The following is a 52,236-nucleotide window of genomic DNA, read 5'->3' as shown; positions in this document are numbered from 1 at the left end:
AAAGCTATGTATCACATTAACAAAACTTACCGAATTCGTTCATCTATCCTTCTCAGGGCTGCAAGGAAGACCAGTGGAAGCTTTCGGACACAATAATGGTAACATTTCTCAAGTTGCATTTCATATGGTACCAATTTGGAATCACGTGCCCCTTTTGGTTACCTTGCCATTACATTATATTTTTTTCTCATCTGGCAAAAGACAACAAAGGGGGGAAAGTGATACTTCAAAAGGGCGTAAGAAGAGTAAGTAAAGGAAGTTCACCTGCACGGGAACAGCATTCATGACCACTCCACTCAGACTTAGATCTATGAGAAATGAAAGCTCCATTATTCAAGTAGAACTGGATGGTCTTGAATGGATGTACCCCCCATGTCACCCTATGCAATTTCTATCGATCGTTTCAATGGATTTCTCGATAATTTTACAATTCGTGGTTAGATTGACCTTGACGTTATAATGTACAATGAACAAGTAGCTCTTTCATGGTACATGAATCAAATTCTAGTAAAAAAGATCTTTTTATTTCTTTTTACGACGATTTTTCTAAACTTTTATGCACTTACGTTAATTTTTTACTATGTACAACATGGGTTTATACAAATGTATGTTTAAAGCACATTCAAAGAAAGGAATACAGGTCCAACTTAGTTGGACTTGTCTGGCATTTAAATGTCTCTTACATAAAAGCAAGTAATTCGGTGCTTGATATTTCAGTAAACCAAATTTCTGTTAAATTAGCTAGAACTGATGCTCTAGAGCAACTTGTCAACCTCCTAGGGCGTTTTCCATCATGCATCTACTTTTGATCATTCTTGTAATAAAAACTATTATGAAGAAACTCTAGAGTCATGGTGCTCCTATGTGGTCCTTGGTCCATCTGTGTTTTTAGTATTGTCACAATCCTAAAAATGGTACCAAAATTGCTAGCTTAGCTTCCCAGGGTATGTTAAATGCGAGCATCGTTATCTTGCTTGCAAGGATGATGGTGGTCACCTTTTTTTTGTCACAACTATAAGATTAACCATATAATAATAATAATAATAATAATAATAATAATGACATAAATAATAGCAATAATATTAATAATAACAATGATACGGTTGAAGTGTTTAATGTCTTTTACCCTATTGTTTTTCACTTTGGTTTTTTATTTTTACAAGTTCTATGGATGTGCAGGCAAGAATTTACAAGATAACTATTAATCGAGTTCCATATATAAAGAAAAGACCAAATTAATTATCAATGAATATGCTATGAAAGTAATGAAAACATTCAAAACTAACTCAAGACAAAAATGGAGAAAATACACATGTAAAAAACATGTTAGGCAATTGGTAATTTCTCAAACAATCAAGGCAAGAAGTGGTTATCCATTCCAAAATGAAACCAATGTTAAGTGAATGGATGCTTCACGTCCAATTGGGATACATTGATGGCTACGAGCATGATGTGAAAGGCACAGAAGAACACCTTTTCTTGATTGAGCATATCGTTTCATCGACAGCCAAGAGACCACAACCACAACATGACAATAGTCAGAATGGATAAAGAAAAAGTTCTAGCCTAGAGGGCAAGACGGCAAAAGTTTAGAGAAACTTTCTTTAATAAAACAAAAAGTTAATAACATTTAAAGAGTTTAACATAGGCTATAAGTTGTATAAAAGACAAATTTTCATGGTATAGAGTAGGTTCTGTAGGGCCTCCACCAGGAAATTATTGAAGTGTAGGAGCACTAAAGAAGGCTAAGACATGTAGTAAGGTATTAAGAACAATTCCTCAATTAAAATGGATTACGATCTAGTCCGAGTTTATAAGTTTAGATAATAGGCCTCCTATACATAGGCTAGTTATTTTGGAACGAATCTGAACCCTAACTTTAATAGTTTTTATGTAGCATACTAGAATTAAATTTCAAAAAAATGATAAAAAATGATCGATAAACAAATTTTAAGACATAAAAATTTTGGTAGTGGGATTCTTGTTCAAGTAATACCCAAAAAAGAGGACTCCATGAATTGAGCCTAAGAATAATTCTAATTTCTAAATCTGTCTTTTCTTCCTCCTTCCTCTACTTCCATTAATGTCAAGACATGAAAGTTCCCTATAGCTTATTGAACAAATAAATAATCCTCAAAATTCTAATTTACAATCTATAAGGATTAGATTGGTCACAAAAGATATTTTTCGATAATATATAAAATATGTCATTCACATATAGAAAGCCAAACGTGTTAAACAAGTGAGGCCAGCTAAGAAGTGGTAGATACATGATTGGGGATCACACATGGATACTAAGTCCTCAATCAAATTGAAGGCATTTTGATAAACATATTCCTCAATGTTCATGAAAGTCAAAAGAGGAAAGAATGTTGTTGAAAATTTTGGACCATGATAATGGGAATGGCATCTATCTACTGTCCTAGACTAACCTTTCTATTATTCACAAACAAGAGTAACGGTCACCGTCGCTCCACGCTGGGTACAATTTGTAATGTTTGGTCCTACAACCACATGCAGCTACTCATGTAGATGCTTGCTTTAGGGCCAATCTCACTATCCTATGTGCTTAACCCTAAAGAGCTTAAAACTGAAAAGGGAATCGGAACAAACCTAGAGGCCTTTAGACACTCAAACTCCATTGAAGAAAGGGTATGTTATAATATGTTGTTCAAATCTTATATGAAAGAATTGGACATGACATGTTTTGGGTATCTCACTTTCGAGTTTCTCAAGTGGAAAAACATCTCATATATACCTAGTGTGAATGCCTGATCTTGGCTGATTGCCATAAAAAAAACCTATACCACTAATGTGCCCAATAAAGTCTTGATCAAGTTCATTAATTTTTCTTTCAAGAAGAATAGAAGAGTGATTAATGGGTATACTTCACTAATCTCTTTTTTTTGTTAATTCAATATTTGCAGAAAATATAGGGGTGCACTAGTGAGTCTATGATCATTCAAAACATCTCTTGTGAGCCAGGTAAATGGGAATGAAGAGTGAAACTCATCATTAATAGTCATTCTACACAATCCTTTCCTTCACTGAACTTCAGATTATGATCTAAATTTCTTGTCTTCCTCCACTTGAAGGCTTTAAAAAGAGAAAAAAAAAAAAAAAAAACAGGATCAAGTTAAGATTGGAAGACTCGGCTTGTCCCCTTTAAGGTGAGGAAATGGGTAGTGTAGAAAGGGAAGGGGAAAAGAAGAGGACTTCGTTTTCCTTCATTCCTTCTAATCCCCACATGCAGAGGTGGAGCAGAGAGTACAGCAGCCGTGTTTGAAAGGAGGGAAAAAGGAGAAGAAAGCTTTGAGAAAAAGGAGTAATGAATGGAGGAGAAAGAAAAGGTAAGAGAGAGGCAGCTCGTCAGTGAGTGGAAATATGTAAAGATTCAACAACTCCAATAACAAGACGCCACATCCCCGAACTGGGTTTACTGGAGATTGGATCAATAATTGAGGAATGATGACTATAATGAGTTATCGAAAAGAGTCAAACTGTTGGGATTTGAGAGAGAAAGGGTTAAGACTTGAGAGAGAAAAGAAAGAGAAGAGAGAGAAGTGTGATTTGGAAGAAAGGAATGTGAGTTGGGGGAGAGAGAGAGAGAAGAGATGACTGTTTTGTTTTCTCTTTTGGCAACAGTAAATATAGTGGAACGGGAAGCTTAGATTCCCGAGCCCATGTGAGACAAAACATGTCCGCACATGACCCACTTACCTACAAATCCCATCAGCATAAACCTTCTCTCTCTTGCACTGTTTTGGAATATTTAAATCTACCTTTATAACCATACGTGGTCATAAACTTGATTGGATCACTCTTTCACCACTTCACCTCTCAAATGCAAGATAAAAACTCAAGCAAACGCATTAGGGTTTACTGAGTTTCATGCAGCTCTCTTATAACATATGGATTCATGGCCTCATGAATCACACACAGTTTATCATATTAAGGAGCAGGTTCATAAGTACGAGTTACGGCAATGAAACGACGTATAATGTATCAATTTTGTGTCGATTTACACATATTGATCCTTGAATCATTCTCCATAAAAAAAGTTATGTGTTAAATCATTTACAATATGATAAAAAAAAGGTAGCGAATAGTGTCGTAAAAATATAATTTGATGTATAGCAACCGAAAATACTAACTAATTTTACATGGTTCAATGCAAGAAACAACATGAAGGAAGAAAGTGAGAGAAATTTTAGCCTATTTATGGACTAAGAAGGGATAATTTGAATCATTAATTAGTTATTCAAATTTTGTTAATTTATGCAATCAATTACTTGATTTTCATAACCAATTCAATAAGAGATTTTCTCTTAATTTGGGGAATTATGATTGATTTGTCATTGATTATCTAATTATTTAAATAAAATTAATTACAAAAAAAAATACTTTACTACCTCTTAGTATCCCCCCTCAAGTTGAGTTGGTGTAAATTCAAATTTTAATCTTCAGGAAGGACCCTTCAGTTTTTTGAAGGGGACCTTTTTGTGCTTTGGTATTGTCGATGGTGCACGGAAATGACATTTATGATATGGAGGAAAGTTAGATGAGGTGGTTGATGGCAAATATGATATTCACAACGAAATAATGGATTTAACTTTTTTTTTAATATAATGATATAGGATATGATATTTGTGTCTATCACACAATCTCTAGCCTAGTATCATAAAAATATTATTTCTCCCTTCCTAATTAAAAAAAAACTTTTAAATTTGTTTGACATTTCTTTTAAAATAAAAATAAATTTGAATATTTTTATTTATAGAGTCAATTAATTTATTTACATAATTAATTCAATCAAGTGATTTATCTTGACTTTGGGTAATCAAACAAAGAAATCTCTTGATTGATTTGTCATTGATTATAGAACTCTTTAAACAAAATAATTTTTAAAAATATACATAGTTATCTCTTAGCATTAAAAGCATCCTTCCAAGGTTAGTGGCCAATAAAAATGGTAGGTTTCCTCGTTGGATGATTAGTGGCCAATCATGCCACAACTTGGTTGGAATTTTCAAGTACACAAGTGAATTACAACATGACAAGTAACAATCACCTCAAATTGTTAATGTCACATGGGGGGACCTTTATTTGTGGGCATACATTCAAATATATGACACAAACAATCGACATCAAGGTATGTGTGGAACACAGAGTCGTAGATGACTTGAACTTTGCTTGGGATTCAACTCAGCTCTAGTGATTTCCATTGGGTTTTTTCATCTAAAAGCCGGACTTAATATAAGGGGGCACCTCCCGATAATACAGAGGACCAATCTTACCCTTGTCTAAATCCATGTCAATCCGACAAATCGGAAAATCATTGTATGGGATGCCCATCTTTGGTAACTTCTAAGTATACATGAATTATTGAAATAATCATCAGGTAGAAGTATTTCAATTCCCTATATATCTCTCAACTCTATTGAGAAACTAGGGAGCAAACAATTCTCAAGAATATATGGGAGAGAGAAAAATTAGGTGGGGATTCTTCTCTTTCTTCCCTCTCTCCTCTCTCACTCTAGTTGTTGCAACATTCCTGGTGGTGGGGGGCCAGTCCCCTACAGCAGCGGTCTCCAACAGACATCTCTCTCAATCAAGCCATGCATATGCGACGCTTCCTTTATGGGATCCTTTTTCCCCTTTTTTGCGTCTCTATTATAGAGATTTCGGACGTTTCCTCGAAGACTACCACTGGAAGAAACCTTCTCTTTTCAGTCTGCTTTTGCTTCTCACTTCTTCAGCTGATGGGAATGAAAGGATCGGAGGAAATTGTTTTTTAAATCCACCCATCTGCCTTTTTTTTTCGCCGATCCTCTTTTTCTCGCTCTCTTTCTTAAAGCTCATGACTCACGACAGTGCATGGCGAGGCCATTGTAACAAATAGCCTTTTCTTTAAAGCGATATTATACGCTGCCTGGCATGGAGGAATATTTCCAATCACTGTCTTTTCTAATGTCGAAAAAGCAGCGCCATTGAGGAAAAGCTTTCTTTTTCTTTCTTTCAAGGTTATTTAAAAATAAAAATGGATCGAAGAGGCGGGCGCTCTTCAGCTAGCTTTAAAGTCTTAAACCTTTAATTTTCTTAGTTTTCTGACTTGCCTGGCCATCTTCATCCAAAGCAGGAAGACGACTGCAAGCAGTAAAAAAAAACATTTTTACAGTAGATTTATATATATTTTATACTTCCTAGCCGTGAAGAATTAAGAAGAAAGAAAAAGGGTTCATCAGCTTATGATTGCTAAGCTAATTAACGTCGTCACCCATAGATATCTATATATATATAGTCGGATTGAACGACAAGACGAAGCATTTACATCAAAAAGTTCGAATGCCAGTTGTTTGCCACAGTCTGATCAAGGTCAGAAAGTGATGTTCGTCGAGGTCCAGATTATCCCAAGTCAAAGCAGTGGGCGAGAGTCCGTATGATGGTGATCTCACAGTCTCTGTATCTTCTTCCTCACCAGACAGTTTCATTTATCTTTTTTTTTTTCCTTGTACAGAAGGATCTTTATTATATTCTTCTCAGTAACTCTTTTCAATTTAAAGCTGGTAGTTAATATCCTTAAATGGGGAAAACGAGAGACAAGACGAGGCTGAAGAGATAACTGGTGGCTATGAATTTTGAATTAAGGGCCACACGTCCTTCACAGTGTGAACATGAAAGCTCTTCTGTCCACTACGTTTACTGGACACGACGTCCACCAGTCCATGGCCGGAGATTATAACTCCCACCATTGAAAATGGTGCTCTGCGTATGAGATTCTTCTAAGCTACTTCCTTATGGCCCTTCTAATTAAACTCATCTAAATATGAGAGAGAACCACAAATGACAAATGGTGGGCGTTTGTTCTCGTCTTGCGGAAATAATACTCTCTATCAACTCCACTGTTCGGATAAAAGAAGAGATTACTATATGAAGGTAAAGCATTTCTTTTGAGTGTCTCCCTTTTAAGGGCTTTATGGTAGGTGAAAGCAGGAAGAGTTTTGGCACAGTGCAGAAGTAGCTCAAGCAAGAGGAAGGTGCCCCCACCCCTTGAATGGGCTTAGTTCAGCCTTGTCTGGGTTCCTTCTGCATTTTACATCCAAAGCTCCCCCTGCTTTTGTATTTATATATATAGAAGCTTTCTGGTAATTCAGTCAGTTCCTTGTATACATATTTAAAGCATTTTTAATGTCTCCTTTTGTTAGGGTTCATGGTAGTTGGGTTCTTTCTAAAATGACTAGCTAAAGTTAGGGGATTTATTCCATTTCATAAGTTCAAGACATTCCAAAACTTTACCAACCGGTAATTACCGACAAACAACTCTCACATCTAGACAATTAGGGTCGGTGTAAAATACTTGTTCAGGCCATAGGATGGCACATACTTTACCAACCGGTAATTACCGACGAACAACTCCTCTCACATCTAGACAATTAGGGTCGGTGTAAAATACTTGTTCAGGCCATAGGATGGCACATACTTTACCAACCGGTAATTACCGACGAACAATTCCTCTCACATCTAGACAATTAGGGTTGGTGTAAAATACTTGCACAAGCCATAGTATGGCTGGCACAATTTTACACACCAATAACAAGATGTGGATACATACAACTTAAAGTCGATCAATGATTTGAGTGAACACCTTAAAGCACATTTATAAACGCAAATCATCTAGAAAGCCGGTTGATTGAATCCTATATATAATAATAGATCATTGAAAATGAAGCATATAACATTGTTGTCATCGCCAAATCTTTTTTGATTTTGTTTGTCTCATGGCATTTTTACTTTTGACGATGAGAATGTTTTGTTCACATCTTATACCAAAATTAAGCATAAACTAATGAGAAAAGGTTAGCCTTTTCCATTCAATATTTGCTCCCACATGCCGAATTTCACGTTGAAGTAAGCACATTTTGAGTTCTTCCTAGGGACAACGATAGTTCTAAACCTAATGACCCACTTCTCCTAATTATAATTTTGATATTACTTCTGGTTGTGGCATATAAGATACGAATCCGTTCAAAACAAAGGCACTACGTGTCTGGGCCTTGTCTTGTGGAACCCTAGCTTTGGTAATCAGCAAGGTTGTAGGCAGCATATCGAAGAGTCCAAAAACAGCAAAAGGCATATATATTTTTAGATTTTAGAAGAGGAAAAGAGTAGGTGGTTGGTCACATCGCATATTTCTCTCAGTCAAGGCTCTCACAGAGAGGCCACCAGAATGTGAGAAAGAAGCCAGAATAGAATGCGGAAATAGATTGATTTCCAAGAACCAGGAAAAGCAAGGAGAATAGATGTCGGTAAACCCATGAATCATGAGCTAGCTGGTTTCACGACAGTTCATTTCACTACATAATCATATCAGGATACCCGAAATCCGATACGATATACCTGATATATATAATCTTTCGGACTCCTGAAATCCCAGATGTATCGCCAGTAACATTAATGGCTTCATTTGGTTCATAACCATTCTGATGAATTAGATCTGCAAATTTCTTAACTGTTTGAATGTCTTAGTAGTACTCTGATCTCCCATGCCCAGTTAATGGGTTATTAAGAGCAAAATAAATGATCCCATGTAAAAAAAATCGGATATCCAAAGACCCAGAGTGAACAGGACTGGAAAGAGTACAATATAGTATTGCCCAGTACGCCATTTCCGAGCAGCATGCACATATCCCATCGTTACTTACTGTTTTTTTCAGTTTTTTTTTTTTTTTCTTATCATGCCGTGTTCTTTTCAAGGTCAAGAATCTCTGAGCAAATCAATGGAGCAAGTGGAAATCCGTATATATCTCACTATTGTCAATTTTTTAACCCCTAAGAAGTGCAACAAAAGAGCCAGAGATGGAAATGAGTATTTGAAGCAGAGACAGACGAGGGAGCTGGATCTGAAGAATTAGTAAGAATTAGTACTGTTTGTTCAACTGAAACCCTAAAAAGCCTCCTTTGCCTGATTTGTTTGCTGAGCCATTTACTGCAAGTGCAAGCTTCTGTTAATGGAAATCGTGGGGCGTGATTTACCCATCACGGGGGTGAGATCAGATATCCATGCAGATGAGAGAGTAAACGGAGGAAGATTCCAAAAGCTGGCTTGGGAAACGAGTTCTGAGTGTTTATCAGGGTGGATGATCTGGGTCTTTCTCTTGTCCGAGGAGGAAAAAGAAGGCCTTGGAATTACGCAGATGCAGGCAGTAAAGTAATAAATTAATGGCAGAGGGTGTTGAAAACTTGAACCGAGTTAAAAAACGAAGTCGGCCGGTTGAGAAAAAGAGAGAAGAAAAGGATAAAAGAAGGAAGAAAGCAGAGAGGAATTTAATGAGGGTGCCCACTGGCCAGAGTGACTGGCATAACTTAACTGAGCAGCTTGACTGAGCGACAGACATGTCTCTTGAGAGACAAATAAATAAATTAATGGCGAGCTACTCAACCAGAAATGGATTTGAATGAGTTTATTTTTTATCTTTTTTTTTTCGAACTGTACGGCTGACAAAGATGGTCAACTCTGCTCGGTTCTTCTCCATAATCTCCTTTTTAATGGACCTAATCTTGATGAGGAAATGATCGAACAGAAAGACGTTTAATGACCCGTTAATAAATCTGCTCCAGTCAAGTTTCAGAGTACTACAAGTTCAATCCTTGTTTAAGACAGTATAAAAGACCAGTTAGCTAGCAAATCTCCGCTCGTGGAGCAGTAATGGCGGTTCCATATTTCTGAATCTTTTGCTGCCATCAAATTATAAAACTATTTTTGAAAGGCCAGAAATTAACTTCATTTCCCCGGAAATTCGATCTTCCAGATGTTATTATTCTACAGAGTGACCCGTTGCATTAACTACTGCAACGCGGCTCCATCTACAATAACCCATCGTTGCTGCTGCAGCTCCGCACTGTATCATGTAAGCCCAATGGCTGTACGCAGAGATACCAAATATATTTAAATATTTTCGTCATTCTGGATGCTTCAAACCCGTCAAAGCCAGGCTCTATCTTCTTCACTGGCAAATGTTGGCTACATTACTTCTGGGTATCTATAAATTCCCCCAACAAAAGATGGGTTACTCCATTCTTCAGTGTTCCAGCCGTCATTAAAAATGACAAAACTGAAGAGTAAATCTAAATGACGCAAGAAGAAGAAAATCATCAGAAATGCGTGCCTCCAATGAAAAAAGCACCATTTACGAAAAAACTCGTCCAGGAATTAACACTAGTACAGCTAAATTCTGAGTTCTATTCGGATTCAATAAAATACGGAAAAGGGGATGAACGTCTCAGGGGAAGACAATGTCGTAGCCCTAGATGGCTCAGGGATCAAGACAGGTTGGAGAGAAGCATTAAATGCTGCTGAGTGGTGATACAGACATGAGACATGCAGTGATCAGTGTTCCTTCTTCTTCTTTTTACTCTTGACGTTTTTCATTACTTCTCTCTGCTTTTGAAAACTTTTCTGCAGTTCCTTTACTTTATCTCTGTCCAACGTCTCGTCTGAACATCCGCGGAAGAGGGGGAAAAGCTGGGAAATCATTTTGTAATCCATTGCTTTATGATTGAAGGGGAGAAAGAAGGAGAGAGGAGGAGAGAAATTCCTTTTCTCTGCTTTTTGCTTTGGTTTGCTTTTCCGGGTTTGGGTGACAGAAAAGGAAGGCCATGATAGCCTTATGATGGGCATAATCTCTGTGACTTCACTTTTCTTGCCAGCCCGGGCAGCGGGCAGGGCCCTCGAGATTTCACATCCCTGCACTGCTGCACCCTGTGGCACTGGTGTCCTCTCTTCTTTCTTTTTTTCTTTTTTTTTTTTTTTTTCAAATTGCCCGTGCTGCCCGGAAGTTCGCGCACTTAGACGGCCTGCTGACACGTTCCCCACGAACGTCGCTGCCCGGCATTTAATGCAGGCTCTCTCTTTCTCTCTCAACGAGAGATTGAATCTTGACCTTCTCACTCCTGCCCCCTTCTGCATGCGTTTATGTAAGAGCTCATGCACAAATCAAAACCCTAATTAGGGTTTTGATTATGGGAGAGAGTTTGATTAGGAGACTTAATTACCTCCAAATTGGAATTTAACTTGAAAGTGATCTTATTATTATTGTCTAAACCAACTTTAATCATAATTAGTTATAAGATTATTTAATAACCTTTATGTTGGAATCTACAAATATGAAAGTGCTCTTAGAAGGGAATTAGAAAGAGAGAGAGAGAGAGAGCAAACTAAAAAACATTTGAATTAGAATCAAGTTCAAAATAATTGATGTGCATCAATTAAAGTCGGTTCGAGCTGTTGTACATATTATGCATGGTTCACCGATCAAACATTAAAAATTTGTTCAAGTTCAACTGATCTCGATCAGTTCATCTAACACCAATAGACCAACCTAGACTCAAAAAAAAAAAAAAAAATTGGAAAGAACCGACTTAAACGGCCTATTCCAAGATGAGTTTGAACCGAAACAAATTGATTTTACTAAGTGAAACTTATTCAGATGGAGCTAGAACAAGTCCGGAATCAAGTCATTGGTTCAATGAGACATGTTTTATTGTATCAGCATCTAGTATATATATCCTACGTGCATAATACATAGGGTTAAGATTAATGAATACTTGCACAGATTGAAATAGTAGATCAATTGACAAGAATTAGCTTTTTCACTCTCAGACCTGTGACATCTCTTTAGTGAAAGCTCTGATTCATGTCCCAAAGTTAACTTCATTTTTATCCTTTTTTTATGTATCTTACCTCCACACACATGACCTTTTACTTCCTTTTGATTTGACTTGACAGAGAATACGCCGATGACTGTGAACAATACATAAAATCACAGATGATGTAAAGGGAGAAGAGAGTGAAAGGGAGAGAACTTTAATTTCAGTCGTCTAAGATGAAACTGGACAATCACCAAATAGCCATAGACGGGCAGGAGGTGGGAGTTTACCCAATTTGTCTTGTAGAAGACCTTGTCTCTCTCACTCGTCTTTATGCCGGATTTACATTTGTAAAGACGAGAGACACTGTTGCAAATCAAGCTGGCTTTATGCGAAGAAAAGGCAATCACTCACCACCTTCTGCCAAACCCTCTTAAATAAAAACTGTTTGTAACACAAGAATGACAACTCCCCCCCTTCTCCATTTGAGGACCACAGCCCCAAATGGATGAAATTAATCAGACTCCTTCATTTCCAAATTGCTCTGTCAGTCTTGGTAGGAAAAAGTGACCTTTCATGTTCTTGATAGGTGTTGAATCCCATACCCAAAAATCCAAATTATCGATCCGTAGGGGTTTGTTTCAAAAACCCAGGAAAAAAATGAGAATTTAACCATTATTATTCCCAAAAAATGGTTAAGAATAATAATGATCAAATTCTCCTTTTTTTTTCCTGGTCTTTTCTTTTCCATGGAGTTCCAACCAGACCCTAATACTCCTGTAGAAAGAATCAAGTTTCAGAGTCATGTCTCAATTACATGAAATTAAGTTAGGGTCGTTCATTCATGCAGTTTACCAGTTTCCTCAAATTCAGTGAGCTACCATCAATTGAACTCTGAGCCATGTCTTAGTATTAAATGGAAGCAGAGTCTCCAACCCCCTTGAGGAAAAGGGAATCCCCCCTCTCCTCCAAATAAAATAAAATAAAATACACATACACATACACGTATTAAATATGTAGAGCAAAAACTTGAATGACAAATACAGACTTTTGTGAGTGGCAACTGATAAGAACAGTTGGTTTGTCAATTCATACATCCCCATATGGGGGAGAAATGGAGACAAGGTTCATGGGTGTAGTTCATACTTGTTAGAGAAGAGGAGAGGTGGACATGGTACCTACCACACGTGTGGACATCATTCAAAGGCTGTCAATGAATGAACCCTATCCCCGTGACAGCCTCAGAAGGATGGGTCTCTTTCCATCCTCTCTACCAGTACTACATCCAAGATCTGGAATGAGAGGTTTGGTGGGGATGGGAATAAAATTGACCCATCTGTGTATTCCCCCCCCTGCATTCAACTGATCCCAATTGCTCAAGCAGCATGAGCTTTCCCTTTCCCTGAATTGAATTTTTTACCTGGACTATACAACAAGGCAGTTTATTCAGATGTAAATATGGTTTCCTATCTTGAAATTGGGGACCAACTCGAGCTCTCGAAATTTTTTAATCAACAAGGTGGATTGGGTTGCCCGAGATCAAAGGATGGACTTAACTAGGGTGTCACCCTAAATAGAAGGGACGATTCCCCCTTCAACCTATATGTTCTCCTCTAGGGTCTGTTCGGAACCCTAAGGAAAAAAAAAGAAAAGAAAATGAGAATTTGATCATTATCTCATTTTTATTAACTAATTTTTTAATAATAATGGTCAAATTCTTTTTTTTTTCTCTTCTTTTCTAGGAGTTCCAAACAGACCCGTAAAGGCTAACCAACTCCTTCTCTAAACCCTGGAGTCGAAAAACAATGGTATTATGACTCAAATTGGGACCTTGCCCTGATGAAAGCCAGATCAATTCACTTTCCCCAAATCCAAATGCTGATCCTGAGGCCCAAGGACAAATCAAGAGGACTCACAAGAAATAAAAGAGACTAGTTTGAAGCTAGCCTGACTCACCCTTTCACTAGGAACCAGAGCTTCAATCGCTGTGATTCCAGATTTTCCAAACTTCGTCCTAATATAAGATGAAATCAAGGTCATCCATTGTATAAGATCAAAATAAATAGACAGTCACATGAGTAAAAAAATGAATTGAATAAAAATCTTGTTTCTTCCTTTCCCCTTGTTTTAAATCCAGTAAAGGATAAAAACGAAAGAAAATAAAGCAAGTGATGTTGTTGTCAAATTAGCAGAGATACCAAACATGGGTGGCAGCCACCTTTGAGGGATGTTGCAGAAAGAGGAAGCATATCGAAATCCGAGTTGCTTCCATCGAATCCTGAGGAAATTTTTTTCAAAAGTGGGTCCCTTTTAATTGAATGGTGATGTCTGTAAATCATTGCACCAAGAATGGTTTCATACATAGCTTTTAGAAGCCTGCTTGGCCCACCTATCAAAAGAAAGGCCCCTGCAAGACACAAGTCGCAATTCCCAAAAGTGGCAGAATACTTTAGAAAAAATAATTGTTTTGCATTAGTCCTGATCCAATATTCGATCTGTCTTAACCTCTTCAAAAGAGGAAAACGACTATGGTTTCATGAGCCACCTCAGATTTTCTGACTCAGCTCAGCTCAGTTCGAGGAGTCGGGATCAGACTCACCAACTCTCTCCAACTCGGAAAATTAAGTTTCGAGTCAGGTACAATCACCTCAGTATAGCTCAGCTGTAAAGCCCTTTTATTATTTTTTCCTTTGTTGCTTTTGCATTTAGGCCTTTTGGTATAAAAAAGCCGGTTAAAAAAAATAAAAAACTTCAACTGTCTCGTCCTTGCCATGAAAAAAGCCAGACACAAGACGTCTTTCCTGGTTTTGAACATCTTTACTTCAGAAGGCAGAAAAATAATTTGAAAAAGTCAATTGAAATGGGCGATTGGCCCAACCATACTTACGGATATCTTTAATCACCAAATCTGTCCCTGGCTGTCGTCTTGATCTCCAGCCATTGAAATTCTGACAGAAAAACAAAGGAATGAAAACTACACTTGTACTGACACTAAGTAAAAAATTGTCAACTTTATTTTCTGTCCCTATCTTTTGACGTTTTTTACTGTTATTAATAGGTTCCACTGTTAATAATCGTAAGAACTGTTCCACCAAACCAAAGAGATGAGAATCTTTTACTGCAAGAAATGTTCATCCCGGTTAGAAGTCCATTTCAAGTCCTGTTCCGCCCAGGGCACTGATGTAACTCGCACCAGAAAAGGAATTTTAATGTAGATAATTTGAGTTTCGAGTTCCCATTCCCAAACTGTTGTACATCCTGCTGAAGACTGAAATTTGCGAAAGTTGAGGGGAGAAGAGGAAACCTGAAACTGTTATTTTTGTGCTGTGAAAATGATGTGCAACATTCTGGGGATCTTCCATGGTAGAATCAACAATCAGTTTAACACGCCCAACGATGCCCTGTTGATGAATAGTTCCCTTCTCCATGGGCACCAAGCGTGTCAGGCAGATTCAGACGCATCCATTACCAGAATCAAAGCAGCATCACTTCACGACATGGGACCGAGCATTAACAGCAGGGACTGTAGCTTTCTTTTCCTTTTCCTTTTTTTGGAGTCCTAAAAACTTTTATGGGTCAGAACAGTGAAAGGTGCCCATGTTGCAGAAGATGATAGAATATACTCACCTGTCGTAAGACTGTTCAGAAACCGACCTGACGAGATAGTTTCAACCAAGTCCAGATCCAAGGGGCTCTCGGATAGCACCTTTAAGATGGGGTACCCCAGAAGCAAAGCCATGTTTTCCGGCACTAAATGGGTCACATGTGGCCAACAGTCCCGCCTTTGTCAGATGTAACCTCTTCAAGGGCCATATTTGTGTCTCCGGCGGTCCCTATCTCTATGTCCATTAAGAAAATTTCTCTCATTTGGCAGTAACAAGCTATCCAAAGTGAAGGTTGCCATCATTGATGAAAAGCATCTATGCTTGGTTAAGAGGGAGGAAGACTTCAGTGCCAACTGAATATAAGTCCAAACCATAAGACTGGGTAAGCAAGTCGTGTTTGATCAGAAAGTGTCAACAAGCCACATCGCTGTTCTATTGATATATTGGATGGATTAAAGGCAGAGAAGTATATCCCACTGTAGCAGTTTATTCATTGTACATATTGACGGTGACTCTTGGTGAGTAAGTGACTGAGAACAATGCAGAATTGGGCCTTACCTAGCGGCAATGAATCAGTTTCGGCAGAAGTAGCAGTGGATACCAGCGGCTGAGCATGAGAACCAAACAAATAGGCCTTTCTGGGGCACAAAACTTGCAGAAGAATCAATGGAAGATATGTCCAACTCTTAAAGCATTAATGAAGGAAAGGTCACGACTTTGGTTTATGTACGCATAGACTTTGCCATTTAGGAACGGAAAGCAGAGTAGCGAAGTTAAAACCTTTTTCAACTTTCACTGTTAGTATTCCAAATAAATAACATGCAAATGAATGCACTGACTACTCTGGGGAACACTTCAAACCAAACCCTCTTGTAAGTACCACTTGGAGAACTCTACATCCACAAAAGAACTTATTTTGGACCCGAGAGTAATTTATGGGCAAGCAAACTTCTATGATAAAACACTTGCTAAACACAAGTTCCAGCAGAGAAAATCCAAATCAAGAGCCTGAAAAGATTATTATATCAGATGCGGCTTTTGCAAGTAGATATACTGGACAACGATCCACAAAATTCAGTGCTAGAAGTAACAATAAAAGCCGGGGAAATTTCAAACAAGACTGTCCCTTGAACCACTATACATGCCATCATGAAAGCATTTGCAACAAACAGAACTTTCAAGTGTGAACATAACTGATACACCACCGAACTGATTTTGATGAAACTTTATATACAACAATCAAAGACATTAGCTCTGGGTGGACTATATCTTTGAACAGCATTTGGATTCTCCTGCATGACAGGAAAAGTGGATCATCCCCAAGATCAGTTCCAAAGGGACTAGCTCCCATCCAAACCCACTAGATGATGATTGATCCGATTCCATATAACAATTACCCCTTTTCTGCTTGCAGGCAAATTCGTCCAAAGTAATGGATCGCTGCATAACATTCCAATTAACAAGTTAACAACATCCTCGCTGCCTTGCACATGTCAAAACATCCACAAGCATCAGAGACATCTCATACCATGCATATTTCATAAATCATAATAAACCCTTTTATTCTAATGCTTCATGGACTTAAATCCCTCATGATCCAACTCACTGATCCTATTCTATTCTATTAACTGTTGAGCTTACAAGATAATGAAAACCCAAATGCAGAGTGTATCTGCTCAGATTAAACTATTATTTTCAGTAACATTTTCACTTAATTACTGCGACAAGATGGTATTCACATTATAGAAGAAATTTATCAAGCACTGCATGCTCCGGAATATGAATGACCGGCAAAAAGCAGGTGAAGCAAAAAGTTTGCCCCATACCAGGACTACCAAGAAAAGATTGTAATACACTAGCTCTTCCATTTGACTAAAAATAGTTCATATTTTTTGCCACTAAAGTTTTGACTATTGTACTATTGATCATTTTCTTAGATCAAAATATCATATTTGGAATCATCAATTTCACCCTTTCCACCACCTGTAACAAAAATCTATGACCGGCTCTAGAAGCTCTAAAGCAGTCGACTATACTAAAAGATATATCATCTGGGCCACACTGCCCACCATACCAACCAACCCAACAGCATGCTGCCAGACAGCAAAAACGAAAAATAACCAACTTTAATGAAAAAAGGAGAACAGTACACAAAAGGAAATTTATGAACATTACATTTGTAGGACAAACATATTAGTAATAATTTTATGAATGATCTGGGTGAAGTAATGGGTAGACAATTAACTAGAGCTCTTCGATTCATGGCCAACACATTCCATCACCTGAACACCTACTAAAAAGGGCTACCTGAGTAACCTCTCCTAACATGGGGAAATTCATCCAACACCCACTGGTTTCAGTTGCCACAGAATTTGCCCAGTCCCAACAAAGCCTATCTCATTGGTGATATCAGTTTTTGGAATTTTTTATAACAATTACTTTTTAACTAATGAAACAGTATACAAGAGTCCTGATGAGATTTGAACCCAAGACCATACAGAAGAACAGACATTGGTTTATCATCATAGTTGTCCTAACTATGTCATGGCTCACCCTTATTTGGTCATGGGTGTTTGTAAAATCTCTGTTCTAGTCCCAGAATGAAATTGAAGGTCATGAGAATGTCAAAGAACACTGACTGTGATGAATGAAATTTGTTAAACCCTTGGAATGAAGCTACTAATGTACTTTTCCGGTGACCTTGTTGAATCTACTGAAGAACCTTTTTTTTTTTAAAATTGTAATCTAGTGAAGAACCTTGCTCCTTAAGCTATGCTAAACAGTTTAAATATTTATTTATGAATATTGGTTACCAACTAACACGTAATATACTGCAAATGCCTGCTAGATTTGAACCCAAGACCTAAGATAAAGAAAACCATAATGGGACTATCGTGCAATTGAGATAAAAAAGCAAAATAGTCAACTCCAAAACAGTCAGGGCAGTATTTTGCAACATTGGATCCTGAGTTCCAGTTGTGAATACAGACACTTTCAGCATAAAAAAAAGGTAAACAAAACAACGATGAAATACAGTTCAAGCAGCTACATTAGCAACTGAGACAGAGAACAAAGAAGGCCTACCCTGTTCCAACTGGTATCACAACAAACCAAAGTCCATCTAATTTTGTTTAGTGGCCCTTATGTGTTACTTTTCTCTTTTTCTGAGAAACACATATATGTGTTCTTGAAGAGTTCATGAGTATATGCTTTTCACATATTGGGCCAGGTTCTATATTTAGGCATGGACATGAGGGGAGTGTTGATGAGAAAAGAGGCCCATCGTTCTATGGCTGTACATATGCTCCCAAATCTGCAAAACCACAAAAATATAGTTGGTAGATAAAACTGGAATAGGATTAACCCAGCCACCACTTTCCCTACACTAAGAAATTCCTAGTTTTCAAGTTCATAAAAGAAGAACTTGAAATTTAAGATGTTTTGTAACTAGCAATAGCAAACATAAGAGAAGAAGAACATTAAGAAATTATTTGTAAAAACTTGAAATCGAGTAGAAGGAAGAGAGAAATTGAGAAGAGGGAAGAGAGGAGCAAAGAATTTGAGAGAGAGACGTCTAATCCAGTATGATCCCCAGTCCTTTTTATTAAGTGAGATCAATAAATTACAATAGTACCCCTCTATACTTACAACTAACTTAACACCTTATATCTCCTACATTACATATCCAAAATACATGAAAATAAAACCACAGATACAATTAAAGATGCTGAACAAGATGATGTAAGATGTAAGAATTACAGCGGTGTGAAATGACCAAAATACCCTTCTGATCATTTGTTAACATCATTCTTAACAAAGAGAAAGAGAAAGAAAGCTGTTCCACCAACTAAAAAGAAACTTTCTATTAACTCCTCAAAAACTGATGCCAAGTTATAGCTAATTCCCCATAAACTGTAAAATAACCATAGGCTTGCCAAAATAAGTTACATCGCCACAATGGAATCTTCTTAGGACTTGCAAGGTGGACTTGTAAAAGCTTGTAGATCACTTCATTTAGAAGTACCAATTTTCAGTAGATCAGTGACAGGTTCTACCCTTGAGTTAAAGTCTGCTAGAAATCTTCTACAAAAACAAGCAAGGCCATGAAAATATTGTACATCATGAATGTTGTAAGGACTAGCTAATCAATAATTGCTTCAACCTTAGCTTCATTTGGCTTTAATCCTTGTCGTGAAACTTCAAAACCCAAGAAGGTAACTTGATAAGTGATCAAAGAACACTTCATAAAGTTTGTATAAAGCCTCTCCTTCTCAAGGGTATGTACTACCTCCTGAATGATAACGATATGTAGATCAGTCAGAGTGTAAACAAAAATACCATCTAAATATACAGCTAAAACTTGCCTACTAAAAAGTAGCACCTAATTCATCACCTGTTTACAAGTACTATGTACATTGGGAAGCCCAAAAGGTGTCCCTAACCATTGATATAGCCCATCTCTTGTTTTAAAAACTGTTTTCCACTACTCACCAAGTCATATTCTGATTTAATGAACCACTTTTATAAATTTTGGAGACAACTATACACCATTGAGTTGATCTACCAAATCATCCAATTAGAATTGGAAAGCAGAACTTGATGGTAATCTGATTTACTGCTGAGCTGATAAAACACAAACACCAAGTGTTATCTGTCCTGGAATAGCACAAGGACTGGTACTTTCCCATACAGAACCTTTCAAAATTAGCACTTCTACATGTTTTTTTAGCTCTTCATGCTCTCTAGGAGACATTTCGTGATGTGGATGATTGGGGAAGCTAGTTCCAAGTATGAGATCAATATTATACTGTACCTCTCTCATAAGTGGAAGTCCAAAGGGTAAATCATTAATAGTCTCTTGAACTCTTCAAGTAGAAGCTTAACATGTTCTTGAGTATTACTTTCAGCTTGTTGTCCATTATGGTGACCAAGAGAAATAAAAGCAAAAAACTTTAGGCCCCTTAGTAGGCAAAAGAATTAGTTTTTGCCCACCAACAATGAATGAATAAACGTTTCTCTTGCCATTGTGCATTACCTTTCCATCATACTACCTGGACCGTTTCCTGGCATGTCCCAATTGGTTGCAGCTCTTTGGAAATGTCTCTGGAAATGTCTCTGGCCACATTCTCAACAAGGTGGGGTCAGATCATTGGCCAATCATGGTGACCACTTCTTTTGAGAAATGGGGACCTTCTCCCTTCCATTTCGAAAACTCATGGCTATCTGCAAAAAAAACTGATGCTCTTATTGATGGTTGGTGGTCGGAAGGCCCAAGTCTGGGCAGACAAGAATGGGCTTTTCCTCTGAAGCTCTGATACTTAAAAGGTAAAATCAAGGAATAGGCCACTTGCCACCGTACTGCTCTGGTTGCCAAGAAGACTTCTCTCCTTTCTCAGATTGTAGACTTGGACCTTGCGGAAGAACAAATGTTCTTAACTCCGGAGGAATTTTCTTCCTGAGTTTCTCTCAACTCTAATCTCAATTCTATCCTGCATCAAGCGACGATCCGTTGGAAGCAACGTGCCAGGTTTAAATGGCTGAAGAAGGGAGATGCAAATACAAAATTCTTTCATGTCGTGGCATCGGCAAAACGTAGGTCTAATCGAATTACCTCATTATGTATTAATAATGAGGTAATGTCGTGTCGGACCTCGATTACTAATGTATTGCTTAAGTTTTTTATAGACCTATAATCGGAGGAATGTTTCAATAGGCCTAAACTTCAACACATTAGCTTCTCTCGTCTCTCTCCTGCCGCCACATCTCTATTAGAGCTACCTTTCTCAGGCGGGGAAATTGAGCGTGCCGTTTTAGGCATGGAAAGTGATAGGGCGTCGGGCCCTGATGGTTTTAATGGAGATTTTCTAAAAATATTTTGGCCCCGGCTCAAGGAGGATATCTTAGCAATGATTCACGGCTTCTTCAGAAATGGTGTCACCTTTCGCAGTATCAACGCATCTTTCATTGCCTTGGTTCCAAAGAAAGTTAGTGTTGAGAAGCCGGTGGATTTCCGACCAATCAATCTCGTCACAAGCGTTTACAAAATCATTGCTAGAATTTTGGCTCACCGTTTAAAAGTTCTTCTTCCAACCGTCATACACAGAGGGCAAGGAGCTTTCCTCAAAGGAAGAGAAATTTTGGATTCTACTATAGTTGCACATGAGCTTATCGATCATTTCCGACGTAACAAAGAACCCAAAATTGCTTTGAAACTTGATTTAGAAATGGCCTTTGATAGAGTCAATTGGGTCTTGCTCGATGAAATCATGGAAAAAATGGGTTTTGGCGAAAAATAGAGATTTTGGATCAGAAGTTGTGTGGGCTCGACCTCCTATTCTCTCCTCCTAAATGACTCAGTCTGTGGGTATTTCAAAGGGACTAGAGGAATTAGACAAGTTGATCCGCTCTCTCCACTTCTTTTCAATATGGTTGGTGAATTTCTCTCTACTATGTTTTACTCGGCAATCAATCTTGGGTGGCTTCCTCCTACTAGTACACAAGAAGCCCTTAATATTCTCATCCTTTAGTATGCAGATGATACTATCATATTTGGAATCGGTAACACTGAGGGTGTCAGAAAGATCAAAGCGGTTTTGGGTCTCTTCGAGTTAGCATCAGGTCAGAAAGTCAACTGGGAAAAGACCACTCTCATGGGTTTTAATGTTAGCCCTAAGCTCCTTGCAAAGATGGCAAGTATATTCAGTTGTACAACAAGCCACTTACCGAAAACCTATCTTAGCCTGCCATTATTCAATGGCCGCATCTGCAAAAGTCTTTGGAATCCGATGGTTGAGAAAATTGAATCCCAGCTAGTAACCTGGAAAGGACGTTTTACTTAGTAAGGCAGGGAGGCTCATCCTTCTCAAGTCTTGTATTGCAGGTATTCCAAATTATGCACTATCTTTTATGGCTTGTCCTTCATCCACATGTAAGACTATGGATAAGCTCAAAAGAAGATTTCTATAGAGAGGATCGAGTGATGATTTTAAATATCATCTGGTCAGATGGGATAATATCTACTTGCCAAAAAATATGGGTGGCCTGGGGATTCGGAAATCCAAGGATATGAACCAAGCACTGCTCCTTAAATGGTTATGGAAAATTAATATTCACTCCTCAAATCTTTGGAAGGAAATGGTTATCGCAAAGCTTGGTGGGATCACTCATTGGTGGATGTCAGGGGGTAATCGGAGAGGTTTATCTTCAATTTGGAGAGCGCTATACCTACTTCTTCCAAAATTTTCTTCTGGCAGTAGATTCTATATTGGAAATGGTAGATCTCTCAAATTTTGGGATGATCTATGGATGGGGCAGGAACCGCTACAGAATGCCTTCAGAAGCCTGTTTCTCCTCTCTACCCGCAGAGATATATTAGTAGCCGATGTTTTTGAAGAGGGTGGTATAAACCTCCATCCTAGAAGAGGTCTTTCGGATACAGAACCGTTGGAGGCCAGTCGATTGATGGACTCTGTAATCTTGGTAAAAATTCGTCCTTTGGTGGTAGATAAACTCATTTGGTGGCCGGACAAAACAAGCACTTTCTCAGTATCATCTGCATTCGGATTCATCAATGGCTGGAATGCGTCTCAACAGGATCATGAGATCTATTTTGTATGACGTCTTTGTGCTCCTCCTAAGATTAAATTCTTCATGTGGAGTGTTTGTCACGGCAAGATTCTCTCGGCAGACGTGCTTAGAAGAAAAGGTCACCCCTCAATCGACCCCCTGTGTCCTTTTTGCAACATTGATGCCGAGTCCACAAGTCACATTCTGCTTCAATGCATATTCTCATGGAAGGTGTGGACATCCATTCTTAGCATGTTGGGGATGCAATTCTGCATGGCAGCTGATCTGCTCTCATTCAGTAAGTCGCTCCTCGGTACGTCCCTTCCTGGCCTCGGAAAGGTGATGCTCTCTGCTTGTGCTAGTTTCATCCCATGGGGTCTTTGGAATGAACGCAAATCATAGGAGGTTTGATGGTAAAAGTGAAGCAGTTGACCTGACCGGGTGGCAAACTGAGTGGTGGGGCATATTTCTTCTTGGCTCCTGATGAAGAAGTCATTCTCCTCTTTTGTGGGTACCCTTATCCATGAAAACTAGATTAATTTGGCTACGATGCACTCTAGGACAAAGGTCCCGATTATGCAGAAATGGATCCCTCCTGAACCTGGTTACCTTAAGTTGAACTTTGATGACTCTTCTCTTAGTAATCCCGAGATCTCTGGATTCGGAGGGGTTATTTCGAATCATTCAGGCAACCAACTTTTCTCATATGCCGGCCCTTTAGGAATCACCGACTCTACAGCTACAGAGCTTCATGGCCTTCTCAACGGGCTCCGCGTTTTCAGAGATAAGTGCATCGGTCCCCTTCAATATGGTCATTGGATGGTGCGAGTGTGCATCCTCTCCCCCATGGCACCATTGGGACACTTTTCGGAAGATTATTGAAATTACCTCAGTTTTATCTTGTATTTGGTCTCACATTCCGAGATCTGCAAATTCGGCAACCAATGTACTTGTTAAGCAGGGAGCTACCCTACAATCGCTGGTTATCAGGGATATGCTCCCTCTTTTGTAATTTCTATTGTTAATATAAATACATCTTTTAAATAAAAAAAAAACTTTCCATCATACTATCTATCGTGATCTTCTAAGTAAAAGGTGGCATGCATCCAAGAGAACAAAAACACATCATATGTTATCCTCATACTTCTAACTATGGCTAGTCATTTTGTAGGAACAGTCCTAGCATCAACACTCTTTCATACAAGATTTAATTTTTTCTATAGGACCTTATGTTCGATCTATAAGCACTAATGATCTCACAGCAACGCCCCACCCCCTCGGTGCCCACCCAAAAAAAAAAAAAAGAACTACTTGTGGCCTTTCTACCACAATGGATATATCAGCATCATTGAGTTTTCTCGAATATGTTACAGCTGGCCCTTATTGGTAAGATCTCCTTTGAAGAATCAAAATGAAATTGAAGACCATGAGAATGCCAGAGAACACTGGCGTAATTAATGAAATTTTTTATAACCTAGGAATGAAGCTCCAATGCACTTTTCCACTGACCTTGTTGATTCTATTAAGGAACCATTTTCCTCTTGCTAAACTAAACAATTGAAATACTTATTTACAAATGTTGGTTACAAACTAACATGGCATACTACAACCACCTGTCAGACTTGAAGTCAAGACCTGATATGAAGAAAACTTAATGGGAATATTGTGCAATTAAGCAATTAAAAAGCAATATAGTCAACTCCATGAAAAGTAAGGGCCATGCTAATAGATCATTTTGCAAACAATTGATAATGGAACTGGCTTCCATGTGTGAGATACTAGAAACATTTATTATAAAAATAAATAAATAGAACAATGATAAAATGCAGATCAAACAGCTAAATTAGCAACAGGAAACAGAGCAGGTCCTATCTAGTTCCAACACGGTATCAAAGCAAAACCAAGCTGATCTAATTTTGTTTGGTGGCCTGTTTTTGTGTTCAAAGTGGCTCATGTATATCTCCAGATGTTGGATCAGGCTGCTTATTTAAGCTTGGACATGAGGGAAGTGTTGGTGAGAAAAAAAAGTCCACCAATCTTTGGCTGTACATTTGCTCCACATCTCAAACTAGTTGTCTAATAGTGAGAGAAATCGTTGTATTAGAGGAAATCTCACATGTTATCATACTTAGCAAGATTTTGTGCTTATTACTTGAAAAAGACCTTCAAACATCAGCTAGTCACTCATATAGAAACCAGCCCAGCTTCGACACTCCCCTTTCATACAATAAGACATGGTTCAATTTTTTCTATATAAAATTATTTTATAAATAATTTCCCAGAGCCAAAATATTTGTGGCTATTGTACAGGCAAAATCCGTTTTTTGCAAGGAACTAGCCGACCCAACTGGTGGGTCAGTTCAGCTAATGAACCAGTCTGTAGGATCATCTTAATCATTGTTATCACTTCACACTTCAAACTTTGAACTAAAAACTAGTAGTTGCCAAAGGGAACACTTGATCTCATCACCCCTCGCCAATACAAGGGTGCCACTAGTCATCATGCTTCCCTGCTCCTTTGTACTGGTAAGATTATATCTGCTATTAAATCAAAACTGGTCATTAAACCATACCTATTCAACCAAAGCCAACCACACCCCCACTTTGACTGCTGGTCCTGTTTCAAAGAATTGGTGTGAATGGTTCAGGAGCTTTTCTTCCCAAACAACAGGAAAAATATGTGATCAACTTTGACAGCTTTGACAAGCATTCATAGCTTCACACTAATTAAAGAGCGAACCTTGTTTTGTTTCACAAACAATGTAAAGGATATAAATCACATGGATCAGGGCTGGTGATGTAGCTTCCAGTTTCAACAAATTAAGTAGAATGGCATAGATATGCACTCTGATAATTTTGAATCCAAAATCAATCAGCTTTCATCAGTGATATGTAAAGGTCCAGAAGGATACTTAGTCATTGGTGTTACCACTACATCACATAGAGCCACGAGATTTAGTGATTTTTTAATAACCTAACAAAAATGATATTTGGTGTTCTTTGAAGTTTAATTATTAGGTGTCACAGTTTTTACATCCTTCATAAAAAAAAAAAAAAAAATATTAGGTGTCACAGTGATAACACTGACCTGAAGATTAAGCAAGTTCTATATGCAATATTACACAATGTGGTTAAAACATCAACCATGTCAGGTTTCAGCTTAAGAGAGTTTCAGAGAGGATCTTACCTAATCAACAATCAGGTTGAAGATTAAGGCAATGAAACAATTTCAACCTTTAAGTAGATGCACTTCTTCAATGAATTCAGAATGTGCCTTTTCAAGAAAAAATTTAAGTAGATGTAAGACCCAGATTTCTTTTTTTTTTAAGAAAATGAAAAAGAGATTTCATAAAGAAGAGAAATTTCATTAGAATCCCATGGGAGTAAAATGTCCAACAGAGAAAGGAAACTACGATCTAAAAGACTAGGCAGCACAATAGAGAATGAAATAAGCTAATCCATTGCAAAGGCAGATCCCACAACAAGGTCTTGCCACCAAATGTCAGTCCCAATGGGCCATGCACACTTTGAGGGTTGTGCATTCAGTGTTGTCATGGGAATACAACAGTTCTCAATCTATTGAAATGTTGACTTTTTAGAAAAGAAACATAATTCATTGACTTGATTTTTTTAAACAAATTCACTGACTTGATTATAACTAAATACAATGAGTCTCTATTATAATAGAAGAAACAAATAGAATCAAATTACAATTAAACTACTCAAATCTCAGTTACACCCGAAGTCTACCACCTAAAGATAAACCATAGAAGAATTAAACAATTGAACATAAATAGAAGACTAAAATAACTAAAATACTTTTAACTGAGAGACTACTATGATACTTCCTCCCATAAGACTCTTGTAAGATTCTGTCATATTAAAATTCTTTGTGAGATTTCTTTTTGTGAGAGTCATATAAGGCTCTTCCATACCTGCTCTTCAACATAAAAGATTTGCAATCCCAAAAGGGTTTTCTTCCCTGATGCCCAACTGATGACAATAACTACATCCTCTTCTACCAGAGGATTAAACAAGTCATCATCATATACCTTACAACCTTAGAGGTGGTTCATCAACTCCACCCTCGCGAAGCCATAATGTCCAAATGTGGCACTTACTACTTTTTTGGGGGGAATAATAACAAGGCAATAACTATAAAGTCTTGGACAACACCGGCCCCAGCCAATTGGACCAAGATTAGCTCCGAAACGATTGTCAAGTTTGAGCTCGTCCAACCATGGAGGTAACAACTCCAATGGGTAGGGAGACTGGATGGGTGCTATCGAGTATATTTCATAAACTTACTCATCCTAAATAAAAATTGGTGAGAAGTTTTTTCAATGATTCCACCTATTGATCCATTTTCCCCATCAAAGGTCCTGATGTTTCTTTCTCTCCAAATACACCATGAAATCAGTACCACATTAAGCATCAAACCTTTCTTACCCGCCCTCTAGTCTCAGGTGACCCAACCTAACTCGGGCAACCGGACCTGGATTTCACCGGGGCAATGTTAGGCCCTAAGTCCCGATAGCAAAACCCTGGATTGAACAAGAGAAATGGTTCGGTTTATGTGTATTCTAGAAACTTTTCATTTGTAAGATAGAAAATAAGTCTAGTTATACCAGTACCTATAAATAAAAATTTTAAAATAAGAAAAAGAATAAACAAGACCCACACGTGCTACTTTATGATAATGGTTTTGGAATACTAAATAAAGTCAAAAGCCGTTACAGGACCAAAAAGAATAGTTTCAAAACTCCTTTCTCTTCTTGGAAGACTTCGGAATCTAGTCCAGACTTCTTCGAAACAAATTTACTATGCAAAGAGAAGGATCTAATGATGATTCTAATGCCATGTAAAGTCTCTCCACAACTAAGAGACTTTTAGTACCCATAATCCTCAAGACTTAACATATTTACATAGAGCAAGTAACCTTTCATGGTGAATACACAAATAAAAGTAATTTCCGTGGTACCAACAACCTTGCTAAAATAACAACTCGGTTAAAGGATAAAAGACAAATAGACATTTTAGTTCTCCGAACACGTTGAAATTTCTACTTCCAACACATTCCCGAGTTCTCTTTTTTCGGGGCAAAGTTAGTCAGTAGAATCGAGAGACCAGAAAGTACAATAAGGATGAAACAAGAATTTCACAAAAAAATAAATAAATAAATAAAAAAGTTGACCCTCTAATTGCTCCAACAAACTAAACTTCTTTAGACAAGAGGCAGCTCGTATTTTAAGTAAACCACAATCTTATTAATTACTCACTTCGGGTCGCAAGCAAAGTGACTTCAAAAAAATTAACGAATAAACAGAAAAACAGTTCATTTCAACCACTGATACCATGCAGATGTAAATATTGAAAGTTAGGGTACTTACACTAAGTCGAGCGTCCAATAAAACCAGGGAATCGACACAGTAGCAACAGACGAGAAAAGCTGGGATCCCTGGAAGGCATAGAAACTATGGCTGTAAGGGATGATAGACCTGTGCTTCTATAGATCACTGAGCGTGTAGGGGCTTCCCTCCAATCCTTCCCCTAACTATGCCATGGACGAGCACCGGACTCTATAGTGACCGGGTCGGTGACGTTCAAATGGGAAAACGGACGAACAGTTTTACCGGGAAAGTTCATTTTTCCTTTTTGAAGTTTTTATTATTACAAGCGGGAAACCCGTGATATGCACCAAAAAAATAAATTAAACTTAAATCAAATAATTAATTTTATGACATTAAACTAATGTCGGGAATAGGAGGCGGGATCCAACGGGGATGGGGCGAGGACGGGGTTGAAGAATATTGAAACGGGACAGGGCTGTGGTTGGGAAACCAACCCGTTCGGGTTTTTTTGGTTCAGGGTTCGGTTCGGGATTTGACAAACCCATCCCGACCCGATCCGACTTTTTTAATGTTTAAAAATATCAACAAAATATAAATTAACTTGTTTAATAGATAGTTAATATATGTAAATTAAAATATATTTTAATAAAATATATAATAAATAAACCATATTAATTAAAAAGACGACTATAAGCAATATTTATGTGCAAAGGTATGAAACATGAAATATACAGGAATTAATTAATATTAATGTTAAAAATAATGTTAAAAAGTATTTAGAACTAGATTAGTGTAGATAAAAAATAGAAAACGGTAAAGAGAGAATATAAGAGAAGAGACGACGAAGAGATATGAGAGAGATCACGAGGAGGAGAGACAGCTCAAGGTTAGGGTTAGCTCTCTTCATCTCCGTTATTTATAATAAATTGAAATTTTATAAAATAACAAGTATACCATTGAACATAGGAGAGTATGAATAGAGTTTTTGTCCTAGAAAAAGATAAAGCTAAAAGGAAATTTACTCCAAATACATTTTTATGTGTCCCCCCTCGAGTTTGTACATAAACATAAAAAAACGCCCAATCTAAGTCTAAAGTGAAACTGTTTTAACCACCTTAGTGAATATGTATGCCAATTGATTATTTGATGGAATATAATGCTTGTTAGTGATTTCAACTTTAAATTTACCTTGAACAAAATGGCAATCAATCTCAATATATTTGGTAGTTTCATGAAAAACTTGATTTGTAAAAATATGGATGGCAATTAGATTGTTACAATAAAACTGCATATATGCCACCACAGAGAATCACAATTTGAGTAGCAATGGATCTCAATGACAATTGTAGAGCCTAATCAACGCCCTGTGTTGAGTCGGTATACGAATCGACCTTTGCGGTAAGGTTACCGTGGGGGTTGGAAGGGGGATGGGAAACCCCCCTCCCGGGGGTGCACAATATATTAATTGTTGTTTCATTAAGGGTAGTTTGAGAATTTTACTCTTGTATCGCGGTTGCCTAATTTCCTCTTTATATTAGGGATTTATCATTGAGGAGCATCAGTTGTGGCCGAGAGAAGTTAGAGAAAAATAAGACATGTAAGTGTGTGCAAAATCTCTTATGAACTATTTATTATTTATAGTGGATTACTGCAACAGTGGAAGACAGGATGTAGTCTAACTTTGAGTTAAACACGTATAAATCTTGTTGTGTTTGTTCCGTGTTTGTTTTTCTTTTATTATGCAATTATTATTATTACTTTCATTACTTTATAATTATGACGTCTGATTCCTTACGACTAATTGCATTAGTAATAGCTCAATATTATACATTTGCACTTGATTGTGCTACTGTATTTTGTTTTTTTATTTGCCACCTAATGAGATTGCTTCGAGCCATAGTGCAATTGGCAAAAGTTATGTTTCTATCATTATGAGATCCTGCCCAATTTGCCTTTGCAAAACTTTTTATACCAATATGTCTTTTGCATGATGGTCATTGTCTCGATTTTTTCTTAAGATATCACAAAATTCTTTCCAATGCTCACCAACGAGAAATATGAGATTGATGCATAACATCGAGTGACTAATAACATTCATAACAAATGAATTATCTGGTCTAGTGACACGAGTTTACCAATTAAACGCTGAAATATCTCTACATCTACTTTTTCACCCACTTCAACATATAGTTTTACACTGGGATATTTACTATTTTGACATTCATAAACCATTATAACTTAAATTATTTCATGATTACAGTCCGAATATGTTGAATTGTAAGACTTATATGATAATAAAATCGTATAAATGTATAATATGAAGTGTAATAACCCTCACAGTCATGGTTAATTTATTCTATATTTGCACAATTCTGCTAAGGTCCACATCACAGGTACCAAGATCGTTTTACCTGTGACAGGTGTATGTGGCAGAGCTAGAAGAAATAAGGGATTTAAATCAGAAAGTGTTTTTCTGCCAGTTATTAGGGAGAGTGGAGATTGGGGGAACGGGAAGAACCCTTGCAAAACCCTCTAGCCACCAAAGAAGAGAGGTGCGATTGCTGCACTAATGGACATCTGCTACCAGCGCTTCCCGAAAGTGAAGATCCGAGAGATGAAGGACGATTACTTGAAATTCGAGCTTCGGGAGACTGACGCGAGTATGGCGAACGCACTCCGCCGTGTGATGATCGCGGAGGTCCCAACCCTGGCAGTTGACCTCGTGGAGATCGAGGTCAACTCCTCTGTCCTGAACGACGAGTTTATCGCGCACCGACTTGGCCTCATCCCACTCTCCAGCGACAATGCTATGGAGATGCGGTTCGCCCGTGACTGCGACGCCTGTGATGGCGACGGTCAGTGCGAGTTCTGCTCCATCGAGTTTACTCTAAGCGCCCGTTGCACTGATGACCAGACGCTCGACGTTACCAGCGCCGAGCTCAGGAGCTCCGACCCCGCCTTGTGCTGCCCCGTTGATCAGATTCTTCGCCCGGGCGCTGATTCCAATGGATACGATGGTTCTGAGCAGAGGTTCCTCTGCACTCCTCTCTATTATTTTGTTTTCAGTTGGTAATTTTTAGCTTAGGTATTTGTACTGTCTCTTATTGTTAATTATCAAGGAATTAGGGTCTGTCATCGAAAGAATGGATTAGGGTTTGTTTGCGAAAGGAACTAAGTTGAGGTAGACCTATATGCTTTTTGAATGCTGTCTCATTTTCCAATACTTCACTTCTATTTGTTGTTTCACTTCTATTTGTTGTTTCATTATTTTTTTGCATTTCTGTCTTAACAGTTATCTCTTTTAGGCATGTCAGTATATGGCATTTTATTGCTCATTTTGGTTATGCTAAAACGTGGCAGAAACATTCCTCTTCTTAATCTTAATGGTACTATGCTAACTTTTTTGTATTTTGTCGATATCATCTGTCCTGTTCTGTCTTCTTTAGGGGAATAACAATAGTCAAACTACGTCGTGGTCAAGAATTGAGGTTAAGAGCGATTGCTAGAAAAGGAATTGGTAAGGACCATGCAAAATGGTCGCCTGCTGCCACTGTGACTTTCATGTATGAACCACAGATCCACATCAATGAGGATTTGATGGAAACTCTCACTTATGAGCAGAAGATGGAGTGGATTGAGAGTAGTCCGACAAAAGTTTTTGGCATTGACCCCAACACTCATCAGGTTTGCCAAAGCAATCTGTATTCTCATGTTTCTATCCATCATGGAGTTACTTCGTACGATGGGCTTTTGTGTTTCTTTTTTTTTCTTTTTGACTTTGGATGCTGTACTAGATGTAGGGATTTGTCCTTGGTATGTTTTTTTTTTTTATGATGCTTTCCCTTTTAATTTACTTCATTCTGTTTGGTTGACTTTCAACTGTTTTTTGCTATCTCTTCTTGATTGTTATGGGGGAAAAGATGGCTCAGTGAAACAAGTTCTCTATGATGTTAGGCCAGCACTGCTGCCTGTACTTGTATAGAGACCTCACTCATTCTTGCTTATCCGATGAGAAAGAGGAGAAGTAGTGGGGAAAGAAAGCTCTGAATGTTCCTTCTCTTCCTCTTAATCTTCTTACTTATTTATTTATAAAAATGTTCTGAAAGATATCATGAACTTGTCACACCTGTCGGACGTAAACCTAAGACCTGATTTTAAGAAGTGACTGCCTTTCTCAATCAAGTAAAATTTTCCTACAGATGGTGATCACATTTACATTTGTAATATTAATGAGCATTTGGCCTTACTAATGATATTTGCATCCTCCATGTAAAAAAATGAGTATTTACTTCCTACTATATAGACTGGTATTTGATTTGCAAAATCTGGAGTAACAAAAGATGACTTTGTGGAGCGTTGGTTTTTTATGCAGGCCAAGTTCTTTAAGTTGTTACTCTTTTGTATTTCAGTGTACACTATGATTTTTATCAATGTGTTATGCACCATTATGGTTGCAAAAAAAGAAAAAAAGAGAGAAAAAAGAAAGTTGAATGAGATACTTTCTGGCAAAATATGACAAGATGGTACTTAAGTTGTTTCAAAGTCCTTGTTCTACTGGATGATGTAAAGAGAAAGTTCTTTGAGAACAAGGCTTAGTAGTGTTGAATTTCTTTCGATGAACTGTGATTCAGTTTAGATTTAAAAAAAATGGAAGAAAAAAAAGAATGAAAAATGAAAGAAAATGATTGAAAGAATAATGAAACATTTAAGGAAGAAAGATCATACTAATTTTAGCTTGTTCATCTATTTTTGTGCCTTTAAGTTATTTTGGCATCTTCATTAACAACTTATTTTCAAACATTTTTTAGTTCTTTTAGGTCCCAATGTTCACTTTTGAACAGATAAAGAGGCGAGTCTCTTATGGTTTTATATTTTTTGATTCTTCATATTGAGTCCTGCAAAATCTTCAAAGCGGTGTTTTAAGTTCAGTAGGATTTTTTAGGAGTACTGTTTCCCTCTGTATCTGCATCTGCTGTTCGTTTGCCTTTTAAGATATAAAGTCACTTATAATTAATTAGTGATCTGTAAGCAAAAGAGAATACAAGAAATAGGAATGGACAATCTTATACTTTAATTTTTTCGTTTTTCTCTTAATAAAGCTTTTAACCTTGCCCAAAATGTTGTATAGAACTTTGAAATATCTGCAGGATGAAACTGATAATGGGCTATGGGTTATGCAATCTAGAATATTGTTGAATTGTATTCTATACATAACCAGTGCAAAATAAAAAAATAAAAAAAAATAATCTGCAACTCTTGGAATTTTCATGAACAGAGTTCTCTCTTGCATCATTGGTTTTGTCCTTCGATGTAACTAACTATGTCTATCACGAGAATCGATGTAAGAGATTTGAGTCCTCTGTCCCACAATAGAACTGTGATTGTTGGAAAAACAAAAGAGGCAACTGAATACTGGAAAGGACATCTAAAAATTTATTGGTTTTAAACAAATACATTAGCTCTTTATGCCCTGTACAGGAATTATAATTGAAGCAAATGAAAAAGATTTTAAGGATCTGAGTAGCATACATGTGTGTGTGTTTGTATACATTTGTAAATACGTCTTGTGCATGTTTTTATCTAATATTTGTGCTCGTGTGTATTTATGTAAATATGTTAAACCCTGTGTATATGTTGATCTAATCTTTGTGTGTGTGATCTCTTATTTCTTGTACATGTTTTGCTATAATATTTGCATACTTTTATTTCCTTTGAGATTATATTGAACCTGATCGTCAAGACCAGTGCTTGAGATTTAGACTAGAACAGTCTGGGCATTTTTCAGTTGCCCAGATGGTATTGTGAAAGAGGAAATCAAGGTTATTATTGTGCTCTCTCTCTCGCTCACTCTCTCTCTCTTGGGGCAAAGACACCCTCGACTACATTATGGATCGGTCATTTGTACCAATATGCACAGTGAAGATGTCATTGTGCTGATTTGAGATGCACTTATAGCTTCTCCTATATCTGCTAGTGATGTTCTCTTTCTTCAATCGTGTGCTTTATAAATTACAGGTGTCTTTTGATTAAAGGAATGATTATTTATTCTGCAATAATTAAATTGTAGGTAGTGGTGCTTGATCCGGAAGCCTATACTTATGATGACGAAGTGATTAAGAAGGCAGAAGCAATGGGAAAGCCTGGACTTGTTGAGATTTATGCCAAAGAAGACAGCTTTATCTTTACTGTGGAGTCAACTGGTGCAATTAAATCATCTCAACTCGTGATAAATGCAATTGAAATTCTGAAGCAAAAGCTAGATGCAGTTCGCTTGTCTGAGGACACAGAGGAGAGTCTTGACCAATTTCGCGAGCTTGGTGCTCACCTGGGTGGGGGAGGAAACTAAACCAATGATCAATAAACTTATAAGGGTATTGTAGGCTTTTTATTCCTTGTTCTGACTAGTTTCTTGATTCGTCACTGTGACTTGATTTACATTTGTGGAGTTCAAGTTCAGCAGACAAAAGGACTTTATGTTCCAAAACCTTGCTCATCAGAGTGTCCTCTCTTCTCTTATCCCTAAGCTCATTTTACAGAGAAAAGAACTAGAGTTGATAGTTGACCAGTAAAAAATTCTTCCATTACATAATTGCACGATGGAGCTTCTTTAAATACTGCAATAGCTGAATTTCAGAAACAGCTATAAAAAGCTTCAGCTCTTTCAGTTGGCAAATATACATCTAATTTTACTCTTACACCGAGATATTGTACTACCAGTGCAGTTTCGCAGACATTTTTCCAATACTCAAAAACAAATGGGAGTAATAAACAATTATTAGACATGAATTTTGCCTTTGTTTCAACAGAATGGATAAGTTTGGGAACATTAATCTTTAGATGCAGATTGGAAGATGAATACAGCTGTAAGAACTCCAACCAGTCCGGTGACTGCCAAAGCTACTGTAGGTAGCGGCGAAGTAACCCCAAAGTTCTGCAAAGTGAAAAATACAATCTTGAGAGCTTTCTTTTTTTCTTTTTCTCTAAGGCAATAAAAATGAAATAAAGTAATGTGAAATAAGAAGTGGGTGGGTCAATTTGGATTTTACAATAACCATAGGGTGTTGTTAAGGAACAATCTCACATAGATTAGTAAACACAAATATCTTGATTTTATTAGTTGAGAAAGAGGTTTTTTAAGTTAGCTAGTTATTTTGGATGAGCTTTGGACCTAACTTTCTCTCTCTCCCTTTCTCTTTCTAGCTTAGCCAAGACAAAAGAAAAAAATGGGTGTGATCTTCTTCTCTCATCCACTTTCTTTTATTTTCATTGTCTCTTTCCTATTTTTCAATTCTCTGATGTGATCTTCAGTCAGTGACATGTTGATGTATTATATTTAGAAGTCTAATTAGAGTATTTCTTCTTGAAAAGCTTTCATTCAAGCAGTCAGATTCCATGTTGAAAAAGAAGTTTGAAGAGTGTAATATAGATGAAAAACAAGTGCTGCCAAATTTAAATTATAAGCAGACATGGAAGGATGCTCCATTAAGTGCATTGAGTGTTTTTCATATTCACAAAAAAATGGAAGTTGCCCTGTGTGGAAAGTTATACCTCCAAAAGACCCTTTCCTGTGGCAATCTCCACAGTAATTGCAGACGCAAACCCAACCATAGCAAGCCGGCCTAGCCATACATCCAATCCACCACCCTCTTTAGCACTCTGCTCACACCTGATGGAGACAACAATTTCACGCTTTCTTTGTAGAGAAATTCTTGAAACCACTGAGGATGAAATAAATATCAGATACTTGCATAGTTAGTTCTGATGGATTTAGGATAAAGAAACAATCTCGTATCCATAAAGCCAAACACTCATCTGGCCTGCAGCCATACTTGGAATACTGCACTGTTCAAGTAAATTAAAATGTTGAATCACGAATGAAACTATTCTTCAAGGGATTCAGAGGTAGCCAAAACATACATCTGGTGTTGCAACCTTCTACAATGTTCAAGTAAATTAAATCTTGAATCACGAATTAAACTATTAGTACTCTTCAAGGAATTCAGTATCTCTGCCCGTTAGACAAGCTAACGGCTCTTTAAGCTCTTTCCCACCTTCTTAATAGAGATAACGGATAATACTTATCCCCTCAGATTTTTTCTTGTAAGATAGATATGTAATCTTAGGTGCGAGGTATTGAATGGAACTTGTAGAGGGTGCATGGATTGAAACATTGGTTGATGTGCCAGTAATCGGAAGTAAAGACAGATGAACGAGAGTGTGTCAGACGAAAGACGATCAAGGTGAGACTGAAGTGTAGTAAAGGAGAAAATAGACTCAACGAATTTAACATGGTGTGACACATAAAAATGAGAGACAGTGGGTTGAAGACATAAATAGGTACTTTGAGTGTTAGAGTACCCAAGAAAGACATATGGAAAAGAACGTGGAGTGAGTTTATGGGAAGAGTATAACATGAGCCACGGATAACAAAGGCAACCAAAACTTCGGAATTTAGAGTAGTTAGGAGAAATGACAAACAGTTAGGCATATGGTAAAATAAGATTAAACATCCGATAATACTTATTCGTAATCTCAAATCACCTCTAAGTGCTCTGTAACTCAGTCCTATTAGTAAAAGCACTCAATCCTCAGCAATCCAGTATGAGTGTATTCCGTATATTACACCTCACACGATAAAATAAAGATTCAACTTGCTCTCGAGGGCAACCAATTCCCTTCTATTTCTTATGAACTACACTAGATTGCAGTTCAAACTTCCAAAATTACTGCAATTTAAAGGGACAACAAAAGATGCAACTGAATGAAAAGCAGCGTACGAAACTGTGCAGCAAGAAAGAAGCAACAAGGGAAGCGCCGATTATAATGATAAAGTCTTATCCATTCCCAAAAATTATAAGAAAATCAGTGGAGCGGACTTACAGAGTGGAGAGCCTTGGCGGAAAGAAGAAGCAATTCTTGGGTGCGCGGAGGTTTTATACCTCGGGATAGCTCGGGAGGGACTCGCTCTGGCCACATTGCAATCTGAGTAAAACAAAGACGGAAAAATAGTTGAATGAAGATTCCCAAATCCCAAACAAATTGACAGAGTGAGGGGGCACCTATAAATGAAAAGGCCAGAGCTGCGGATGCATGAGCTTGGGCCATGGCTGCTCTGTCTTCTGAAGAAATTGCAACCAAGCCCTCTTCAGTCTTATCTATTCTTCTATCTCTTTCAGGCTTCTGCTCTCCTCATCCCCGCAGCGACAGCCAGAAAATGTCTTAAAAGGATATTACATTAATACCCTCACTTATTGACAAGTGTTACCCTGTAATTTAAATGAAAAGCCCAGAGCTGCGGATGCATGTGCTGTGAAATGTGTCTTTTCGCGGCTGAAATCCTGAGATTGGCTCGTTCGGTCGTAACTCCCGCGATGGAACATTACGAATTAACGAGTATTGTCGTTGGTGTTCACTCATTGTCAATTGTCATTTACTCAATCCGTCGGTGATCGGTCTCCTTTGTTCGGAACATGGCTTCAGGAACGCGTCGGACATCAGCCGCCTCTCTCATCCCCTTCCGCTGCTCATGCCCAAAATATCTAGGTTTGTTCTCCAGTTTTTAGTTTCTAGGTTTTTTTCCCGGTTTTTATTAAATGTGGTTTGTTGAGTTTAACTTGGAGGCACTCTTATTGATTTTTATTAGATGCTTCTGCTAAATTGTTTTATTCAATTGATTATTTTATCCGATTCGGTTCAATATCATTCTTTGCCAATTCTCCGATCCTGTGGTCAAGATATCTCTCTAGCCTATACAGCAAACAACGACGCCGCTGAGAAAGGCGCGCAGCTGACTGTTTTGCCTGTAAATATAATATTAAGCCGAAAGTTTCCCATAACACTGTTGCTTATGTTAATGTGGAGTTAATCTTTCCTATTTAAGTTAGGAAATGTGGTATTGTTCTTGTTCAAATGAGAACCTCTAGAACTACGCTGAAAATGTCGAAGAGAGGGACGGATCTTCCTCTCTGCCGATGTTAATACAGGTGCTCGTTGGTACTGATCTGTGATTTGTTGGCGTGTCATTCTTAATGTCATCTTTCTGCAAGTGTAGTGTTTAATCTGCCAGCCTTGCTTGTGCTCTGCAGTAAGTAATCTTGTTCCAGCACATGTATAGAAATACTTCACTTTTTCACTAGATGAATCATTCTTAATTGGTCTGTTGGTAAGAGATCCACTATGATTCTAACCTTTTCCAGCACATTTATAAATATACTTCACTTTTTCACATAGATGAATCATTCTTAATTGTTTTTTTGGTAAGAGATCGCTATCATTCTAAACTTTTTTTTTTTTTTTTGGATGATGACAAGAACTGTCTTTTTAACTTCACTCAAAGTCTTAACTGAAAGATTTTCTGTATCATTTAAAAAAAAGGAAGATCCTTCTGTACTGCTGATATTGTTATTGATTTCAGCTCAATCCTCTATGGGTAGATGTACTCCTTGAAGATCCAAAAAACTTACTAGTTCTACATCAACTTACCTAATCTTGATCTTGAGATTTTCTAGCATTCATGTGAGGGAACCAATTGTAAAAAAGATCCAGGAGGAATGAAAGAAGGTTGGAGATCATCTTGATCAGAGATTGAGAGTGGGAGTTGAATTCTATGAGAGATTTCATCTGAATTGTTCCTTAGCAGTTTGGTGGTAGAGCAGTGAGCTCTTAATTGACTGGTCATTTGGTTCAAGGAAACAGCTGTGCTACATCTTTCATTGTGAAGCCTGTCAAAAGTAGGGTGCTCCAAAAGTGGTAAAAAGTTCTCCTCTTCTTAAGAAGAAGAAGCAGTCCTCAATAAGAAGATCCAAAGATGCCCCTAATTGCCTCTTAATAATATTCAGAAAGGATCTTCTTCTTGAGAAGCAGAGGCTGCATAACATATACCAGCTAATTGACATGCTTGGGTGTGCATGGTTCAAGGATCTAATGTTGACTATAAATAATCGTCTGATGGAGTACGTTAAGGATTAAGTTGCTGCTTAAACTTTTTGTGTTTGTTGACTTTAAAGCATATTTATGTCCTGTGAATGTCTATGTATCAAAATGTTTCTGGTGTTCCTTCTTCCTGCTACTGGATGGTAGATACCAAGAAATCAACCATCCTTTGAATTGTCAAAAGAATTAATCTGAAGACATTACAATTAAGATATTAGCATTTAATAATTCAATGGGCAGAATATTTTTTTAATGTTGACCTCACACACCCAGCCACTCACCAAATACCTTGGTGAGACTTGATTCCAAGGCCTTACCTTAAAAACCTCCTCCCATGTGGCCATTGAGCTAAAAGGTCCAATCCACAATTCAATGGGAATATGTATTCCTTTCAGCATTAAATGGACAAGTGAAGCATTGGAACTAGTCATAGCAATTAAAGCTCAACTTTCTTGGATATTCTATCTTGAATCCTTTTAAGAGTCTTTGTGATAATAACAAAGGAAGGCCTGGCAGAGGCATCGTTGTTCCACGACTGTTGGATGAGGTCAATGAGCTCTTCAAATTGCCCATCATTCTCAGGAAGTGTAGGTCTGAGGTTCCTTGTTGCAACTTTTATGGCAATCTGTTGGTCATCACAAAGCATGAGAGGTTAGTGATAATGCGCAAACTTTATATACCAAGGTGTATTTGCCTTAACGCAAGACACTAACGGGTCATCACAAATGCCAAGTGTTTTTTTTTTTTAGAAAAAAAATTACACCTTTGAAATGCTAAGTGAGAAAAATAGACCTTAAGGGACATCACAAATGCCAAGTGATGGTTATCGGTAAGAAATGGAGGCTCAGCACATAGCATATATACATGGTGCAGGGAGTATGGGCCTGCTTATGTCTCATGCAGACTTCTGCAAATTGGTGTCTGTTACTGTCTATGAGTGCATGTTGCATGCAACACTCTTTGGTATCAAAATGGTGTTTAATTAAGGATGGGAACATTGTATTTATGTTATGTTTATCATGCCCAACTCTCTCTTCTAAGTACTGGCCTTTTGGTTAGTACTTAGACTGAGTTTTTTTGTGCAAGGGATGAAGGATTTGGTTGGAGAGGGAGGGGAGGGAATGAGGGAGGGAGTGTTCTCTCTGGTTTGATTATATTAAACTGTATTGCTGTTCACTGGAGCATCACTGAAAACTTGTTTATGATATACCTTGGTGGGGCCACAGTCATAATTTATAAATGGATGCTGACCGGTGATTAGTTCATTGAGTATGACAGCAAAGCTGTAGACATCACACTTCTCATTGTAAGGTTCGCACTTGAGGACCTCTGGTGCCATGTACACAAATGTCCCTGAAAGTTGAAGAGTAAAAATTAATGTTCACTGAGCTGGTTAAGTCTTGTGAAAATTGTAGAAAAAATTGGACTGTACCTGTTTCCCCTGTCAATGCCCATTCTCCATCTTGCAAGAAGCAAGCATGTCCAAAATCAGCCACTCGGATGTGCATGGCATCGTCAAGAAATATGTTACTGGGCTTTAAATCCCTATGGAGGATCTTTGGCTTCTGTTCATGCAGGTATTGCATTGCTTGAGCTATTTCAAGCCCTCTGGCTATCCTTTCTTCTAGTGGAGGAAGTGGGACCACTCTCTCTTTGCATCTCTTGTTGTTACCATGCAACCACTCTTTTAAGGTATTCTCACTGAAGAACTCTGTTACCAGCCATCCATATTCAGGGGGGTCCATACATGCTCCAAGGAGTCTGAGGACAAAAGGGTGCCTCTGTCTTGATAATGTGTTCAATTCTTGTGCAAACCAATTAGTACCGCTTTGGTTTGAATGGAAAAATTGAGGGAAGATGCATTTCACTGCTACATCAAGGCCTCTCCATGTTCCTCGATATATGTCGGCAGTAGTTCCTTGTCCTATTTGTTCATGCAGTTCTATCTGTAACCAGTTTCAACCATCAGTCTGGATGACTTTTATTGAAGGTTAAAGTTTCATGATATGCAATTCATAAATCTGGGCTTGATCCAGCAAAGCAGTGACTTACTTCATGGGGTTCAATGTACCATCCATTGTGCTTGGCTTGTTCTCTTGTTGCACTAAGGTCAGAATGCAAAGCTGTTGGGGGAAACTGTTCAGGACTCGCCTTAAGCTTGATGTTTGTCGAGGTAAAAGATTGTTGTTGATTATGAAAGAGGTTCAAGAAACCATTCACTTGAGCTATCTGTAAGCAAGATCTTATGTAATCCTGTGCCTGCTCCTTGAGCTCAATCTGAAGCTGTAGTTCCTTGTCTAGGTCAATGAGCTGATAGAGAAGAACAGGAAAGACCACCATCAGTCTAGCTTTGATGAAATATCGCTAGTTTATGGTATTAAGCTCTCTAAAACTAAAGTTGGCTTTGGCAGCCCCGTTCTTAGTTTTGATGAGAAAAATCATTCTTGATCTCAGGTGTCTCATTTTGGAGTAAATTAGAAACCATTGTCCCATTTTACTGTCAAGTTCAATTTTAGTCTGAGAGGTCAATGAGAGCTGAAGAAAATGCAGAAAGTATGCTATTTAAGTTTAATGTCATTGATGAATGACGCTTCAAAAAAAAAAAAAAAAAAACCCTGCAAGATAATGTATAATTGCCAGAATCCATGTTTGGCATTTATACCTGCCCATACTTGAGCATTAGCAGCATATCCAATACCCGATAAAACAGTAGGTGGGATTTGGAGGATATGTGGTTACTATTTACCATGGGCACCAATAGTAAAATGAATTCCTAGAAGGAATTGGTGGCTATTGTAGTAGAATTGGTAAACTTTATTGATGTTTGTGATAGATACGCGGGTGAAGACCTAGTCTCTTTGAAGATGAGGTACCTGTTGCTGGAGTTTTGACGTGGAATGCACTGAGCTCTTGGAGACAGTAGATAATTTAATCCCCATGCAGTTCAACCCCCAGCAGCATCCACCTTAAACGCTTCTGCTCCTCTCCCTGGATGAAGCCTGAGAGGATGTGAGAAGCGGCTTCTTTTGTGTACTCTGATTTTGAACTTCTCCTGCATTCATTTCTTTCACAGGGCTGAGCAAGAAGAACCTATAGAATTTTCAGCTTTTTTAAAGGCAGTCCCCATTGTTGTTTAGTGCCCACAAGGGACGTTTGGGCGGAGGATCCGATTTCATGATCTTGATCTTGATCTTCTTCTAATCCACAAGTATAGTCTATAGTTGATTCACCTTAGTTCAATCGTTGATTTTGTTGCCTAAGTTGTTCCGTCAGGCGATGACTCTTATATAAGACTAACACAAAAAATAGTTTCAAATTCAGGCCTGCTTCAAATGCAGACTATTTTAGCAAGACAAAATTATTGTAGCCTTTTAATAATATATTAGAACTAAGTGGTAGAGCTGAAAATTTACTTAAAGAGGGGGGTAAATTATTCTAAGGAAATGAGAAAAGAGGGCAGGGGATGTAAATTTTGTACTAAAGGAGCAAATAAAGAGGAAAGAAGGGGGGAGAGAGTGAAAGGGAGCAATATCACTAATAAACATCTCAATTTTTACCCCCTTGGCTCTGCCCCTGTTTAGGACCACATAATTATGAGTGAAAAGGGCTCCTGCCGAGGCACTTCTCCTCTTCCATTCCCGTGCAGCGGAGAGTATCTTCCTTTTCATTAAAAAATATTTTATATTATAGATATCTAATCTTATGTTATCCAATACTAGTGGCTTCTTTACCTCCCGTTGATAACTAGGCGAGAATCAGATTTGTGTCATTTTTTTTTATAATTTTCGAATGGTTTGTAAATTTATCTTTGATCAGTTGGATTTGGATTCAAACTCCTTTCACAACAAGAGGTTTGGGCTGAATTCATACCTCTTTTAGGGGTAATTCTTAAATGTTGTCCTGGGTGCTTACTTATACTCGCTTAAATGCAACCTAGTTTTGGCATTAACGGATGCCAATGCAGAAAACAAAGTTGTGATAAACAATAAATTATGAATATAGAAAAAGGTCCCATTCACTCTTGACATAAGAGGAGAACTCTCTCAGTGTGCTTCCTCATCCTTCAGATTAACAAAAAATTTCAAAAGAATTTTGGATTTTTTTTCCCTTAACTGTTTAACAAAAAAAAATATTTATAATCACAATTAACTTTCATTAATTGTCAAATAGAAAATTTTCACAATACCGAAATTAGATAGCTGACATCCGGTAAGGAACGACAGGAGAATTGAGGAATCCTATCATGCCATGAAACCTTTTAACTAGATTTATTTTTTTGCCCAAGCTCAACCTCGACGACTTCATTCAGAAAAAAAAAAAGGTAACCTAGAGGTAATCTCTTATTCATATTTAGGACGTAAGTTATTATCCTTCATCAATCTATCAGTAGTTTTGACTTTTGCCACTATCAGTCCTCGCTCTTATCAGTAGCATCTTTGGACAAACACGAAGTCTGAGATGATTATGGCCAAACTGTTACTGTGATTTGCCAAGGCCAGCTACGCTGGAGAGTAATCATCTAGATTCCTAAAAAGGAATCCAATCCCCTGAAGAGATGTGAAACCTTAAAGGATAGCGATGCAACTGCAGTTTACCCTTTCCATTGGCTGTTTGAACTTGAAGAAGCAGCAGCAGCAGCAGCAGCCGCTACCGTTACCATCTACTCTCTCAACGCCCTTAATCATATCATCCGCTCTCTCAACGCTCTTAATCAATGCCAAATAAGAAAGTTCATTTGGAATAAAATCAAACAGGTAGACTGCCACAAAACGGAACGGCTCTGCTCTCAAGGATGCTCAAGATACCGATCCATAGTCCTCCGTTGGAGTTGGCAATGCACTTTTTAAGCTGATGAAGTGACTGGGGTGGGCTCCTGTCACCTCAGTCGTGAGTATCCATTATCTCTCTCTACTACCCAAATCGATATCCTCCCCGTCTTGTCCCCTTTTCTCTGTCTCATCACACGTTTCCCCCACCCAAAGCCGCACCCAAGTCCCACTTCCACGTTGAGACGGAGTAATCATCCTCTAACCAGAACAGACAAATGGGGGCAGGGAAGCTGTGTAATGCTGTTTGCGTAGCTGCATTAAGGATTCCATTCTCTGTAGTGCTGGACCTAGCATTAAAGTTGCAGTAAAAAAGATGAACATCCAAGTCTAGCACCAAAGAGAGACAAGGGACACATCTGGGACCTGTTAGAAACCAAAGTTATTTTGTGTGTTGTTTGGCCATAAGAATCATTGAGACAAAAACAAAAGAGAGAAAATTATTTTAGTTAATAATTTTTTTTTCACAAAATAATAAAATTTAGAGAGAAAAGAAAATAAATAGAAACTTAAGAGAAAATTTTAATTATCAAAATTAAAAAAACTATTAATTTTTTATTTTTATTTTATTTTTTACGTATATCCGAACAAAAAAAACTATATTTATTTTTCATTTTCTCACTCAGTTTTTATAGGCATCTGAACAAAAGAAAAAAAATCTATTTTTTTTAGTTTTTTTTCTTTTTTCTCCACTTTATTCCAATTTCCAAACACAACCTTAATCTTCAGGAGGGGAGGACCAACTGCCCCAGGCATATTCCCTTCCCACTCGCTCACCTCTCAAAAATTTCAAGATTCGGTGTGATTCTCAGAGGATAAGTAGAGCCATGCAAACGAAAGTGGTGGCGATAGTGTCAGGCAAATCACAATTGACGTTTGAGGTGAACCAGTGAGCCTTCGCCAACCGTTCATGTCACCGACTGCTCTCTAATCTTCTCAGCTCGGTAAGAATGAATTTGGCACTTTGAAGTTGAAAGACGTTTAACTACAAAACTACAAAAAACTGTAAATAGAAGATCAGATGTTGGTTCATTTTTCATAATGGGATTCATGGAATTTTGGGGATTCAAACTTCCACTGTTAAGAAGAATCTGATAGGAAGGATTGAGATATTTGAACAGTAGCGGCCATTTGAATATAATACATCACCTTTTATCAAGAACCCAGTTGCAGGCACTTGGATCTTGGCGACTGGGATCACCCTGTTGAACAGTCGAGAAGACCGACTTTTGGGCCGTGGGAATCTGGTGTACGGATCATATAAAAAATTAAATAGAGTATAGATCAACCAAAGCGAAAGCCTAGAAGCTAGAAATGCTAGGCCACTCTTTTTCTTCATTTTTCTTATGAGGTTTTTGATGGCTGCTAAGTTTAAATAGTCCCCAGAACCAAGTCCAACTGTTCACACTGTGATACCATCAAGAAGCCAACGCTTTAAGCATAAGAACATTTATTTGATCATTTCCTCTTGCAGTTAGCACTGTTTACACTCTCCAAATGAAACAGTATCCATTAAGAAATCTAAGCCAGTGCATAGAATAAGAAGAATTTGAAGGAGGAAGGCGGTAAAGTAGGAAGAGTCCCATGTGAGTAAAGGAGTGGGGAAGCACTGCACATTCCTCTCTCTCTTTTCCAGCCTTTTCTTTAATCTCACACATCCCCCTCTTATCTCCTCTTTCCCCCCACTGCAAATACCAGTCCGGAACTCAAGCCTGCTTCTCTCTACCTCTCACTCACCCCATTAAATTATAGAGGAACGGAAATGGAACCCTCTTCAGTAAAAAGCCAGAAGCAGAGCCACGAGTGCAATGATTAGTGCATCTAACATCCTTTCGCTCTCTTTCATGCTTTTGTCAACTCTACGCCCGAGGAGAGCAGTTGGGGTAGATTATTTTATAAATGGAAGAAGAAAATGGAAACAGAAACTGGGACAAAAAACGTCGTCTTCCTCCAGGGGCTTCTTTTTTTTGTTTTCTCTTTCTTTTGCAGATTGAGAATGAGATATTCTCTTTCTTTCTTTTACTACTGGAGCGAGCATCTTTAGATCCCCGCTGCCAGTTTGGTAGAATGAGATATTCTCTTTCTTTTACTACTGGAACGAGCATCTTTAGATCCCCGCTGCCAGTTTGGTAAAAACTACCAAGGGAGAAAATTAAAACAAGAAAGGAATATGATTCTCCTAATCTTGAATTTTCAATCCTAAACTTCTACGCTCCCATGATTATAAAGAGGAAAAAAATAAAACAGAAAGAATCCCAACAGTAGTCTCCAGGCTCTCTACAGAGAACTGCACTTTTCTTAGCAACTAAATCCTAGGTTCTTAATCCCGAATTGCAGTTCACCAACAGCTATTCTCATCATTGATAAATTTCCAATACTTTATCATGGCAGATTCACCAGAACCTAAATCATCCTTCCCGCAGAAATAAAAACGAACCTCTCATCCAACCATTAAAGAAAAAAAAAAAGAAATAGACATCCAAAGCAGAGATGATTAAACAAACCAAAGCAGCCCAAACAAAAGTGTTTTAAGGATCAGAGATCACCTCTAAAACAGAGCAGTGAATCAACTTTGTGGCAGTCCATTTACGTTCCCAGCTTTGTTGACTGATTGATCCAGCGGTCGCAAACAATCCGGTCACTCCTCTGCCCCACCTCGGGCTCCATTATACGTCAGGAAGCTGAATTATACCCAGAAAAAAAAAAAAAGCTTTATTTTCTCCTTCTATTCTTTTCACAACAAATAAAGATTTTATTCTTCCATTCTTTTCACGAAAGGAAAGAAACTAAGAAAGCCATTGGGGGACTCACACATCAGAATTTAAGTTACTTACGTTGATCACTCTCTTCCTTTTCCTTTTCCTTCCAATTAGTTTCCCCCTTCTGCAAACCTCCCCGCATTCAAGATTAAAAACCAAAAACCAAAAACCAGAAAGAAGAAGAAATCAAAGGGTTTTACTGAAAATGATGGAAAATGATGGGGGCTAAGTTCAAGTTTACTCTTACATTGAAAGGCCTCCACCAAGAATCCTCGTGTACTGCCTTCCACTCTTCTCCCTTTTAAGCGTTGATTCCGCTCAACACGTGACACAGAAGAACATCAACATGATTACTGGGCCCCATCTAACTTCAACGACCCAAGATTTATCCCTCCAGTGGACCCACCCCGGCCCCTCTCGTTCCAACTCGGAGTTAGCTTTAAGCGGGGCCCGAGGATGTGTGTCCACATTTAACTTTATTTTATAGTAAATAAATAAATAAATATAGCAGTTGATAATTATTAGTGTACTATATTAGATGAGGGACCCCACAAATTTGTAGCCGTTAGATTTGATGATTGCTTTGCATGTACAAAGAGGGACTGGGTAAATGATGGAGAAGCATAAGTTGAAGATAAGGAGCGAGGCATGGGCAGGGAATAGACAAGTGCGAAGCATGGTAGCACACTAGCAATTTAGCAAAGTAGAAAAAGCCATAAAAAGTAAAATTACTTAATAACATAAGAAAATGCCACCTCACCTGTTTGCCACTCTGTCATCTCTGCCAATTAGGATCATATAAGAGTCGGCCGCGTGAGACTCGAGCGTGCACTCTGCTATTCATTGCTTGCGCCCCCTCGCCTTCGCCATTTTTGCTCCCATTCGAGTTCGAAAAAACCAGCAAAAGACACTTCTCTGCCTCCGCCATCGATTGCTCCTGTCTCTCTTCTCCGGCATTAAATCAGTTTTGCGTGAAACACCACTCTCTCCTGTCGCGGAAATGTCTCTGCTTTTCCTTCTCTGTGCTTTTACTCCCTGCAGTTTCTGATCCTGGCTCCGCAGACAGCGAAGATTTGGCCCTCGATTCTTCTTCTCTTTACTTGAGCGTTTTTAAGGTCTGGTTGGAGAGATGGACAACTGGGAAAAGTCGCTCCGTGGAGATCGATCTCGATCCAACAGCAGGAAGAACCCCTCTTTCTCGTCCACCCTGCTCGACGCTATCTACCGCTCCATTGACGAAGGGGAGGCGGGAGCGGGGGAGCTCGTTATGTACAAGGAGACGATGAGGAAGAAGCAGAGCCGCAGCAGCAACTGTAACGCGATTATGAAGGAGTATGAGGACAGGGAGAGAAGAAATTATCACAGGACGGAGAAGAAGGTGAGCGAGAAACTGAGCACTCTTCGTCGGGCGTCGGATTATGATAGTTTTCACCTGAAGCAGAATCCCGTCGCGTTTCACTCCACTTCGAGTTCCTCTGAGTCGAGTTACGGAGGGTTCTCGTCCTCTGAGGCGGAGTCGGTTTACGGCGGGAGAGCTTCCGTGTTGACGGCGCAGAGGTCGAAACCGGTGAGGACATATCCGGCGCCGGTCCGGACTGAGCCTCCCCTGCAAAAGAAGGCGCAGACGTTGGAAAAGAGCAAGCCGAGATCGAGTCCTTTGTCTTATTCGGACCTGAAAAAGGCCAAAAAGCTGCCAGGCTCACCTGGTGCCAAATTCGCCAGCTTCCTCAACTCGCTCTTCGCTGCCACCGGCTCCGCCAAGAAGGCGAAGCTCTCGTCTTCCTTCAACGGCGACGATTACGGATCGGAGAGAAAATCCAAGTCCACGCAGGCGTCCTCGACCTGCTCTACGGCCTCGTCTTACTCCAGGTCTTGCCTCAGTAAAACCCCTTCGTCGAGGGGGAAGCCCGTCAATGGCGTCAAGAGATCCGTACGGTTTTACCCCGTGAGCGTCATTGTGGACGAAGACTGCCGTCCCTGCGGCCAGAAAAGCCTCTACGAGGAGGAAAGAAGCCTGACGGCGGTCAGGGAGACCGGAGATTCCGCCCCTCCCTTCCTCGGCGAGGAGCTCAAATTTCACCCAATGGAGAAGAATAAACGCGTCGAAGAAGCCGCGAAGAAATTACTGAATGGATATCAAACGAAAGGTGATATTCTCATGCGAGATCTCCAGTCGGACGACGACGACGACGACGATGCAGCCAGTGATTCCAGTTCGGATCTCTTCGAGCTGGAAAACTTGACGGCCATCGGGATCGAGAGGTACCGGGAAGAGCTTCCGGTGTACGAGACGACGCATCTTGTTACTAATCGCGCCATTGCTAATGGCTTAATTCTGTAATTAGTTTTTTTCTTTTTTTCTTTAAGAAAGACTGCATTCTTTATGCAGATATTAGCCGCTTAAATTACTGGTTTGGGATCAAATTGGAGAATAAAACTCGTTTTTTATTCAGAATATTGTGAAATTTCTGCCAACCTGGTTCAGTGGTGCGTTTCTTCTTCAATCGATCCTCCTTTTCGATCGCATTCTTCTTTTCTTTCATCAAAATCTTCAGCAAGAAGCGAGAGAGAATTAATCCATAAAGAGAAAGTGACGATCAAGCAATGAAGATTCGGGATCCAGTTCCTCACGGTTTGTCTGTCTACAGAAATCCGGAGCAAACAATTAGAAAAAAAAAACATAAAAGAACTAAAAAAGACAGAGAGAGCAGTTGTCGATGTCCGTTGAAACAACCGAGAGCTTACTCTTTTGCTTTGCAGGCGGGTCCCTGGACCATGGCGTCACCTCCATGATGACAGGTTTTACAGAGCAGAAAATGAACTCAGAAAATCGAAATTAAGCGACTCTAATGAGGCGTAGAGTGACGGATTAGTACGTCTGTTTTTGGGGATTGTAAGAGTCAAAAAGAGGCTGCGATCAAGATCTTCAGATCTCTTCTTTTCTTTTTCTTTAAAAAGCGAATTTGATCCGATCGCTCCAAGCAGTCGAGCTTGCGCATAATCTACCAGTGAGGTGAAAGCCTCCTCAGAGATGAGAGAGAGGTTTCAAAATATTTTTCCAGAGAGCTTTTGAGAATGTCTCCAAAGCTATGGACAGAGGATCTATCTCTCTTCCATTCAACCCTAAAATGCCAGACAACGGTTCTTTATCGTAGATATTTGTTCCTCTACTTCCTCATTGCTCCTCTTCAATCTCAGCTTACATTACAGCTGCTAACCAACAAGCTTTTGCAAGGAAGAAAGGTAATTGATAGACCAGATTTAACCCCTTATCTCTTCCATCTCTTTTCTCTTTCAGTATTAGACCCAATATAACCCCAAAAGTTAGATCCTTAAACCTATCTTACCCATCTATAATCTTCATAGTCAGTATTAAATCCAATAAAAAGCGAAAAGTTAAATCCTTAAACCTATCTTACCCATCTATAATCTTCATAGTCAGTATTAAATCCAATAAAAAGCGAAAAGTTAAATCCTTAAACCTATCTTATCATCTATAATCTGCATAATGACCCAATAGAACACGAAAAGCTAGATCCTTAAACTTATCTTATCGATCTATTATCTTCAGAGTCGGTCTTAGACCCAATAGAATGCAAAAAGCTAGATAAACCTATCTTATCAATCTATAATCTTTGGAGTCGGTCGGTCTTAGACCCAATGGAGCTAGATCCTTAAACCTATCTTATCGATATATAATCTTTGGAGTTTGTCTTAGACCCAATAGAATGCGAAAAGCTAGATAAACCTATCTTATCAATCTATAATCTTTGGAGTCAGTCGGTCTTGGACCCTATAGAGCTTGATCCTTAAACCTATCTTATCGATATATAATCTTTGGAGTTAGTCTTAGACCCAATAGAACACGGAAAGTTAGAAACTTAAACCTATCTTATCGATCTGTAATCTTCAGGATCAGTCTTAGACCTAATAGAACACGAAAAGTTAGATCCTGAAACCTATCTTATCAATGTATAATCTTCGACGTGATTCTTAGACCCAATAGAACTCGAAAAGTAAGATTCTTAAACCTATCTTATCGATCTATAATCTTTGGAGTCAGTCTTAGACCCAATAGAACACGAAAAACTAGATGCTTAAACTTATCTTATCGATCTATAATTTTCAAGGTCAATCTTAGACCCAATAGAATGCGAAAAGTTAGATCCTGAAACCTATCTTATCGATGTATAATCTTCGACTTCATTCTTAGACCCAATAGTACTCGAAAAGTTAGATCCTTAAACCTATCTTATCGATCTATAATCTTTGGAGTCAGTCTTAGTCCCAATAGAAGACAAAAAGCTAGATCCTTAAACCTATCTTATCGATCTATAATCTTTGGGGTGGCAAGGGTTTTACATATCTCATCTTTTCAAAGTAAAATCTGTGATGCAAATAAGAATTCGTGTGGTTGGTGAAGTGGGAAGTTGGGAAGAATGATGAATGATGAGACGAAGGTAGGAGGAGAGAGTTTAAAAGACAACCCACCAACCTAGCTCTCCCGTTGACAAATTTCCCAGAATTTCTTTTCCTCCTCTAATCCTTTCTAAAACGTTTTGCCGTGGACTGAAGGAATCAAGTGAGGCCCTTTCTTTTGACCACAGCTTCTCCAAAAACAAATAAAAATGATCCTACTAAGTACTCCCTCTCTAAAGTGTTATTATGAGCCCCTTAAGATTGGTTCATTATATACATGAATAGTTTAAGTCACTAATGATTTTCAAGATTTTGTTTTGGGATCCCTTACTTAAACACACCTGACCCACACTAAACTCCCCCTATTAAACATTTATCACTCTCTTAACCATTTTAAGTACTAACTAAAGACCTAGACGTCGAACCCTACCTCCGATCGCCTTTTTTCGTTTAAATGGAACAAAAACCAGATAAAAATTCTCACCCAATTGTATAAATGGAACAAAAACCAGATAAAAATTCTCACCCAATTGTATCCGATTTACCGATAATTTTCGTATATGATTAGGTATTTTTTATGATTTTGAATAAATTTATAATTTTTTATTAATTCATTATCATTCCATTTATTACCTGATGGGATTAGGATTAGGATTTAGGATAAGCTCATATCTAAATCCTTTAATGGGGATTAGATGTTTGGGTCCCACCATTTTGAGTCGAATCTCATAAGTCAGATATCTTATTATCTTAATTTGAAAGTTTTTAATCTAATCAAATCTATTGATTTGATGCATGCAGTTCATTATTAAGATAAGGTTTTTCAGTGTATTCGATTTATTCAAATCACTAAACCCGTCTTAATCCGCGCCGTAATCATTTTCTAGAGTTTCCTTTCAGTGCGAATGCTGCAGAGGAGTGCCGGTTAATTAGATTAATTAATCCTAATTAGTTGACAGTTCGTCTTGGCGCCCAAAAGGTGGGAATTGGGAAGGCGACGTTAAAGCCGAAGCGTGCGCGTGGAGGCGGGCAGGGCGGCCGGTAGGGCCGCGGCCGTGTATTATTTAGTAGGCGGATTGGTAGGCGGACATGCACGGGGTTAAGCGGGACGGGTGTTAATGATAAGGGAGTC

The 52,236-nt window shown here is 38.3% G+C and overlaps 4 protein-coding genes and 3 long non-coding RNA genes across 10 annotated transcripts; 3 read left to right on the top strand and 4 right to left on the bottom strand.

Annotated features, from left to right (window-relative positions):
* Window positions 1–16,283: 16,283 nt before the first annotated feature.
* On the bottom strand, window positions 16,284–28,463 carry LOC137960478 (uncharacterized). Of its 3 annotated transcripts, XR_011114173.1 has the most exons (5): window positions 28,208–28,463; window positions 26,005–26,091; window positions 25,391–25,434; window positions 18,336–18,564; window positions 16,284–16,691 (listed from the first exon to the last, which is right to left on the bottom strand). It is a non-coding gene; the product is annotated as an uncharacterized lncRNA (long non-coding RNA). The 3 variants fall into 3 exon arrangements; XR_011114174.1 differs by lacking the exon at window positions 26,005–26,091; XR_011114175.1 differs by lacking the exons at window positions 25,391–25,434; window positions 26,005–26,091.
* Window positions 28,464–30,641: 2,178 nt separating this feature from the next.
* On the top strand, window positions 30,642–34,701 carry LOC137959515 (DNA-directed RNA polymerases II, IV and V subunit 3-like). The gene is made up of 3 exons (XM_068806876.1): window positions 30,642–31,198; window positions 31,615–31,852; window positions 34,236–34,701. Exons 1-3 carry the CDS (start codon window positions 30,738–30,740, stop codon window positions 34,512–34,514), a joined length of 978 nt encoding a protein of 325 aa, XP_068662977.1. The 5' UTR covers window positions 30,642–30,737; the 3' UTR covers window positions 34,515–34,701.
* A 48-nt stretch (window positions 34,702–34,749) lies between these two features.
* Window positions 34,750–37,323, bottom strand: LOC137960507 (stress enhanced protein 1, chloroplastic-like). Its single transcript, XM_068808150.1, has 4 exons — window positions 37,228–37,323; window positions 37,049–37,150; window positions 35,717–35,886; window positions 34,750–35,099 (listed from the first exon to the last, which is right to left on the bottom strand). Exons 1-4 carry the CDS (start codon window positions 37,271–37,273, stop codon window positions 34,995–34,997), a joined length of 423 nt encoding a protein of 140 aa, XP_068664251.1. The 5' UTR covers window positions 37,274–37,323; the 3' UTR covers window positions 34,750–34,994.
* Window positions 37,324–37,492: 169 nt separating this feature from the next.
* LOC137958810 (uncharacterized) lies at window positions 37,493–39,223 on the top strand. The gene is made up of 2 exons (XR_011114015.1): window positions 37,493–37,711; window positions 38,583–39,223. It is a non-coding gene; the product is annotated as an uncharacterized lncRNA (long non-coding RNA).
* Window positions 39,224–39,536: 313 nt separating this feature from the next.
* On the bottom strand, window positions 39,537–41,440 carry LOC137959634 (serine/threonine-protein kinase STY46-like). Its single transcript, XM_068806988.1, has 4 exons — window positions 41,153–41,440; window positions 40,533–41,046; window positions 40,311–40,453; window positions 39,537–39,725 (listed from the first exon to the last, which is right to left on the bottom strand). Exons 1-4 carry the CDS (start codon window positions 41,438–41,440, stop codon window positions 39,537–39,539), a joined length of 1,134 nt encoding a protein of 377 aa, XP_068663089.1.
* A 1,912-nt stretch (window positions 41,441–43,352) lies between these two features.
* Window positions 43,353–47,347, bottom strand: LOC137958809 (uncharacterized). Of its 2 annotated transcripts, none has more exons than XR_011114014.1 (6): window positions 46,933–47,347; window positions 46,761–46,809; window positions 46,473–46,607; window positions 45,076–45,170; window positions 44,704–44,929; window positions 43,353–44,292 (listed from the first exon to the last, which is right to left on the bottom strand). It is a non-coding gene; the product is annotated as an uncharacterized lncRNA (long non-coding RNA). The 2 variants fall into 2 exon arrangements; XR_011114013.1 differs by having other exon boundaries at window positions 44,704–44,911.
* A 182-nt stretch (window positions 47,348–47,529) lies between these two features.
* Window positions 47,530–49,140, top strand: LOC137958808 (protein BIG GRAIN 1-like A). The gene has a single exon (XM_068805951.1). The coding sequence runs from the start codon at window positions 47,815–47,817 to the stop codon at window positions 49,024–49,026; it is 1,212 nt and encodes a 403-aa protein (XP_068662052.1). The 5' UTR covers window positions 47,530–47,814; the 3' UTR covers window positions 49,027–49,140.
* The last annotated feature ends 3,096 nt before the right edge of the window (window positions 49,141–52,236 follow it).

Source organism: Aristolochia californica, unplaced genomic scaffold (assembly GCF_029961685.1).
Source record: "Aristolochia californica isolate CCGP_79_NKW_82.1479 unplaced genomic scaffold, dmAriCali1.0.hap1 SCAF_3, whole genome shotgun sequence".
Taxonomy (NCBI): domain Eukaryota; kingdom Viridiplantae; phylum Streptophyta; class Magnoliopsida; order Piperales; family Aristolochiaceae; genus Aristolochia; species Aristolochia californica.
The sequence above is the reverse complement of the archived record's forward strand: the minus strand, read 5'-3'. Positions and strand labels throughout refer to the sequence as shown.

What these genes read in the sequence shown, in the direction of transcription:
- LOC137959515 (XM_068806876.1), top strand. Translation starts at nt 30,738, where the DNA reads ATGGACATCTGCTACCAGCGCTTCCCGAAAGTGAAGATCCGAGAGATG. An exon ending in TACGATGGTTCTGAGCAGAG is followed by an intron (nt 31,199 to 31,614) that starts GTTCCTCTGCAC and finishes TGTCTTCTTTAG; the next exon opens with GGGAATAACAATAGTCAAAC. An exon ending in TTGACCCCAACACTCATCAG is followed by an intron (nt 31,853 to 34,235) that starts GTTTGCCAAAGC and finishes ATTAAATTGTAG; the next exon opens with GTAGTGGTGCTTGATCCGGA.
- LOC137960507 (XM_068808150.1), bottom strand. Translation starts at nt 37,273, where the DNA reads ATGGCCCAAGCTCATGCATCCGCAGCTCTGGCCTTTTCATTTATAG. An exon ending in TCTGGCCTTTTCATTTATAG is followed by an intron (nt 37,151 to 37,227) that starts GTGCCCCCTCAC and finishes TGTTTTACTCAG; the next exon opens with ATTGCAATGTGGCCAGAGCG. An exon ending in CCGCCAAGGCTCTCCACTCT is followed by an intron (nt 35,887 to 37,048) that starts GTAAGTCCGCTC and finishes TTTCATCCTCAG; the next exon opens with TGGTTTCAAGAATTTCTCTA.
- LOC137959634 (XM_068806988.1), bottom strand. Translation starts at nt 41,440, where the DNA reads ATGGTGGTCTTTCCTGTTCTTCTCTATCAGCTCATTGACCTAGACAAG. An exon ending in GGCATTGACAGGGGAAACAG is followed by an intron (nt 40,454 to 40,532) that starts GTACAGTCCAAT and finishes TTCAACTTTCAG; the next exon opens with GGACATTTGTGTACATGGCA. An exon ending in ATGACTGTGGCCCCACCAAG is followed by an intron (nt 39,726 to 40,310) that starts GTATATCATAAA and finishes GATGACCAACAG; the next exon opens with ATTGCCATAAAAGTTGCAAC.
- LOC137958808 (XM_068805951.1), top strand. Translation starts at nt 47,815, where the DNA reads ATGGACAACTGGGAAAAGTCGCTCCGTGGAGATCGATCTCGATCCAAC.